The sequence below is a fragment of the Delphinapterus leucas genome, chromosome 15 (genome assembly GCF_059928025.1).
Source record: "Delphinapterus leucas isolate spDelLeu-1000000601 "Yukka" chromosome 15, BTC_Dleu_Yukka2, whole genome shotgun sequence".
Lineage (NCBI taxonomy): Eukaryota > Metazoa > Chordata > Mammalia > Artiodactyla > Monodontidae > Delphinapterus > Delphinapterus leucas.
Genome location: NC_143143.1, coordinates 81,560,696 through 81,632,784, shown reverse-complemented (window position 1 = coordinate 81,632,784; position 72,089 = coordinate 81,560,696).

Genomic DNA, 72,089 nt, shown 5'->3' with positions numbered 1-72,089 from the left:
AGAAGGATTTCTTTTCCTCTTTGACGACAGACAGCCCCATTGCCTAGTGGTTGCTGCTGCTAGAAAGAGCCTCGTGCAACTAAACGTTTTAAATGCACTTCCTCACTTTCTTTCTGGTTTTAGGAATTCTATTCTGTGTCTCCAAAGTTTCCTAACTTTTCTGACAACGCTCACAGTTCTATCTCGAGTCCTGAGTGCTTTTCTGAGTTCCAGACTTTTATCTTCAACCATCTTTTTTTTTTGCGGTACGCGGGCCTCTCACCGTTGTGGCCTCTCCCGTTGCGGAGCACAGGCTCCGGACGCGCAGGCTCAGCGGCCACGGCTCACGGGCCCAGCCGCTCCGCGGCATGTGGGATCCTCCCGGACCGGGGCACGAACCCGTGTCCCCTGCACCGGCAGGCGGACTCCCAACCACTACGCCACCAGGGAAGCCCTTCAACCATCTTTAAGGCATATCCACGAAGACACTTCTTAGGCAACTTTCTCAAGCTTATCATGTTCGAAATTGGACCAGACCTGTTTTCTTTTTAGTATTCTTATTTCTCAGTTAATATTGACTTAATTGGTCAAGTACAAAACCTTGAGATCATCCGTGATTCTGCTCTGTTGCTCAGTCCTCCTTCCTAAACTGTTAACGGTCTCATCTCTCCTTCCAATATATAGCCTGTATCCACCCACTTCTTTGCATTTTTACTGCCACCTCACTTGTTGAAGTAACCCGAGTGTCCCCAGTGAGGACTGCTGGCCTGTCTGCTTCCAGCCGTGCCTTCTGACAGTGCATTATATCTTCAGCACATGGCAGAATCATAAAAATATAAAAAGGAATCAAAGTCCGATCACATCATTTCCCTGCCTAAAAAGAAAAACCAAACTCATAGAAAAAGTGATCAGATTTGTAGTTATTAGAGGTGGTGGGGGGGATTGGAGGAAGGTGGCCAAAAGGTAAAAACCTAGCTATAAGATACATAAGTACTAGGGATGTAATGTACACCATAATAATGACTATAGTCTCCTGTACGGTATATTTGAAAGTTGTTAAGGGAGCTGATCCCAAGACGTTTCATCACAAGAAAAACCTTTTTTTTCCTTTCTTTCTTTTCCTCATATGTGTATGAGCTGATGGATGTTAATTAAATTATTGTGGTAATCATGTCACAATACATATAAGTCAAATCACGATGCTGTACACCTTAAACTTATCAGTGCTGTATGTCAATTATATCTCAATAAAACTAGAAAAAAAGCTAAAAAACTAGAAAAAATAATGTAGGGCCATTTTAATAAAATTCTGTTGGGTAGGGGCTGGGAATAGATACTTTCAATATATTTTACAATTGTCAGGCCTTTTTAAAGTTTAGGTTTTCTATTTTGTCCTCCAAATGATGACAAAGGGAGAAGAAAAATAAAAATGGTTAAAGGGACAGAAAATAGGTGATTTGGGAAAGTTTAAAAAAAAAAAGATTGTCTAGCATTATACCCGGTATAATGCAAAAGAATGACCTCCTTTTATTGTCCCATAAGAGGACGGCAGGACACGGGGAGGGGGAAGGGTAAGCTGAGACAAAGTGAGAGAGTGGCATGGACATATATACACTACCAAACGTAAAACAGATAGCTAGTGGGAAGCAGCCGCATAGCACAGGGAGATCAGCTCGGTGCTTTGTGTCCACCTAGAGGGGTGGGATAGGGAGGGTGGGAGGGAGGGAGACGCAAGAGGGAAGAGATATGGGAACATGTGTATATGTATAACTGATTCACTTTGTTATACAGCAGCAACTAACACACCAATGTAAAGCAATTATACTCCAATAAAGATGTTATTAAAAAATAAGCAAAATATAGTCTTCAGATTAGGTGACTAGCAAGAGAAAAAAATTCCATAGCATTTGATCTCTACTTGTTAATTTAGTATATTTAGGGGAGGTGGTTGGGGAGGATGGAGATCAAAAGGTACTCGTATTTATTCAGTGGCAGCTACGTGCCAGGCACTGGGCTACACATTTTACATATATAATCTCTTTAATTTTACAATATCTTTAAACTTTTGGCTGCAAGTAACAGAAAATCAACTAACTGAAGCTACACAGATGTTCACTTAACTGGAAGTCCACAGGGCTGGGCTAAGTTCAGGATCAAATCAAGCTCTCTGAAGGACAGGGACCTTCTCTCTCACAGCAGCAGTCCTCCCCTAAGGATGAACCCTGCTTGGGTAATTTGCACTCCCTTGGAATACTGTGTCCAGGGGAGTGGAACAATCCGATTGAGTGTTTTGGGTCAAGTGCCTCCCTCTGTGGTGGTGGAGATGGACTCCTGTAGATCGGTCACTGTCGGGAATCACAGAGTGGAGGAGGGACAGGTCCCAACAGGCAGAGACGTGAGAAATAAAAAACATAAGAGACGTCGCTACATCTTTGTCAAGTGAGCATTATCATCTTCATTTTACAAATTAAGACACTAAGGTGAAGTGACTCGCCCTGGATTATATACCTAAAAGGTTGGAAGTCTGAGTTGGAAGAGGCAGCATGAAACGTGGACAGAGGTCTGGACTGTGGATCAGACAAACTGGCTTTGGCCACTGACTATGTCATATATATATGATATACAGACTGGCTATATATACATATATTATTGTTTATTTTACTGTATTTTATATATATATATGTAATATATAAACAATTTGGAGGGAGTCAAATCCACTAAGTCACATGTTCCCCATGTGTGAAATGGGAATATAGTGTCCCTATTTCTGAGTTCATCATGAGGCTTAAGTGAACCATGTATGTGAAAGCACTTTGTAATAAAGTGCTATGTAATTAAAAAAAAAAAAAGAGGGCAGCAGGATGGCAGACCCTAAAGGTGGGCACAGCATCCTCAGAGAACAGTTGGAGTTCTCAAGATACGTCTTTTGAAGGATCCAAGCCACTCTGGAATTCAGTACGATGGAGGAAACAATGCTCAGTGGTAACCAGAGGACCTGGGTTCCCATTCTGGCAATTACCACCCAAAAGACTTCATGTGGAATTTATCTGCACCAGGGTTTCACAAGCTTTATGTGAGAGCTTTAAATTGTAAGGTCCATTAAGGCCTTGCAGACATGAAGTTGTAGGAACTTAGGGACTATATTTACCTATTCTCTGAATTCCTGAAACTTCTCATAATGCCTATGACATAGTAGATACTCTATAAATATTCACCAAAAGGATTAAAGCCAACAAGCAACTATGGAATCCACTAGACTTTGACATAGTTTATATTTTCCAGAAATCAGATGCCGTCTCCTCCAGAAAGCCCCTCCACTCAATAGGTTGTATCAGTCCCTTCTCTGTACTTCTGAGCTATTCTGGCCTCTTACTCCAGGGTACCCACCTGTCTATTCTTACACTAGACTGTGACATCGTTAAGGCAGGAACTCTTCTTGGTTGACTGATACGTATACTGTCTCACACAGAGTGCGCTTCAATAGATGTCTAATAAATAAATGAATGACTGGTCTGTACTCTGTACTACCATTCATTTCTATAAAATCCAGGATCTAGTACAGTGTTTAGTACATAACAGGTATTGAAAATTATTTGTTTTATGAAAGAATGGGTCGAAAGCCTTCAGTCTTTAGAAGCAATATGAACACTGAGGTAGCTGGAGCTAGAACTCTGGAGTCTGGATCTGGCATCCCTCACAACCCAAACTAGATTAAGACCTTTAGAAATCCTAAACACTGAAAAGATTGTGCAATTTAAAATGAAAATAAAACCTATATGAATAGTGAAATCAAAAAAACTTGTTTCTAGAATGTCAGACTGTAAAGTCTATCAGAGGTGGAAGTTTCCTTCCCCTGTTTTGGGTGCCTTTGGGGACCTGCAGCTTAAGAACATGCTGCCTGTTTTGTGATTCATCTTACATTGAAAGGGACTTGCCCAAGGTCACACAGCTAGTTAGTGGGAGAACCCAGCACAGGCCAATGATCTTGCCTTGTTGTGATGCCCTGCTCTTAATTCTCACCACCAGGAATTTCTGGACATGTGTCTGGGATTACGATTCATGCACCAGCTCCAGTGTCACCTTCTCAGAAAGTTGGAGTCCATCAAACTAAGGCAAGCTTGAACAGACTGGCTGGCTGGCTCTGGGCAGGGTCCCTGAACTCTCACAGACAGCAAAAGGTCCTTCCTGTTCACCTCCTGTGGAATCAGCCAGTTTCTCCTACTGCCCTGAGGTTAATTCAGTGGCTGGGGAGAGCAACCTTAGGGGAAACAATAAACCCAGAAAGGTAAGGTGCACTGCCTTCCAGGGCTGAAGAAAGCTAACTAGGCTTCATCTCCAAAGGATACATAGGCTTGGAGCTGGAGGGGCTTTCAAAGGAAGGTGGGAAGTTATATAACAGGAGGATAAAAGAGGAATTGAAACCATCTGTGAGGGCTAGCTGGGCATGGGTGGGAGGATGACAGAAGAGACGTTCTGTCTGTCTCGTAACAATGTATTTCCTCAAACAAATTCAGTGTCAAGTTGGGCCTCAGTACAGGGCTTCTCCTGGAGTAAAGATAGAAGCTGAAGTGTGTAATTTTGGTTTCTGCTTCTCTGAATCAGAATTTCTCAACGTCAGCGTTACTGACGTTTGGGAGAGGACGATTATTAAGTGGGGACTGTCCTCCCTGTTGTAGCATGCTGTGCAGCATCCTGGCTTCTACCTACGAAAGGCTCTCAGCGTCACCCCTGTGTCAGTCACAACAGCCCAAGCTGTCTCCAGATCCTGCCAGATGTTCTCAGGGCGGGGATGGGGGTACAAGATCACCCCCAGTTGAAAACAACTACTTTAAATTCACTGATACTATTCATGGGAAATAAAGTACTCAGAAAACTCCAACATTGCCCATCATCGCTCGATTTCTTCACGTTTGGGGCTGGAAGAAATTGTGTCTCTTTTCCTATATGTACAAGGCCATGCGAGAGAATGGAAAAGGACTTGTTTCAGTGGGAGTTTGAATCTCACAAAGGGAACAACTCAATTTAGCATGCAAAAAAAGAAAAAAAAGAAAGAACGGGAAAATATGTTTGAATACCACCAACCTCCGTAAAGTAGTGTTATAACTACCTTCTATTAACTTCCAAGGGAGATAATAACTAGGAGGTGAATCTAGTTTCTTGTGGAAAGATCTCAAAGACATGGTTAACCGCTGCTGTCAATCCAATTGACTGTGTCATTCCTTGAGTGGAAAGTGCAAAACAGAAATTTTCTTACTACTATGTAATGTCCAATTTTCTCCATTTGGAAAATGGCTCTAATATTTGTGGAAACAGCCTAACTGTCTCTTGAGGGGAAGGTGAAGAAATAGATTGTCGTCTATTCATAAAATACTTTTCTGTAGATAAAATGAATGGACCAGATCTACATGTATCAACCTGGGTAACTCTCAAAAGCATAAAGTTGTGCTACAGAAGGCAAACTACAAAAAGATGCTTTACAAGGATACTATTATGTGTATTTTGCAAACACACAAAACAAAATGAGTATTGTTTGTGGACATATACATATGCACTAAAAGTAAAAAAAAAATGCATGCAAGTATTAAGCACAAAAGATTGTCTTGTTTCTGAAGAAAGAGAGAGGAAGAGGAAGTTGTGAGGAAATGGATCTATTAGTGTACATACAATGCTTATTGAGAAAGAGAAAGGGGTGGGAGAGAGTGCCCTTAGGGCAACATGTTAACATATGTAAAATGTAGACGATATGTACATGGTTATGTGTTATTTATTTTCTTTCTTTTTTTTGGTTAAATTTCATGCTTTAACAAATAATAAGATTGGGAAAAGCTGGACAGCCACATGTAAAAAAAAAAAAAAATCTAGACAAAGACCTTACACCTATCACAAAAATTAACTTAAAATGAATCAGACCTAAATGTAAAACACAAAACTATAAAACTCCTAGAAGATAACATAGGAGAAAACCTAGATCACTTTTTAGATGTGACACCAAAGGCTTGATCCAAGAAAGATGGAATCGATAAGCTGGACTTCATTAAAATTAAGAACTCCTGCTCTGAGAAAGGCACTGTCAAGATAATGAAAAGCCAAGACACAGACTGGAAGAAAATATTTGCAAAAGATGTATCTGACAAAAGAACTAAATCTCAACAATAAAAAAACAACCTGGTAAACAAATGATCCAAAGACCTTAACAGACACCTCACCAAAGAAGAAACACAGATGGCAAATAAGCATAAGAAAAGATACTCCACATCATATGTCATCAGGGAAATGCAAATTAAAATAACACTACACACTCCTATTAGAATGGCCAAAATCCAGAACACTGACAACACCAAATGCTGGTGAGGATGTGAAGCAACAGGAGCTCTCGTTCAGTGCTGGTGGGAAATGCAGAATGGTGCAGCCACTTTGGAAGACAGTTTGCTATCAGAAAACGAGACTCCTGTGTCAGAGATAAAACCGGTTTATTACTCACAGCAATAGCAGTAGCCAGTGCATCAGGAAGTCTTACTTTTTTACCTTGTCATATTGCCTTGGCCAGAATTTCCAGAACAACACTATATAATAGTGGTCCCTTAGTTTGCTTCTAACTTTAGTGATAAGGCCCAAATGTTTCAATATTGAGTCTGATATAAATACTTTATCTCGTTAAGAAAGTCTCTATTCCTGTTTTTAAAATAGTAATGATAAATTTTACCAAATGTCTTTTATTCATGAGCAGATCTAATTATGTTTTCCTTCCATCCCTCCTTCCCCGCCCCACACAATTTCTTCTTAAGAATGTGCTATCATTGTGAAAAGAGTATCTCCAGCTTGCCCTACTTAGTGGGCACCTTTTCTTTAATTCTGTTGTTTTTTTTTTTCTATAATTTTTCTGGCAGAAACTCCTCACAATTTCTCACTTGTTGATGGCATCTTTGAAGTTTCCAGCTATAAAAGTGGTTTCTCCTTATCTTAATGTGTCTTTTTAGGCATATCAATCAATAAATCAATCAATTAGTTTAAGAGATATTATAACACTAAGACTTCTTAACATTTTTTTTTTTTGGTTTTTTTTTGTGGTACGCGGGCCTCTCACTGTTGTGGCCTCTCCCGTTGCAGAGCACAGGCTCTGGACGTGCAGGCTCAGCAGCCATGGCTCACGGGCCCAGCCGCTCTGAGGCATGTGGGATCTTCCTGGACCAGGGCACGAACCCGTGTCCCCTGCATTGGCAGGCGGACTCTCAACCACTGCGCCACCAGGGAAGCCCCAGACTTCTTAACATTTTTGAAATCAACCTTACTTCATGATATCAAATTTCTCTTACATACTAATGGACTGACTTGGCTAATATTTTATTTTTGTGTCAATATTAATATAGGAGATTGATATCTTGTAGCTTCTCACATAAAGCTTTGTTAAGTTTTGATTTCAAAGTTATGCTTCATAAAATTAACTAGAAATATTTTATTCTTTTGCTCTGCTCTAAAGCAGATTGTAGAGCACTGGAGATTTGAGCAAATCAGTCACAAAGCGCTCTAGAGACGTATTCATTTAACAACTGTTTTACCACTCGTTGCTTTCCTTTTTGTTTTTTACTATACTTTTTTCCTTGAATAAATTTCAGAAATTTATATTTTCTGAGAATATTATCCATTTAGAGTTTCCCACTCATTAATATAGAGGAAGGCCTGCAAATATTTTGTGTAACAATCCAGTTATTTTTTTGCTCCGCAGGCCACACGGTCTCTGTCATAATTATTCAACTCAGTAGTTATAATGTAAAAGCAGTGAAAGATGTGTTCCAATAGACCTTTACAAAAACAGGTGGTAGACAGGGTTTGTACCTTTATGCATTTCAAGGGAGAGATGGGAGAGGAGATCTCTGTACTTGTTTTCCCATCTCAGTCTTACTCAGAAATCCCCAAACTGCCACCTATTAACCTCTTTTCCAGATGTTGGTTATTCTAGCTCAAGCATGAATCGATCTCTTTACTTCTTGTTCTTCCTTCCCATCCCTTGTCCTCAGAGCCTGTGTCCTCCTCGTAGTTGAGTAGATCAGGCTTTGATCTATTTCACTTGCCCTGTTCCTTTCTTACGGACCCCAATTTGCCTTTGAACTTCTTTGATCATACTCACAGAATTGTCTAACTTGGCTTTGGCAGATATTCTGTTTCTCAATCCATCTGTGGGGTGCCTGTGGACTTTAAAGTAAGACTTCTAAAGGTATACGTCTGAAAGGAAAAATGTGCTTTTGCCAGAGAATAATAAATCACTAACTCTCCACCACCATCCAGCTCAATGTCAGGGCAAATTTTAGAACAGGAATGAAGAGAAGGGGGGGGGGAGAAATCATCAAGAGGACAAAATAAAGACCAATGGTCCCATCCTTTCTTGTTGCCTCTATTTTTCCCCTTGCCTCTTGCTTATAAGAGCCCAGGAAGGAAGGAGTTGAAGAAAATTGTGGACGCTGATCCCATGAAAAGAAAAAGAAGCAGGAGGCTTCCTGTGAGCAGTGACAGTCAATCCACTGCAAATTCCTCCTGCTACAGCCAGCTCCTTCCTCCTTGGGTGCAGCTGAGGAAGAGGTTCTCTGGTCAGGCTGCCTTAAATGCTGACCCACAGCTGACAGTTGCAAGAACAGTGGTTCAAGGGTAGCCTGGAGCTCGGGCTCTAGGTGCGTGGGCTTCAGTAGTTGTGGCCCACAGGCCTCAGTAGTTGTGGCGCACCGGCTTAGCTGCTTCGCGGCCTGTGGTATCTTCCCAGACCAGGGCTCGAACCCGCGTCCCCTACACTGGCAGGCAGATTCTTATCCACTGCACCACCAGGGCAGTCCTTGAAGTTCAGTTTTTTTGTTTTAATTTTAATTTAATTTTATTTATTTTTTGGCTGCCTTGGGTCTTCGTTGCTGTGCGTGGACTTTCTCTAGCTGTGGTGAGCGGGGGCTACTCTTTGTTGTGGAGCACTGGCTTCTCACTGCGGTGGCTTCTCTTGCTGTGGAGCACTTCTCTAGGAGCGTGGGCTTCAGTAGTTGTGGCACACGGCCTCAGTAGTTGTGGCGCACGGGCTTAGTTGCTCCGCGGCAATGTGAGATCTTCCCGGACCAGGGCTGGAGCCCATGTCCCCTGCACTGGGAGGCATATTCTTAACCACTGCGCCACCAGGGAAGTCCCCTGAGGTTCAGTTTTGAAAGGGATCTTCACCTCCTAAGAAGCAGAGCAGCTGCTGAGAAATACAATTGGACCTTTGGAGAGATGAAGGGAATAGAAAATGTTCAAGTCTGTGTTTGTCTAAATCCTGGAGAAGGCAGAGGCAGCAGTGACCACCACGGGGAAGTGACAAAGGTCAGGGAGCATCCACGGCATAGGGAAAATGCCTCTTTACCAGGTTTGGGGAGAACACAATTGCTCGATGCTCTGGAGATGGCTTTGGCAAGGTTCCACAATTAACAAAACATGAATTTTCACTTGCAGTCAGAGCATTTCCGTGTTCAGACTAGAGAACTGCTGAAATAGAGTTCTCCCCTCTACGTAACTTGACAGATAATTCTTCCTTTATTTTTTTAATTAAAATGGTTTCTAATTGTGCTTAGTTTTCTATCTGGATGTCTGACCAGCTTTCCAGTCTCCACGTATCCATACCCTCTGTTGAAACCTTTACATCTTGATTTTTATGAGCCCACTTAATCCTTGCACTTATCCTGAAGTGCCTGGCCATTCTAGCTCTGTCTCCTGTGGGGCCTCCCCATCTTTCTTCCCCAATGTCTGTATTCGGGGTGCTATCATCTCTCCATCCCCCCACTCCATGGCTCTCAACCACTCTGTGTTTGCAGCTATTGCAACAATGCAGATGACAAGGCACTTCACCCTCAGCTAGCTTGCAATTACATAGCTCTTTACATCACACTTGCATATATTTTTCATATAATTATTTTATATAATCCTCTCCACTCTCATTTTTCTTAAAGGAGGTCTTCCAAGCTCCCCTTCTGAATGGAACACTAATTCCTTGAAATTAAATTGCTCACAATGAAAGCTATCTTTGCCTATGAAACACTTTCTTCAATATAGTGTAATCACCACCCCTCGTGTCATCAAAACTTATAGCTGGACTTTCTTTGGCAAATCTGAGATATAGAGTTGGTTCCTCATTTGACTTTAACCTTTGGGACTTTCTTGTGGTCCCTGTGACTATTACCTTAACACATACCCTTGTCAGGTTCCGGCCTTCCACAGCTAAGTCTTATTAAACCTTACTATTCAGTGTCCCATTTTCTAAGGCTCTACTGGGGCATTTACTTCTAAATTCCCTTATATGGTGCGACAGTTCATAATGGACAAAGCTGAGGACCTGGGTTAACATCCAAGTTCTATCATATTCTGTGTGTCCCTGGGGAAATCTCTTTTTCTTTCTTAAATTTATTTATTTTTGGCTGCATTGGGTCTTCATTGCTGCGCGCGGGCTTTCTCTAGTTGCGGCGAGCAGGGGCTACTCTCATTGCGGTGCACGTGCTTCTCATTGTGGTGGCTTCTCTCGTTGTGGAGCATGGGCTCTAGGTGTGCGGGCTTCAGTAGTTGCGGCACGCAGGCTCAGCAGTTGTGGCTCGCGGGCTCTAGAGCGCAGGCTCAGTAGTTGTGATGTACAGGCTTAGTTGCTCCGTGGCATGTGGGATCTTCCCAGACCAGGGCTTGAACCCGTGTCCCCTGCATTGGCAGGCGGATTCTTAACCACTGCGCCACCAGGGAAGCCCTGGGAAATCTCTTTACCATTCGGCAAATGGAGATGATTAAAGACCCACATGAAGTTGTATAAATAAATGAGGACCACTCTTGGCATATAGACATTACCCCAGAGGATTGGTTTAAAAGGTGAACACGGCAACTAAAAAATTACCAGTGGAAATTTTTGTATTGTAAAGAGAGATTTAATAAAAAAAAAAAAAACGAGTCTCAACCCACTGGTGAAATTTCACCCAAGTTGACAGACCAATCATGCTGATGGGGGTATTTAGAATGGGAGGCTTCTAGCTGTAACCTTCAAACCATTATTTCAATAATACAAGCTCTTTTAGTACAACAGAGAGCTGTGGTGTTAGGAGATATTAAAACTCAAGCAAGAGGTATAAGGTGGCAGTACTTCACCTTGTTCCATTCAGATTATTGGCTCTGGTTTCTAGCACGATGCATTGCCATTTTCACCAGCCACATTTACCAGGATATCCTCTTCTCTTTGTTCCTGATCTGAATTCTCATCTTCACGGGATGGTTCTAAGTCTAAGTTTTCCCCATCTTGCCTTTGTTGACCTGCTACGAAGGGCCACGATGTATATAGCACCGCGATGAGAATTCAGACTTTAGACTCAGGCAGATCTGCATTTGGACCCTTGTTCTGCTGAGGGTTTACCTGCCGCGGGTTCACCTGTGATGCTGAGCAAGTGGCTTAACTGTTCCAAGTTCTCCTCCTGCTCAGAGTGAGGACACGTGACTCCCCGAGCCCCGCCCACCAGGCCCGTGGGAGGGGTAAATGGGCTAATTTTATCGAGCACTTAACACCCAAGATGTGCTCAATAAAAAGAAGCCAAAAATTTCATTAGTTGCTTTTAAAATTAAATTCAAATTTTTTTGGTGTTGACTTTCCTTAAGGCAATGTTTCATCTAAAAGTGAGCATTTCTGGAGTAAGAGGATATTTTAAATCAGCAATTCTTTTCCTTCCACTGTGACCATGGGTCCTCGTGCTCTGTGTTTAGTCAGTGCCTTGTCATCGTGTTTTAATAGCAGATTAGCCTGGTCTTTCTAATGCCCAAGAAATGAGAGGTAACTGAGACCGACAACACATATGCCGTATGACCAGAAATGAAGATCTGCAAAAAATTGATCACCTCCAGGGGCAGGAGGGGAACGCGAGGGCAGAGGACAGATGGAGGCGCTGGAGAGGAACAAGGCATCCTCTGGAGTTTCATTCTTTCAGAAGAACATTTCTTCCACAGATTTGATGTGGCTTCGACGCTCAGAAACCTGAGACCCCCGTGATCACGCTGACGCTCATTTGTACTGTCTCTATTAGTCATATTAATTGGATAATTCCTGAGTACTGCGTCTGCAGACCTAGAAGACACGGTCATTTGATCCATGAAATCAGCCGCACCCATAATTCAGCTAAAAAAATCACAGAAGTGAAGAGAAAACTGTTCCATTAATTTGTCTCTGTGAATTCCGAACTTCAGCTTCAATCTGCATCCCATCGAGCAGTGCTTTTCAAACGCAAGTACACATCCTCTGGGGGTTGTGTGCTGAGAAAATGGGAAGCCAAGGGATAAACATGGCATATTAATTACTTAATTCTTTCATTCACTCAACAAACATCTACCAAGTATTTACTCTGTGCCAGGTACCGCGCAGGCTCTGGGGATTCAGCAATGAAGAAGTGAGCCACAATTCCAGGTCTCTTTGGTGTTTATGGAATAGTGCTGTGACATTGATAGTGAAGCGATGGTCACACAAATCTGGCCGCAGTGTGGATTTGTACTTAAAGATTTGGTGGAAAAGTCAGTTAAGTGCGAATAAACTCAAATATTTTTTAGTATTTATTTTACATTAAGGAATGTACATTCTTTCTATCATATAATTTTATATATAAATTACTTTTTCTAGCTTTGTTGAGGCGCAGTTGACAAAAATATATATATTTAAGGTGTACATGTAAGTTACTTTTTGAGATAAAACATAAAGCTTAGAGGGCATGTCGTCACTTTAGGCTAGTCTGCACATTCTTGGGGATATGAGTTTGTTCTTCTCTGTCTTTAGAGGCTTGTTAGTGGAAATGTTTGAAAAGTCCTGAAATATTGAAAACTAGACGATGTTTGGGAAGAAGATTGCTTAAAACTGGATTGATTATGCCTTTAGAAGGCTTTTCTTTGTGAAAATGTCCTGGACCACCTCTACATGTGATTACAGCCGAAGGGCCATGACCTTGGATTGGCTAATTGCTTCCCGTTTGAATATCTCACCTGGCAGGTTTTGCTTCTTTCAGGAAGTGTACATTTTAGCCTTTTCCAAAATACCCTGTTTTTTGTTTTTTTTTTTCTTCTATCCTTGGTTCTTCCAAAACCTGCACAGGGATAGGATTTGGTGTTGTCCATACATATATCTTTCAACAGTCTTTATTTAACACCTACCTGAACTATTTTTGATGGAGAAACACAGCCATGTACTGTTACATTTTTTTCATTCACCCCATAGCTGAATGGCATTCTATAATTTCATTTTTGTCAGTGTATAAAAACAAATGCTATGCATGGTGAGATTTAATATCAAGTCAACTGCTGAAGAATTATATTTGTTTTTAGACCTCTTCTACCTCCTCAGATAATAAGTAAATAGTGTCAACAGATGGCTTCCTCAGGTCAGCATGTCAATCCCTTTACCTTTCTGGGGTTATTGTAAAAGCAAAACATATCAGAGTGGACACCTCTGGGGAAATACAGGAAGGCATAAAGGAGAAGGGAAGGAAACCAACAGATTAAATATTTATTCTTCTTTGGTATTATATATACAAATGATAACTCTACCATAATATCACCTCTTGAGTTGGGTATAAATAGAAATGAGAAGAGTAAAGTATTATTTGTCTCAAAGCATAAAAATAATTGTTTTCCTCCCGTCTTTATATACTTATGTGACAAAATTATCAATCCATTCCTAGCATTAAGGGGATACATATTTTTAAAAAGAAACTAGATCAAGTATAAAATTTCCTCAAATGGCACTTTTCAATTTCATTTCATGAAAAACACAGATGTTGAATTAAAAATTATATTATATATTTGAACCCAAATCAATAGACACTAAATTGTGTTCTTTAATTGTATGAATAATCAACTAAGTTTTAATAGTAAAATGTTAAACTTCAAAAATTAAATTTAAATGATAATTACAATACTAATAGACTAGCTAACATTTTAATGGAGAGTGTGCTCCTAACTTTTTTCTTTTTTTCTTAAAACAAGAAGATCTGGACTCTATGATTTACATATATTTTCTCATCTAGTCCTCTTAAAAATCCCTATATTATTATCCCCAATTTACCAAAGAGAAAATGGGAGCCCATGCAGTAATCTTCCCCAAGCTCTCTCAGCTGGTCTGTGGTGGAGCCTAAATTTGCAACCAGTTCCGTCTGACTTCAGAACCAATTCATTTCCCACTATTCTCTGACATTTCATGCATGCATTCATTTATTTGATAGTTTCTCTAGTTTAAGATGTGGACTTTAATAAGTAGATGCTGTAGGGAAGGGGTGAGGGGTTCAGTATGAGACAGGATAAGAGTTAGGCATAGTCCTGCTCTGTAAGGTACATGCTGACTTCACGTGCCCCCAGTTCATTCCTCTTTCTTCTAGAAAAACACACCTCTTCCTTTTTAGAGCCACTTTCATTCCACTCTCACTCTATGTGCTTCCAGCAGAGCCATTCAGAGCACCACCACCCCTCAGCCACAATTATTGGTTCACAGACGAGTCTATCACCCAAGCTGAGCTAATGTGAGTCCTACTTGAAACTTGAGACATTCATTGAAACTATTAAGAGAAAGGCATTATCTCTTTGGTTGATAAGCTGGTGGAATACAAGCCTGGGGTAATAAGTAGCCTTCTTACCATACACAGAGAAAGGCTACTTGGAAATTCAGTCAACCATGATGAAAGCTGATCTGAGAGGGAGAGAAACAGGTTAATATTGTTGGGATCTGAGCTTCTGGATCTTGCCCTACCTGAAGCAAGTTTACCCCTGGCATTCCAGTTATATGAGTCAATAATTCCCCATTTGATTAAGTCAGTGGAATTGGGTTTCTATCACTTGTAGCTATTGAGTCCCTTCAAATACATGTCCTTATGGAAATTAAATTTTGGTAGATAAGATGCAAAGTAAACAAAAATAATTCATGATAAAAGGGATAAGTACCCCCAAACGGTACAGATAGGTTAGGGGCGTGATGAAGATTCATATCAGCTGTGATGATTAGGAACACCTCTTAATATGTAGCTATTCTAGGAATTTAAAAGTTGACTTCAAAAGCTGTCTTAAAGGTATGTTGTTGAAACTAAATTAAAAGCAACACTTTAAATGAATACACTTTTAAAATAATGAAACATTATATATTATGGTGTTTCCAAGTGATGGATTCCATGATGGAGGATTATTTTTCTTCTAGTCTACTGCAATCAAATTTCTTTTCTCCAATGTCCAGTTACATTGTCCTTACAAAAAAGTAGATTATTAATACAAATGCAACTGTTTAAATGGAGCAGTTCTGCAAATAGTACTTTATTATTCATTTTGCTAACATTGGAATGTTCCTAATGTTCTCTGTTTTGTAGTTTCTAAAAACCATTCTGCGCTTCCTACCAGAAAACAATGGAGAATGTTGGCAACCTCCTGGTGAAATTGATTGGACTGCCACATTGGATAATTAACACATTTTAACACAGTTTACTCACATTAGCTGTCTATAACCATCAAATTAAAGAGGTACTTGCCAAAGTTTCCCTTTTAAATTTTCTGTGGTCATGAAAACCACAAGTCCAGGCAAAATTAATACACAAAGAAGAATTTGCATGCAAAAGAAAGATGCCAACAAACAAAAACATTAATAAAACATGTCTCCCAGGCATTTTGCCTATCAGAAATGCATCAGAAATGTTAAATCAGTTTTTTTAGGGCTCTATAAATTCATAGTGTTATTTGTAACCCTTGAGGTCAGCCAAACTTATCAGGCTAATAAAGATGAGTTACCAGCTGTGATTTACAAGATCTATCCTGCGATGGGCAGAGGTGACAAGGCAAGGAGGCTTGGGCCAGTTTTCACATACATTAAAGGCCCCAAGTTCAGGTTTCTAATATCAGGTACAAGTGAGATTGTGCGCTCAGTTACAAAGGAACACTGTTGGACTGAAAGAAGGCAGCACTAAACTTTAAACCTGGTTCCTCAAACTGGACAAACCAGCTAGTGCTCCATAAATTAGTGTGTGTGTGTGTGTGTGTGTGTGTGTGTGTTTAATTCAGAAATTTTATAACTGCCTCCTGTATAGCACACATATTTCATTGCAAAACTTTTGTTAAAAGCATTAATTTGTTAAAAATGAACATCAAACTATACCACAATTTTTATACTTCTGATTGGAAAGTCATTATGATGTATAAAATGCTGCAATATTCCAAAGATGGAAATAGCCCAGACCTTTATCACTCCCTGAGATGCTCTGGTATTTAAGGACATTTCTAGAAGATATGACCTTTGCTCATCTTTCTACTTTTCTTTCCCCTGAGTTCTCAATTCTTGGCTTTGTAATTTCTACCTTAATCCCTTTTTCTTGCTCCCAACTGATCTGGGGATGTTATGTGCTTTCCTTGGTACTGGGGCCTTGGTTTTCCTTATGCTTTCTTGTATTTTGTTCACCACTCTAGCTTTTGGTATTATCTAAGGTAGGAATTTCCTACTCTACAGCTAAAGTCCCAGTAAACTCTCATTTTGCCCCTAAAATTTGGGCAACCCTAGTTTTCCATGAAGGGGGTCCCACACCATACTCATCCTCATGGTACAGAGTTAACTGCCCACTTCCTCCTGGGTATCTATGATAATCAGTTCTAAATTTAAATATGCCTCACTGGTAGTATGTACAGTAGTTTTCCCTCATCCACGGTTTTGCCTTCCGTGGTTTCAATTACCTGCAGGCAACCCTGTTCTGAAAGGATCAAATGGAAAATTCTAGAAATAAACACTCCATAAGGCTCAAATCGCGCGCCATTCTGAGTAGTGTGATAAAATCTCGCGCCATCCTGCTCTGTCCTGCTCGTGATCACCAACCAGCGACGTGGTCGTCTGCTCCTGACACCCGACTGTCCACATCATCAAAGCTCAAGGATCCAAGATCCCCCAAAGCAGATGCTCTTCCTTCTGATGCATCCAGAAGGTTGACAGTAGCCTATGTCATGATGCTTATGTCATTCGCTTCACTTCATCTCATCACGCATTTTATCATCTTACATTCTCATAAGAAGAGTGAGTACGGTACAATCAAGTATTTTGAGAGACAGAGAGAGAGACAGCCATATTCACTAACTTCTATTACAATATGCTGTTATAATTTTTATTTTATCAGTTTTTGTTATGACTGTGGCTAATTTATAAATTAAACTTTATCATAGGTATGTAGGATAGGGAAAAACATAGTATATATAGGGTTCAGTACTATCTGTGGTTTCTGGCATCCTTTGGGGGTCTTGAATGGAGGGGAGGCCACTGTAAAATGATATCTATATGATATGTATTGTTTCTAGACACTAATAATTCTGGTCCTTGTGCAGGCCCGACTGAGGCATAATGTAGATCAGTTTTCCTATGAGAAAAGTCAAAATTAGAAAAACACAGTGTTTTTATTTTCTGAAGATTAAAATTGATCATAAAGATAGAAAAGGCTACTGGATTCTCTGGGAGCATGAGAGGAGGCTTGCCCAGCCCTGAGTCCCTTAGGATTACTTGAAAAAAGGCTTTCCAAGAACAGTTTTATAATTTCTTTTCAAAGAAGGTCTTTAAGAAAGGCTTCAGGCAAATTAAAACATAAAGAAAAATTTGCATGATAAAAGTTTTGCATGAAAAAAGTAACACACAAAACCACAAAAAAGACATGACTCCAGGAAAAACTGCCTATCAGAGATGCTCTGGAGATGTAAAACCAGTCTTTTCAGATAAATGTGATTGAAAGCCACTAAGTTCCTAGGGTTGTTCGCAATGTAATGTTATCACAGAAAAAAACTGACTGATACATAAAAGCAGAGGAAAGAGAGAAACAGAGAAAGAGGATTCCACATAACTGACTGAGGAGAGAGCTCGAGGGAAAAAGCCCGAGAGGGGAGATGGTAGAAACCACAGAAAAGAGCATTTAAAGAAGGAAACTGGTGGTCTTTTTAGAGGTTCTTCACTGTGACTAAAAAGAGTTCACCTTGATCCATGAAGAAGGGACACCTACCCAGCCAGCCAGGGCAGCTGTGTTAGTCCTGAGGATTATCTGACAGCCACAAGGTAAAATACCATGCAATTATGTAAAGCAAAGTAAGTTCCACCTGTATGTATTAGCCTAGAAGAATTTACACCTTCTACTGAGAATGGAGAAAAGCCAGTGGCAGAGAAACACACATAGTGTTATAATTTTTTTGGTTAAAAAAACCTAACACACTGAAATGACCCTACATGTGTGTACATTTTTGCATATGCCTGCGTGGGTCATGGAGAAAAGCCGGGAAGGACACAGGGCAGGGTGTGATCATTGGTGCCTTAGTTGGATGAGGTAGGAAAGGAAAGGGAAGGACGGGAGTTGGGGAAAGAAGCTGGTGAAAATGCAGTAAGGAGTAGAACGATCATGAACAGTCACTTGGTCTTGGACTGTGTTTCTCTCGTGGCTTGCTTTATCGTTACAATGATCTTTACAATGAGTGCAGAAACCAAGAAGGGGGAACAGAAGAGTGCGTGATGTGGAAGAAGGTTTTTTTTTTGTTTTTTTTGTTTTTTTTGCCGTACGCAGGCCTCTCACTGTTGTGGCCTCACCCTAGCTACTCTGCCCTCTCGCCTGGTAATGATCAAGCAAGGGTGGCTCCAGCACAGATTCAGAGAACAAAGGAGACAGAGGCTGGGGTATTTGTTCCCCACTGCTCCCTCTTTGCCTAGTCAGTTTGGGCAGGAGTGGAATTCTTCTGTGGCTGCAAATCTTATCCATCAGTGTCTCATCCATCGGGCCAACACTGGCCAGGTTACAAGAACCTTCTTCTCTCCCTGTCCCCCAGCTCCCTCCCTCCCCATTTATGCCTAGTCACCCACTGTCATTAATCCCTGAGGGCTTCACAATCCCCTGTTGGTTCTCTGAACTTTCTGAATGTCCATGTTTCCTGCTAGACCTCTGAGTACTGATACACACATATTATTATTATTTTTTACCTATGGGAAAGAGGACATATCAGGACTAGCTTCTTAGGATTGGATACAGAGCTGGGCGAGGATGAGTTCACGCTCTCTCTGTTGTATCAGCTCAAGTACGAAGTGTCACAGAGCTAGTCTGCGGGACACTGAGATACTCAGCACGCAAAATGCCACAGTAAATCAGGGGTAGAAGTGGATTTGGGCAGAAGACAGCTGTCCACCCTCATGGTGAACATGGGAATGGGCCACATGGCAGTTCACTGCCAGCCAGGCACGGTTGGGCTTCCTATCACAGGATCAAGGCCCCGGATGGCGTCCCGCCATCATCTCGGCTGTGGGTACACTGTAGGTATACTGGGCAAGCTTCCCTTCCATTGGCAGGAAAATAAATCACTGTCACCATAAGGGGGTTAGGCCAAATATCGAAATGCACAGTGAGTCCATGAGGATCTGAATCTGGGGAGCTCATGCTCAGATATGGCTTTTTCAGGAAAATGATAAGACCTTCCACGAGGACTATTAGAGTGAAGTAGAAGTTACGAGATAGTGGGAAGAATATTAACAACAGTAAAATGGAAAAGAAAAGTTGTGACAAAACTCATCGTAAGTCTGTGTATTTAACTATGCGGTGCCCGTGGGCATACGCCCAAGTCCGCTGAATGCAAAATTTCATGTTCTTTCATGTCCACTCTGTACTTCTAGATGCATAGGTATGTATGAATATACACATAACACTTGTGTATAAATACATATAGATTTCAAAGTCACACGTTGATTTATTGAATATTTATTGGCATCTCTTCTGTGTAAAGTACTCTGTTCCATCTACCGGTACAAACAAGGCCGGCACAGTACCTGAGACATGGTGGCTGTTTACTAAACACTCGTTTCCTGTATTCCTTCATTTGCATTTTACCAAGGCCACTTTGGGCCCAGGGAAGCTATGGGGGGAGCCAGTGTCCTGTGACATCAGCTTTCCTGCATGTCATCCCACCTTCCCCCAACTGTGAAGTCAGGAGCGGAAGATACATGCTAATTTTCTTAATCCTGCTGCTGCCATTGGTCAGGGCCTGATTTGTTTTTTGCTGGAGGACTAGCTGGTTATTGACCATGATGGTTAAGCTACTGAACACTCACTCCGAGCAAGACAAGCACTGAACTAAGACTCGTGCGTGTGTTCTGCCATTCGATGATTTCAGGCACAATTTGGGAGGTAGGATGATGAGGTGTAATTATGATTATATGCTTCATTAATTCCAAACATCTTTTACCCTGTGTTGTCTTATATATAAAATAACTTAAACTGACTCCTTCCCACCCTGCCAATCCCCACTGCCCCTCCTCCCGTGTTCACAGGCTCCTGGATGGAATGTTTCATATGGATTTTGTATTCAGTATAACTCCAAGTGACTGACAGTCCCCAAATGTCAGCTCTTTGCTGAGAGCGGCCTGCCTAGAGATCTCTGCACACTAATTAATGCCTCAGTCACACTGTGCTCTGAGAGCTGGTGCGGGATGACTTAATATGAGCTGAAGAGAGAACCAAAAAAACTACTGTAATGGAACAAAGAGAACTCGTTTCCAAGTTTCCTTCCTTAAAGTAAAATGAGATGCAGACTTAGAAAGGAGAACATTTTACAGCGTGGAAGAAGAGAGCAACGGACAATTCTCAGGCTCTTGACCATCAGTGATGTCACAAAGCAGGTGACACACACGGTGCTGTTCCTTAGAGCACTTTGTACTGGAGAACCCTTCCTCCCCACGTCTCACTTAATCCAAGCAGCTGTAATCGAGCTAAATCTTTACTTGAAAATGATTAACTATCCGAGGAAGGTCCGGAGTAAATCCACAAAGGCACCATGTGCAACTTCCTTTTTTTTCTTTATGGCTATTTTTTTTAATGTTTTATTTTATATTGGAGTATAGTTGATTAACACTGTTGCGTTAATTGCAGGTGTACAACAAAGTGATTCAGTTATACATATACATGTATCCTTTTTCAAATTCTTTTCCCAATTAGGTTGTTACAGAATTCTGAGCAGAGTTCCCTGTGCTGTACAGGGGGTCCTTGTTGGTTGTCCACTTTAAAGATAGCTGTGTGTGCATGTCAGTCCGTGTTCAACTTCTAAGAGGCTGTAGAGAGAATCAAGAGTAAGAGCAAGACGCCAAGCTAAGCGCAGAACGGTCTTTGTTTCGCTAGAGATGGTATTTGTAGTCATCTTGTGCTGCTAGGTAAAATGCCCCAACAGGAAACGTGTCATGACACATCTCATTCGCCTAGTATGTCCAGGTGGTCACAATCCAAGTGTCTACTGGTTACTCGGAAATCATTTATTTTAGTTAAAGGCAAGAAAAGATGTTTCTATTCTGTTACATCTGTTCTGTACCTGGGGATGCGGAGCCAGGGGCAAAGGCAGGGACCAAATAAGCCCACGTTTGATGAGCACAGAGAATGAACAAGCCGTCCCTTTAATGAATGTGGTCCGAGGCAAAAGATGCAGACAGATCTGGCTGAGCTTTTAACACCCTCTATCCGAAGAGCTTCAGGCTTTCTATAAGCCTGGATTGGGAGCGGGGGAGAGAAGGTGGTTCAGGGAAACTTGTACAAATTCTGGGCCCCTGGTCTGGAAGGGAGCAGTTCTTGGGTCATATTCTTAAGGAAAACAAAACAGAACAAAAATGTAAATAACCATTTTCTTGTGAGTTTTTTTCGTGGTATTTGTTGTTGATTTTGTGTCCACTTTTAAGTATTTTTCTTCTCCTTGTACCTAACAAAGCAGGGACACACTCTATAAAGCAGTTTTCACTGACCGGATGTGAAATAAATGATTTATTTTCAGGTTGTCATCAACAAAACCTTCCTCACTTCCTCTCCATGTCACGTTACTGTTTGTTCTTTTGTATTAGCCCTGTGTCTTGAACAAAAGAGACTGTCAACCTGCTGAAGTCAGGGACCATATCTGCTTATTCATCACTGTATCCCCAATACGTAAATTATGTCTGAAAGTAAGTACCTCAAGCACCATTTATTGAATGAATGAATGGATGGATGGATGCGTTAAGCATTTAGAATTGTAATATTTGTTTCAATATTTTCTTGCCCTCTCAACTATATTTCTGAGGTTGAGAGACCTGTCTCATTTTCCTTTGTCTTTCCAAAACAATGAAGGTTAATATTGATTCTTAAAGATTTATGTTTGTTCTTCTTTTATTGGGGATATTATCCATTGTCAATAAACGAAGTATCCTGTTTATCATTTACTGTTTTTTTTTCTGCTTGAAATCTACTTCACATCGATATTGAAACCTCTGCTTTCTTTACTGCTACAATAAACTGTCATCTCTTTGCCTATTATTTTATTTAGAATCTTTTGGGATCATTAAATTTATCTCATAAATATCTTGTAGAATACTTTTTTAGTAAAGTCTATCTTAATAACTCATTTTATTTATTATATGTTTGGTCTGACGTTTGTCATTTAGTTTTGTACTTTCTTATTATCACCTTTTCTCCAACTCAAATGGCTCTGAGTTGTTGAGGAAGATTATTCACAATAGACTTAAATTCTATTACTAGCATCATGAGTATATATGTGTGCGCATCCTTCAACCTTTATTTCTGTCATTGGTAGTAACAGTATTGTGACATTCTAAATTTAGACCTACTCTTTCAGCCAAGGGGTTAACTGCATGCTTTTTTTTTTCTTCTATTGCATACCTCTTTTAACTTAAATAATTATTACCTGTTTTTTGCTACTATATACCTTTCATTCAAGAGGAATTTCTGATATATGCCCCCAATCTTGTGTCTGAATTTATAAAGTTATATAGTCTCAGTACTATTTTTGACAGGTTCAAGTATTTGCCTCTAATACTTTTATACTAAGATATCCCTGTTCTCAAGCTCTTAATTTTGTTTCTTCCCTTATAAGTGAAGTATATATTCACCTATCATTATTTTTTCTCCAAGAATGCTCTATTTTCTGAGCCTTTGATGACCTAAAATTAATTGCCTTTATCCATGAGCAACTACACGGCAAGGCATTCATTCTTGGGCTGAGCACATATTCTTTGCAGCTGGCCTCTGTTTGTGTAACTCCAAGTGTTGTAGATAATCATTCTGAAGCCAGCCTGCGCCGTCCTGCTTTATTAGGGAACTTTTTTCTTCTCCTCACTAGGATTCTTGGTGCCATTTTCCTTCCCTCATATAATTTAAAAGTTTTGACCATATGTACCTAGTTGCAGTTCTCTTCTCTCTGATTTTGCTGAGAACACATTACACTTTCTCAGATTTCCTTTTTGTGTTTTGCTAAAATCAGGGAGATCACTGTTGTTGCCATCAAGAGCAGATAGAATAGTATTCCATACTGTTTGTTTGTTCTGTTTTGGTCTTTTCTTTTGGAACCCAGAGCACAGATCTATTAAGTCTTCATTCCGTATCTCTAAATCGTTTTCATGTTACAGAATCCTTTTTCTATATTTTTAGGAAACTTTTCACATGTATCCTTTATGCCAGGGATGTGTTTTGCTTCGGAGGGGACTCTGCTCCTCAGCGTCTCCAGTGTGGATTATAATTCCACTTCTCCGTTTTTAATTTCTTTGAACCATTCCTAATCTCATCCATCTCTTCTAAGATAAATGAACTACTCAGTGCCTTTTTTACCCGTGACTTGCTGCTTCTGTTTCAGAGAACATCTTTTTTTGCATTTTGTTGTGGACAGTAAACACATTCTTGCAAATTTCTCCTTGTTGCACAAGTAATTTCCGGAGGTACCGTCTTTATGATACTCGGGGGACATTTTCCCTTTCTAGAGTTTTTGTAGATTATTTTTTCTAGACAGCATTTTGTTTTCCTCTTTACTCATATTTGAATGAACTGAGACCTCTTCAAAGTGAGTGGGGATGGTCCTTGACCAAGCTCTACAACCACTTCAGGAGGGTCCCATCAAGCTCTTTTAGGGGTCAAGAGAGACCCAGACCACTTCCATTTTTCAGCCTTCTGGTACATTTAAAAGTGAAAAAAAAAATCCCTCTACAATATTAAAAATGTTGTGGTATATTTAAAATATTCAGATTTAACAAATTGCTACTTTTTAATATGTACACAGAAAAATAACTGCATCTATAACCTTATTTAGAAAAATATCTAGATATAGGCTTCTTTGTGAATTTTATGTAAATGTCCTTCCTCACATCCTTCAGTGAGAGTTTCTCGGTCAAGCCTGTTTCTCAGGTTTATAGCTTGAGATTAGTTAATGTACCGATCATAGTAACCACATATATTAACCTAATATATTCATTTTAACCTAATTGCTCTCTTTTGGTGTTCATTGCTTTCCTGTATCTTGTACTCTTTCAGGCATCACCCCTCATTCCTGTTCGAGTTCTAAACCAACTCTGAGATGAGACAAAATAGTCACCAGCAGGAGAACCAAATGTGACTTTTATTACTGGAAACATCTAGGTTGGAGGACATAGCTGTGCAGGACCCCAAATGGGCTTGAATCCACAGAGCACACCAACTTCTCTCCTTTCCACCTCTAGTTCTCGGGGTGGAGAGAAAAGCAGGATGTGATTGCATCTCTTGATTCAAGATCTTGTTAGATTAGCTCCAGCCAATCAAGAACCGGAGACCCCCAAATGCCATCCATCAATTGGCCTTACCCCTACAGGGAAGAGGAAGGAACAAAGAAGAGCCTGGGAATGTTTTGGGACTAGAGGAATGGGGAAAAGTGATTATCCTTGAGTGTAAAATCTTCCTCTACCCACAGTGCTGAAATCTCTGATTATCAGAAGGAACGAAACTCTTGAAAGTAAAGAGAGAAAAAAAAAAAATCGACCATCTCCAGCAAGCTGTGACCACAGAGTTTCCTGTTAGTAACACAGTCCTTTTGGGAGATGATTCCCTTCTCAGGGCACCTGCACCTCGGCTACCTACACCCCTACCCCAACTTTCCTGCTCTATTGTTTCCTGTGAGCTGCTATCTATAAACAAATATAGCAAAGGGGCAGAGTAAGAGAATTGCCTCATCTGCTTTTCTGCAACTAAGGAGGAGTCCTAGAACTTGAATGCAAGGAAAGCATTATCTAGTCCCCTCTCCTTCCCCAGTCCTGTTATATATACTGTACATATTCTATGGTACAGTGTGGTTGAGTTTTTCCTCAGAGCCGGGCACTAGGCTCTCTGAGTCCTAATTATCAGTTTTGGTTGTTTCAATTTTCTTCTTTTTCTATCTCTTCATAGATACTTTACTAGAATGATGCTGACTCAGGTAAATTTGATGCCAACTAAAATAGAGTAACTTCCATTTTTGTTTCTTTCAAAAAATGTAGACCATGAGAGTTTCAAAGTGTTTTCCACTTTTAGAGAGATACAACTTTTATTTTGCTTTGAGAGGCTTACCTTCAATAAGACACACCTAACTGAGTCAACGATGGTACCTTATTAAAGAAAGAAAACAAACCCAAAACGTTCTGTTTGGGGGCAGACGTATTTTTTCACATTTTATATCTTTTTGTTTGTTTGTTTTTGGCCCTGATTTTCAGAAATTGGATGCATTGGAATTAAGTAGTTTCCCTATACTAAGAAGGAGAGGAAAACAAATGATGTTAGGTGGATGGGGAAGTCATGTTTGCTCAATGGAAGAGAGACCTCACACCTAGTTTACAAGACTGGGCTTGGCTGGTGCAGGAAAGCTAAGCACTGGGGTCCGAGCGCATGTCTGTCGTGTACGGTCCAGGCCCCAGTGGCACGCACTCCATTTTTCGTCAGCTAATTGGCAACAGCTATGTCATGCTTTTTAAGATATGTTCCCACTGACAGCTTAAAAAGAATGACAGCATAATGAAAAAGAGTGACAAGTTACATTATGTCCCAATTAGCAAATCTTGCTCTGATATCGTCACAATGGAAGCCAAAGACAGATTTGAACACACACTGGTCCACTTTATCATGGGAAATGTGGGCTCTTCTTCACCTCTAAGGCTCTAATTTCATACTAACATAATTGTCACAAAACTTCTCAAAGTCTAACGTGAACACAAATCACGTGAGAATCTTGCTAAAATGCAGATTCTGCATTTTGGAGTGGGGCCTGAGACTCTGCATTCATAACAAGTTCCTAGGGGCGGCCAATCCTACTGGCCCACAGGCCACACTTTGAATGGCAAGAGCTAAGATACATCTCCCATGTGTGTATTAACACACATGTAAAAATGCTTTTTATAAGGCCATGGACAACCCAGGTCATTGATAACATCCTTTTTCAAAGCAGCAGTAACGAAAAGAAGCAGGATGTTTTTGTTTCGTTTGATGTGTTGCTTCCAATATTTTAAGTAACAACACTAAATGGATTTATAAAAGTCATCAACCCCTCATGTTAATTATTGGGCTTAAAAATGGCAACGACAGGAAATAGGTTACCAACATGTAAAACTTTGCAGGAGGCGAGGGTGATAAATGATTAGCTTGTGAAGAGGCAGTAATTTAGAAAACCAACCGGGGCACTGAAGGAGATACAATATTCAAACCCCCATCAATCACTCCCTAAACTCCAGTTTTAGCTCTCCCCTGAAAGAGGAGAGAAAAGTTGAGGAACACACGTAAGAAAAAAGAACTCTGCTGTAAGCCCAGGCATCCCCCTTTGTTATAAACGAATCAGGCATATTTATGGCATGCCTCAAAAATGAGTCACATCTGGACTTGCTTTATTTTTCACACCAATAAATCTCTGTGTAGCCCTCAACATTCTCTCTTCCTCGTAAATCGTCTCCATCTACAGCCTATGTCCTCGGGATCAAATTAAATGGAGATGCTCACCTCCGTGAAGAAAGTGAATCAGGGGACATCCTGGAGAAAGTGATATTGAATGGTATTGATAAGAAAAGACGCCAGGAAGAAGCAATCTTCCCTGACGTCTCTCCCTGGAAGGCAACATGATTAAGAGGAGGCACAGAAGGCAAGCTGGCATAGAGCGTGCTTCTCCAGACCCTTCCATGTCCACATAATTCCAACTTTGATTTGATGGGAGCCTTCTGGGGTTTGTATAAAATCACAGGGGAAAAAAAAAAATCACAGGGGAACTTATGCATGGAATTTAGCAAGGAAGAGAAGGTCTCTGAGATTAGATACAAAGTCCATTTAAAAAATTACATGAAGAATGGTATAAGTTTCCTAGGATGTATGTTTTTTGTTTCCCACCCTGAGTTTTATTAGAAATGGCCCAAAGAAAGTAGATGAGGGGCTGAATTGAGATCTCCATCTCCTTCTACCACTCCCACATTTCCTCTAGGTATGGGAATAATGGCAGCTTATACTCTCATCCAGAGTTTTACAAGCCTGGTCTGCACTACAGTGTATGAGTTTTGAGTCCACATTTCTGTGAGGTTAGGTACGTTTGATCCCAATAGTTTCTCAAATATGGAAGAGGAAGAAGTTACATCATCAGTTCATAGAAGAGTCAGGAACCAATTCCCGGGCTCCCTGATTGGAGTATAGCCTGCTTTCCACCTCTGAATATACCTCATTTCCATTACAGTGCCAATTTCACAGTGATCTCTGGCCAGACTACATAGAAGATTTATCATTTCAGAAATATATCATGCATAAGAAAACGGGCTCAGCTGAAGCAAACAAGGATATGTTCTCAGCCACAGATGCCTTTAAATGATTAAAGTTGAGGAACACAAAAATAAATAAGGAAAAAGAAGGTTTTTTCCTACAGAAAAATAATCAGATTACATCAGTGCTTGAAACTGATGGGGAAAATTGTTAAGTGCCATAGGTCAGAGTAAAAGAAGTAATTATTTACTGAAAAAATGTCGGTGTGAGTGCAGGATGGGGTGGCAGGTAGGCACTGGTCTTTCACCACAGTACTCTTCACCTTGCTTTATCCATCTGTCAATTACTCACTTGTCAAAGAAATTAGGGTAAATCCCACTGCGAACCTAACTGCCTAAGAAACTTCCTGTGGATTCCAGACCCAAAATTCATTCCTAACTCCCTATGACTAACCTGGTCTAACTCTTCCTGAGCTAATACATTGCCTAACTCACTAATTGATTTGTATTTCATTCTATGGCCTCAGTGTCTATGCATTTGGACGATTTTCAGCTTACTCCAAATCAATATAAAAGCATTGTGAATTAACTGTGTATGCTCAATAAGTAATTTTTAAAAATGAACCCCCCCAAAACCAAAAAACCAATAGAAATTGCTCTCAAATGAGCATCCCATAAAGACTATAAAAACTAAAGCTTTAAGATACTGTTAGCCTGAAATTAAAACTCAGTCAGTAATTAGGGTATCTGAACAAATCATAGATGAAGATCCTAAAGGTCTCAGTCACTTTCTGATATATTCAATTATGTAGATTTTCAGGACCACGGTATCAACTATGAAATAGGGAACTTATCATTGGGGCACCCACAAGCTTTAAACAGACGTTTTCCCACATGTGTTACAGAAAAGTTCTGTGATGAAGGGGGCCTTCTAAATCATCTCTTCTGTTGCACTTATAAACGCAAGAATACTTTTGACAGATCCATGACAGGCAGTGTGTGTCAGTTACTCATCTTTCATTTACAGGTCTTATCCAGACTGCCATAAACTAAAGGGAGATTAAGTAGGTAATATAACTAAACTGGAGCTATTAAGCTCCAGGCACAGCTTGATCAGGGGTTCAAATTATGTCACTAGTACACTCTCTCTCTCTCTCTCTCTCTCACACACACACACACACACACACACACACACACACACATGTTCTTTGTCTCCTTTTTCTCACTTACTCTCTCACATATTGGTTCCAAACTTAGATTCTTTCCTCAAGGTTGCATGGTGGCTGCAGTAGCGCCAACCCTTACATTCTCTCCTGTTCCCATCCAGAGGAAAGAGTGTCTGCTCTCTCTTGGAGGACTCACCAAATTCTCATGGTATCTCAATGACTCTGAGAGGTCACATACTCATCTCTAAACCAATCACTGTGGCCAGAGGAATTAGTCTCAGATTAGCCAAGACTGAAGAACGTGACACACTGGAGACTGGGAATAGAGTCAGCTTCACAGAAACAATGTGAACCCAGGGGAGGTGCTTAGACCTTCACAAAATTCAAGACTATTGCCTTGAGATAACTTGAATCTGAGAGAACTCAAGTTTGGAGTTTCTTTGCATTGTCTTGTTCCCCAGTGGAACCTGAATTTGAGGCCAACGTAGGAGGGATAGCAGAGCCAAGAGAGACGGATTCTTGAGACAGTATTTGGAGCTTTCGTCTGAAATTAAATCTACTCTTGTGTATCTGATGTTTTCTTTTGCTTCAGTTATCCTGAGCTGTATTTTCTGTCGCTCACCATGAAGGAGTTCTGTGACTCAAGGGAACACAGGATGCTGAGACATTGGACAGAGTTTCAAATCTTTTAAGTTGCAGTTTTCCGAAAGCTGCCACCATCGAACATTTGGTCTATTAGAGCTCTAGATTTTTCACTTATTGGTCTTAGAGATAAATACACATTCTAATACTGTTGGCAAAATATTTCAAGTGTATGTTTGTGTGTGTGTGTGTGCATGTGCGTGTGTGTGTTCTGTCATGTATATTTCTTGAGAGAGTGTCCACAGTTTTCAAGAGAATCCTAAAAGGGGTTAACAAAGACAAAACCCATTATGGACCCATTATGGTGTGAGCATTTTCCCCTAACCTTGCTGTTACCATTCAAGCTCTCTCTCGAATCATAAAGAGACAGCTCCTTTACTCTCTGGGAAAGTTTAGCCAGTGTGTCACTAATCCCAACCTTTGCTCTAATTCTTAATACTCCCCGTGCCCCAAACGTTCTTCTTTCTCTCCTTACACAGCAACTCCCCACCCTCCCAACACACACACTAAATTCCTAGACTTAACGCTTCCATCTTCTTCAAGATTCTGCTCACATGTTACCTCCTCTACAAAATTCCTCTCCTTTTGCCCAGTATTCAGATCACCTGGGAGCATAAACCAATTAATCCTTAATTCTTCAGAGAATTGTGGGAATTAACAAATCCATTATTTTTCAACTAATGCATACAGGTGGTGGGATACGAGATGATGTCCTGGAATATATGGAAGAATTGTGTTGATTATAGTAGTTACATATTTATTTTAATCTGTTAGCAAAACACTTCTCTATAGCTAGTACCACTCACCTATGATTTCTAGAAGATTATTGCTTGGGATAAGGCTAAATTTCAAAACTGATTTGATTTAAAGTCAGTTGGAAATGAAAGGTAATTTACCACCTAGGTATGACAAAAATTTTGAGGGTGACACTAATGACTTATCTTAATGGATAAAGGACAGTTGTCCAAAGGGTTTAAATGATGTTGTCATCAAGCTTTTAGAGTTTATTAGTGGTAAAGCCAGTTCTAGAACTGGTGTCTACTGGTATTTGTCTAATATGTACCTCTCCTGTAAATCCCTATCTTCTTACGTCTTTTATCTCTTCTATAAGACTCTGGTTCTTATAGGCATATCCCTAACAATAAACTACAATTTAATCAGTGCTTGCTAAGTTTGTTATCTGAACTGCTTTCCAAAGGTCTCAAAGCAACCTCAACGATCCCGTGAAGTGAGCAATAGAATAATGTTCATTCTGTACCCTTTTTGCTACTTGAAGACTGATCCCTAGAAGGATAGCATCAGCATTCTAACTCCGCTGGGAGTTGGTGAGACGTGCGGAATCTCTGGGCCCAGCCAGATCTCCTGAGCCAGGAGCTGCACTTTAACAAGATCCCTGGGATGTGCATATGCTCACCAAAGTTTAAGAAGCACTGATGCACTTTGCAGAAACTGAGGCTTAAAGAGTTACATAGTAAGTGGTGTATTCCCCACCCCAGCTTTATTGAGGTATAATTGACAAATAAATACTGTATATATTTAACGTGTACATGATGATTTCATATTTTTATACTGTTAAATTGTCACTAATATAAAGTTAATTAACATATGCCTCACCTCACAGAGCTCCCCTCCCCTCCCCTCCCTTCCTCTCCCTTCCCCTCTCCTCCCTTCCCTTCCCTCACTTTGCTTTCCTTTCCTTGGAACACTCAAGATCTACCCTCAGTAAGAGGTTTCTGAACGCTCCCCAAAGGGTCTAGCAGAGAACCTGGCACCAAGCACAAGATGCATTTGTCAAATGAAATAAGGGATACATTTTTTTTAAAGTTATCTTGAAAAAATTAAATTATCAGTACAGGCATACCTCAGAGATATTGAGGGTTTGGTTCCAGACCACTGAAATAAAACAAATCTCTCAACAAAGCGAGTCACACGAATTTTTTGGTTTCCCAGCACATATAAAAGTTATGTTTACACTACACTGTAGCCTACTAATTGTTCAGTAGCATTATGTCTAAAGAAACAATGTACATACCTTAATTAAAAAATACTTTATTGCCAAAAAATGCTAACCATCATCTGAGCCTTCAGCAAGTCATAGTAACATCAAAGGTCACTGATCACAAATCGTAACAAATATAATAATAACGAAAACATTTGAAATATCGCAAGGATTACCAAAATGTGACACAATGTGAGCAAATGCTGTTGAAAAAATCGTGCCGATAGACTTGCTGGACTCAGGGTTGCCACAAACCTTCGATTTGTAAAAAACGCAATAAAGCGAAGCACAGTAAAACTGTTTTTAAGCTTGGGTGACTCAAAACCACTCATCCTTTTGACTCTCACTTCCCTGAATTCCCTTAATGGGAAAAAAAAAAATAAGGAAAGAACTTAGGTTTAGAGTCCTGCTTCTGTTTCTATCAAGCTCAACGTGGATTCCACATTGGACAGGGGCCATCGTGGCCAAACTCTGAGTTAAAGTATTTGGTACTGATTCGCCAGGAAAATATTCTAACGGTTACATTGTAAACATGAGCTCTTTTGTGAGTTGCATTAATTGATTTATTCAGATAGTCTTGTGGGTTGGACTGAGTAATTAAAAATTTGATTACTAATTACCTACACTGGGGAATAAGCAGAGGCAGAAGCCTGAGGTGAGAAAGTGAGAGATTTTGTTGGAGTCAACCCTGAGCTGCGGGGAGAACTGGGTCTCCCTGCTGTGAAATTGTTTAACTCCTGTCCCTTTGGAAGTCATTCTTTCTTTGGCAAACTCCTGATGCTATTAGTAATTTGAATTAGGCACTCTTAATTTTGGATTTTTTTAAAAAAAATGCATTTCTTTGTCTTTATACATGTGTTTAAACATTTAAGTAGAAGTATTTAAATTGACCAGAATTATTATAATTTGATAATAATAATGGCAAAGATTGATCTTGCTTGTACTATGTACTAAGTGCTAAGCATTTCACATGTGTTAGTAACTCACTTAATCTTCTTAACAACCCAATGAGATAGATACATTTTCACATTACTAGTTAAAAAGGTAATATATTGAGATATGGAACTATCAAATAGTTTGTTAAGTGTTGTTAAGACAAGATTTTAAATCTTGTTGTCTGATGCTACAACTCACACTGTCAGAATATTAAACCTCTTGTTCTATTGTTTTCTGGCCTCCGCTGTTTCTGACAAGAAGCATGTGGGTTGATAAATCATTGTTGCTCTGTATGTAATCTTCTACTGGCTGCTTTCAATATTCTCTTTTTGTCTTTGGTTTTCATCAGTTTAACTCTGATATGACTGGATGTGGTTTTCTTTGTATTAATCCTGCCTTATGTTTGCTGAGCTTCTTGAATTTATGAATTAATGTCTCTCACCAAATTTGGGAAACATCTGACCCTTCTTTTGTTATTGTTGTTCCACCGTCTTTCTTCTTCTGAGTCTTCAATTACATATATATGTTAGACCTCTGGATATTGTCCTACAGCACTCGGAGACCTAAATTTTTTCCTTTTTCTCTCTCTCTGTTATTCAGATTGGATAATTTTCTATCTTCAAGTTCACTGACTCTTTTCTTTGTTACCCTCTTTATGTCCATAGCCCATGAATTGAATTTTTTTATTTGCAATGTTATATTCTTAAATTTTAGAATTTTTTTGTTTATTTTTGAAATAATTTCCCTTTATCCACTGAGAGTTCCAATCTTTTATCTCAAGCATAGTTTTTCTTCATGTTTTCGGTCTAGTTATAAGAGCTATTTAAAATCTTTGTCTGCTACTTCCAATATCTGGGTCAGCTCAAGACTGGTCTTCATTTCTGATCTTCATTTTTTTTTTTGGAATAATGAGTAATTTTGATTACATCCTCAACATTGTGACCAGTATGCTATAGAAACTTTAGATTCTGTTATACTCCTATGAAGAGTACTGTGTTTGTCTTTTGTTTATTTTTAAAGCAGGTAGTTAACTTGGTTGAACTCAAATCACAAAATTTTGTCTGTCCTGCTTTAGGTGGCAGTTCATATTTCAGTTCAATCCTTCTAGGCTTAGATGAGCCATCTGGTCTTTGACCCATGCATGCGTGCATGCTTGTGGAGTCATCCAGTGATTTGGGCACAGCTGGTAGACAGAATTTGGTGCTTCCCCTCTCTGACTTTTTCTTTTCTGGTATTTCCCCCACTTCACTTTTTGACAGCTGTGATTGCCTCACACCCTATACCCTAGTTATTTTAGCTAGCAAGGCTGCAGGTTTTACATCGTAGTTTTAACTGTCCTGCATAGTGTAGACTGGGCATGTCTTTAGGATAAAAGCCATTAAAGTGAGAAACTCACCCAGTGCTACTCCTTTCTCCTGTGTGTTGACTTCCCTCCAGTTTCAGCCTGCTTTGGTTAACTCTCCAGTGTCTTTGGTTGGTTGTCTTTCTACTTTCCCCACAATGTATAGTTGTTGTCTGAGGAATAGTTGGACTGAAAGGAGTTTCTTGGGAATACTAGAAGGCCCTATAGCCCACACTCTTAACGCAGTTGATATTTATAAGGATTAATCCAACCCACTGTATTGAAAATGATGTTTTTAAAAACACTGCAATTGATCTCCCTATGACCTCTTATTAGGAGGTGGAATGGATTTGTTTTATTAATTCTATAAGTCCATCATTTTTCATTGTCTTCTCAGGGTATATAACAACAAAAAAATCAAAACCTAACATTTATATAAAACTTTACAATGATGCTGCATATTATCTCACTTTGTTTCTTATAGCTGTTATCAGTTAGGCTTTGTGTTATGCCCATTTTATCCATGAATATCAAATGATCCCAAAGTGGTTGAGTCTCTGGCTTTTTCAGACATAAGAAAGCCAAATCTTTCAACAACTGAAATATACAAACCCTAAGATGACCTCCATTAAGCCTTTTCCCCTAAATTCCATGCCTTTGTGTAGTTCCTTCCCCTTGAATATAAGGGAAACTGGTGACTTGTTTCAATACATATGGCAAAAGTGATAAAATATCACTTTCTTGATTAGATTTCATTATATGGTAAAGGTAATGGACATTATTCCCTTGATTAGAATACATTATATAAGACTCCATCTCATAAAACTGGAGCGAAAGGTTTTCTTTGCTGGCTTGGTCAAGTGAGCAATCAAACTGAGGAAGCCCATGTGGCAAGAAACTGTGGATGGCCCCTAAGACCGGCAGATCTGAGGGTGGCTCTTGGCTGATAGTCTGCAGGAAAATGGGGACCTTTTGCCTACAGCGACAATGCAATGAATTCTGCCAACAACCTGAGGGAGCTTGGGAGTGGACTATTCCTCAATCAAACCTCTGACGAGGTTGCAGCCCTGGCTGACACCTGGATTGCAGTGTGGTGAGATCCTGGAGCAGAGGACCCAGCTAAGCTGCACCAGAACTAGGAACTACAGAGGCAAAGAAACTGAGAGATGATAAATGAGCGTTATTTTAAGCCACTACTTTTGTGGTAATTTGTTACACAGCATAGAAAACGTACACATCTACAAAGCCAATTTTCCTTGCACAATACCGTTGCAGACTTTGCCGTGGAAGCATGGATAGCCTTGTTAAGGACTCAAGCCCTCTACATAGGAAACAAGGAAGAAACACCTCATTTTGTAGAGTTGGCAAAAATGTCTGCTGATTGTGGATGTTCAGCAAAAACAGGGAAGCTAGAGCAATATTATAAGATACGGAAAACAACCATTTTATCCAATACAACTTCATTAATCATTGCTGACTGCTTACAAATCAGTGCAAAACACTTTGTCTACATAAGTAAAATTATTTTGCCTGTCTTTGCTCACTGAAAAACAAAGAAATGAACTAAAATAGCCCAGTGTGGATTTTCATCATATTTGGTAGGTATATTTGCAGTATTCTGACTTAAGTATAGGGTTATTGCATCTCCAAATATATTTTGTGGGACATGGTAGTGGCAGGGCATGTCAAGGTCATAGCAGTCATCCTCCAGAACAAGTCAAAGGGTAGTCCACCAAGACCACCAAGCTGGTCTGTAAACCAGCTGCATCGGCAACATTTTGAAGCTTGTTTGAAATGCAAAACTGTGAGCTCTGCTCAAAATAACTGAATCAGGTCCTGCATGTAAGCATGATCCCTAGCTGATCTGTGTTCACATTAAAGTTTGAGAAATCCTGCACTAAGAGCCTGTGTGATTCTCATCAGGGGAGATTTGCTAAATTCATGAAGATGTTCTGGGCACCTTAATGGTGGTTTAAAAAATCATCCCCAAGTTGGTTATCTGGTTAGAGTTGACCATTTGCTATTGACCTGCTTCTCTATGCAGTGTGTTCCAGGGAGAGAAGCAGGACCAAATGTGAATGAGACTCTTGTGCAATTAAGAGGAAGCCAATTTGTATGAAATAGAGCACACTGCACAGATAAGACTTCGGTGGGTGCTGAGTGAGTTTTTGAACCTCTCCTTTGATCCTCAGACAGCAACCAGCCTCGAGGTTCCCAGTCCTGAGCAGCCTGTAATAGACAGATGCTCTGGCCTCACCTTAGACAAGTGAGACCAGAATCTCCCGGTGTGGGTCTTGGGCATGGGTATTTTTCACAGCTCCTTACATGGCTACTCAGGTTTGGGTACCAAGAACGGGCATCTGGTATGTCAGATGGGAGTCTCTCAATCCAAGGTAGTGATCCAGCAACTACAATCAACAGGCTAAATCTGGCCCCATGCCTGTGTTTGTAAATAAAGTTTTATTGGGACACAGCCATGTTCATTTGTTTATATATTGCTTATGTCTGCTTTCATGCTACAGCAGCATGGATGGCAGGCCTGAAATAATAACTATCTGGCCCTTAAAGAGAAATTTTTACAACTCTGCTCTAAGATAAGCTCATACAGTAACTGTTAAGAAGGATTATCTGAAAAACCCCCATCCAAGGGAAACTGAATTTTTGCTTCCTCGGTCTTAATAGGTAGAGCATTGAGATTTTTAGCAAGTTTTTGTGTGAGTTCACGTACTGAGAATGAGGTATAGTTTAATTATTATTTTTTTTTTTGGCCAGGAATTCTAGTGAATACAGCCTATGCTGTGAAGAAAAAAAAAAGTGATATTCTTTCCTGCAACTAATCACAAGTCTTACCTACTTGTTTCAAACAAAGCATTTAAAAATAAGAATTTTCTTTTTAATAGACATGGTTGGTTTCTGTCTAGTTTTTAAGGCAAGAAGAAAAAGAAGAACACATGTTATATGAAATGGTCAGAAACAATTCACCTCTTGAAACCACATGACTTCAGGAGAACCTAGGCAAAAGCACCATCTGTATTTTCATAGAAAAAGTGTTACTTATTTTGGGGGGCTATGAAAATCAAGTTCTCTTTTTTCTTTCCTATTGGCTCTCCTCTCCCATAACGTTGCCTGGGGTATATCTTTTAATATTCATCTGTTTTATCAAAGTAGTTTTCTTTGCAAAGAGAGTGCCTTCCTTAAGAGGAATTTGGGGGCCAGCTGGATGAGTACAACCATGCCGATTTTCTGTCCCCTCTTTCCTTCTAAAGAGACAAGTGACATTGGATGATTTACTTAACCTCTTCAAGCTTCCCTTTCTCCTTAAGCAGATACCAATAATGACCTTTTGTGGATGTTTTGAGAATTAATCATAAAGGTTACAAATAATCAATTACAACGCTGGGTACAATGACAGCTTTTGCTATTTTTTGGGAGAGAATTTCTCTATTGTTCCCCCTGTGGCTTGTCTCTCAACTTCTGTCCTATTGACACTGAGGGCTAGATAACTGTGGCGGGGACCGTCGCCAGCATCATAGGGTGCTTAGCAGCATGCCTACCCTCTACCCACGTGATGCCAGTGCCACCTTCCCCCACTCAGTTGTGACAACCCAAACTGTCTTCAGACAATGCCAAATGTCCCTGGGGAAAAGTCCTTTCTGATTGATGACTGCTGCTCTAAAGAGAAACCTAACACTTCTTTATGGGTATATATGTATGCTTATGTGCATGTAAGTGGGTGTTTGTACAGGTTGTCAAGAAGGGAGTGATCTAAGCTGTGTTTTTTAAGTTCACATCAATGAATGTAACGGGATACATGCTTTGCAGTTCCTATTTTTATTACACATTTTCTTTTATGAAAGCCTAGATGGGCCTCAGTGTGGTGGCCCATCTAGGGCCTCCCTGGTGGCACAGTGGTTAAGAATCCGCTTGCCAATGCAGGGGATACGGGTTTGAGCCCTGGTCCGGGAAGATCCCACATGCCGCGGAGCAACTAAGCCCGTGCGCCACAACTACTGAGCCTGCGATCTAGAGCCCGCGAGCCACAACTACTGAGCCTGTGTGCTGCAACTACTGAACCTGCACTCTAGGGCCCGCATGCCATGATTACTGAAGCCCGCGTGCCTAGAGCGCGTGCTCCGCAACAAGAGAGTGTTGTCTCTAACCTCAGTGTCTTAACCTCATTGTGTCACTGAGCATCTACCTGTCCTTCGCCAAAAAGCATCGTCTTGCAGGTTGGACTCTCTTCCCATTTCTGACTCAATTCATCTGCTCTTGATTTGCAACATTAGGAAGCAGCTGATGTGGTCAGAATGTCTTCAGGGTGGTTTTCAATAAAACTTTATAGATTCAAGATTGTTTCCCACCCATCAATACATCCATCATGTAAAAGTCACTTCAATCCAGAAGAAAACTGGACATGTCTCAAATTCCACAACCCAAGACCATATGGTAGGAACTCTAAAGTGCTTTCCAGTCCTAAAATCCTGGGACTTTATTTTTTATTGTATTTATTTATTTATTTTTACGGTTTGTGGGATCTTAGTTCCCTGACCAGGGATGGAGCCTGGGCCTACGGCAGTGAAAGTGCAAAGACCTAACTATTGGACCACCAGGGAATTCCCTTGGGACTTTATGATTCCAGTATTTATATTTATGACCACAACATCCCTACCCCTTCTCTCTCATAGTACTTTCCTATATGCCACCCATTGGGTCTCCAAGAAGTTCAAAATATTCCCAAATAGCCTCTGGATCAAAGAGATAAAAATTATCCGGAAGGCAGGGGTTCTCTTCAGCTGAGTGGCCGGGTCGTTTTATTTTGACAATATTTTAACATGTTTTAATTTGCAAATACTTTTCTTTACACATTAAATTTCCCTTGAGCTTTTTTCTGGACAGGAAGACAGTTTTCCCAGCCCCATATTATTCCTTAAGTAGAATTTGTTCTCCTGCCTTCTAGGATGGACGCAAGTGTCTTTCCCTCTCTCTCTCCCCTCCTCCCCTTCTCCCTCCTCTGCTCTCTCCCCTTCCCTTTTCCTCTCCCCCATGCACTTCCACCATCCAAGCAAGGATTCATATGCTTCCTCCCATTTTTTGCCCTTGTTACCTACAGCAGGCACCGTGGACTCCGCCAAATTAAATGCAATGCTGCAGATGTTATAGCTTATGAGGTTTAGGGCAACAGTCTATCTTTTCTTCCCCCCTGGTGTTATCACCACTGCCCTCCAATTCTCCACCCTTCAGAATTAGGGACAGAGAATATGAGCAGCTGCTTTTTCCTGCTGCTCTGAATAATTCATGCCAGTTTAGCCTCAGCCCGGTAATATCATTGGCCTTGTTTAATACCAAGGGGAAGGAAGGGCCTCTTGAGACTTTCCAAAGCATGAATTTAAAAAGAATAACATCTTTTAAGCCTCCAGATTCTTCCAACATTTTCTTCAACATAAATAAAATACAACAAAAGTTAAACTGACAATGGAACTTTCTTTCATTCTTTTCAAGACTCTTCCTGAAGATGAAATTAATCAAGCACATTTATTTACATTTAGTTTGGGAACTATGCCATCCAGTTAACAATATGTATTGAGTATTCGCTATGATACAGGCACTCTGCTGGGCAGTTGTTGGCAGGGAGTGGAGATACATGTATCCCACCGCCAGGGAGCATACGTGCTAGAGGAGGACATATATATATCAAAAGAACTACGGAATAACCATCTATAAGACTCTACGTACATCCCCGGCTACAACCGTGGGACCCACTAAATTAATTTATTCTACAAATGCTTATGTTTAAGGGCTGTGTACCAGACGGCTGGATGGTGAGAAAATAGCAGGGAGTGAGTAAAAGCGACACAGTGGCTGCCTTTATGGAGCTACGGTCAAGTTCAGGATTCAGCCGTTAATCAAATGTTCACATGCACATCAAATCACAATCTGAGATGAGTGCAATGGAAGAGTTTCCCAGCAGGAGTATTTTCTAGGAGTTCTCACATATCCATTTATCCATTCATTTGATCCTTTTGGTGCTTTATATGCATTTCTTCCTCCGTGCCAGGCACTTAAGATTTCAGGGTCGGCTGCGTTAGATGGGCTCCCTGTTCTCATGGGACTGCAGTCACCACGTGAAGGAGTGAATAATTAAAGAAGCAAAGGCATAGATGCTTACATATTTAAAACCGTGATAAGTTCTGGGTCAAGGTTATAAATAGGAAATATGCTAGGCTTTTTACATGAATTATCTTATTTAGTGCCCATAACTGCCCTTTCTTTATGATTAACCTTTTCACAGTCTCGCAGTCAGAGGGGTGTTTTAAAGACACAAGACTAAGTCACATCTAGGCACCACCATCCATGGCTTCCCATTGCTTTAGGATAAAACTCAGTCCCTAACCATGTACAAAGCCCCAAATAAGCCGCCCTTGTGTTGAAGATGGACTGTCAGGGTAAGGGTGAGACTACTGGCTACTACATGAGGCCAAGACTGAAAGCAAAATCTATGTTAAATTGAGTCCTTGACCTACATAGCTCTGTGCCTGTATAAAGAACACTCTCAGCTCTAACAGCTTCCAGAGCTTGAATCTAGTGTAATGTGACTTACTGGAGTTTTTCATGCTTGCGTCCTGTGCTTGTATTTTCTCACTTTTATCTCTGCTTGAGCAACATGGCTCTTTAACAGCTGCCAGATGTTGTTCTACACCTTTGGCCAGATTTCACTCTAAGCAGTGTCAACGCCGCATATAAAGAGTTCAGAAATGAGGATTTCCTTTCCTGCCAAGAATCCCTAGAAATCCTGTTTTTCCTTAATTTTACCAAGGTTAGCTTCTAAGGCATTTGCTTGGTTAATGAGCGGTGGGGTTTCATGCTACACAAATCAAAGCAGAACGCCATGCTTTTGGAATAAAAACTGACAAATTTTATCTAGATGAAAAGAAAAATAAAGTTGGGAATATTTTGGCTACGTACCAATACTGAGAGTGACCTATTAAGCTAAACTAGAGAGCAGCATATGTCTGGAACTAGACAAAAAATGTCTCCCATGAGATCTATTTCAATTCTTTTTTTCCTAACATCCAGTTACAATGTCGGGTAGTAATTTTTCATGAGTCTGTTTCACGTCATTGGTGTTAGAGTAGTTGACGTGAAACATGAGACTCAGGTTCAGGACCTAGGATTTTGAGTTTTTATCATGCCTACAGTGTCCTTAAAATTAATCTGTTGAATGTGTGATTACTTAAATACCCTTTTTAGTTAGAAATAGTTTTTAAAAGATAATTTTATATTAAAAATATGACGATCCTTTAATTCTTGAATTATAATCTTATTTAATATAGGGAAGGTTGAAGAAACTCTCCAGGTAATATATAGATGTTAATTATAATTCTATATCTACCTTCAGTAGAGATACCATATCAAAATGTTTCTTTTGAAGCAAGCCAAATTAAAACTGTAACCTTAAATTTATTCACCAAGTATCTGTTGAGGAACTATTATATGTTTTTGTTCATTCTTTTGTGTTTTGAGTAGAAAAAGGAATAAAAAGGAAAAACAAAAATTTTGCTCAAAAGGTATCACGAGGGCTTCCCTGGTGGCGCAGTGGTTGAGAGTCTGCCTGCCGATGCAGGGGACACGGGTTTGTGCCCCGGTCCGGGAAGATCCCACATGCCGCGGAGCGGATAGGCCCGTGAGCCATGGCCGCTAGGCCTGCGTGTCCGGAGCCTGTGCTTCGCAATGGGAGAGGCCACAACAGTGAGAGGCCCGCGTACCACACACACACAAAAAGGTATCATGATATATTGGTATATTGGGCTCATGATATATTGGGAGAAAAATTTAAGCAGATAATTAAAATCTAATATGATTATTTTTGTTTTGGATTTTTTTTCTATAAAGAAAACCTCACTATTAAAATCACTGTAAGGAAAAAACAATTTAAAAAAACAACAACAAACTCTGTTAAGATGGAATTCTAATAACCTTTAACACCCAACTTGATTTTTTTCCCTGAAAACAACTGTTTTCTAATACTCTTTGTGGACAATTCAGCTCTCATATTGAGAGGTGCATCGTGCTGTAATTAAGAACATGGACTCAAGAGACTCCTATCTGGCCTCAGTTCCATTTCTGCCACCCTCTAGCTGTGACTTTGGACAAGTTACTGAGACATTTTGTGCCTCAGTTTTGCCATCTGTAAAATGAGATGATCATAGTAGCTATTGTGATGAAGTTACTATGAGGGTTAAATTAACTCCTAATTGTGAAGTGCTTAGATCAATGTTTTGCAGAGCAATATTCAAAAAGGGGTATTTATCCTTATTATTGTTAATATTATCATTTCACAGCACAACAGACTGTTCTCCTACATTTATATTGCTTTTAGTTTTACACGGTACTTTTGCATTCCTTATCCAAACTGATCCTAAAATCATCTGCTAGGATGGGGAAGAGAACACTGCCCGTTACGTGCAAGGAGCCTGCATGAGGGAAGTTGAGACCGCAAGTTTATTTCATGGCACAGGAATCTTTGTTCTCCCTCCGTGCCAGGCTGGAAGTCCAAATGGGCTTGATCTTTATGGGTCACTTGGTCTTCATTTTATACCTCTCATCAGTTCTTTCACGGTAACTAGACTGAACAAGGATTCTGGGGGAAGTTACAAAACCACCTCGTAGGAAATAAATTGGAGAAAACACTTCTATCCACATATCCAGAGGAGATAGCTCAACCGGTCTCTGAAGCAATTAGATAATACTTGCAATAATACCAAATTAGAATGAAGTCTGATGTGTCTAATCTGAGCCACTCTCAGGTAATTCTCACTGATAAGATTAATTATGTTTTTTGGTAAATTAGCCAGCCCCCAGTCCTGGAGGAATAGAGCTTACAAGAAGGCTGCAAGTCTTACATGATGGCCAGCAGGCTGCACCTATGAGATGGGGATGACATCATAACACTCTCTGCCCCATCGCAGTCATCAGCCAGTGCCCCATCTGCATTGAAGGCTAATAAATATGTATTTGAATGAATTAATCATAGCATTGTTTTAGGACTTGAATTCACTGATTTAACTAAGCACTATACATTAAAATGCCTGGTATATAGGCACTAAAAATGTCAATTTCTCCCTTTCTTTGCAAATAAAGATAATAGTACTGTACCGTTTCAATCAGATATGCATTGTTTTCATTTAATAATAAAGGATAATTGTTCATTGAATGACTAAAACTCTTTGCCCATCCAATGTATGACCTAGAGATATGGCTATATTTGAGTGCAAACGAAGCTGAGTAACCTTGTAATTAATATTGTTTTCTGGGCTTCCCTAGTGGCGCAGTGGTTAGGAATCTGCCTGCCAGTGCAGGGGACACGGGTTCAAGCCCTGGTCCAGGAAGATCCCACATGCCACGGAGCAACTAAGCCCATGCACCACAGCTACTGAACCTGCACTCTGGGGCCCACGAGCCACAACTACTGAGCCTGTGCGCCACAACTAATGAAGCCCGCACACCTGGAGCCCGTGCTCTGCAACAAGAGAAGCCACCGAAATGAGAAGCCCAAGCACCGCAACGAAGAGTAGCCCCCGCTCGCGGCAACTAGAGAAAGCCCGCAGGCAGAAACGAAGACCCAATGTAGCAAAAATAAATAAATAAAATAAAAGATATTTTATTTAATATCTTTAATAATAGCTTTAATTTTATCTTTAATATCTTTAATTTAATATCTTTAAGAAACTTAATAAAAAGATATTGTTTTTTATCAACTGAATCAGAAAGTTGAATTGGGTAAGTGGTTAGTGGTTAGTAACCAAGCTGAAGGCTACTCTGCTCCAGCCTGTTAGTTTATGCAGGAATATGACCACTGTGTAACCAGATAATTTTCAAGGGAATCCAAATCTGTAGATCATTATGTGGAGTTTCCAGTTTTGTTAAATATTGGCCATAAAATAAATTTAAGGTAACACACCAGGCCTCTGCTTCTTGCCAAAATAGAATAATAGGGATTGGATTTACTATCCCCCTTGAAACGACCAAAAAACCAGACACAATACTTAAGATGATATTTTTCAAAACAATCGACACAGTAATTAAAGACAATGATGCCGAGAGACGGGAAACATAGGAGAAAATCCATAAAAGAAGAAATTGATAAATTTGACTTCTTCACAATTTAAAACTTCTGCTCTTCAGGGGACAATGTTAAGAGAATGAAAAGACTGGAAGAAAATATTTGCAAAGCACATATCTGGTAAAGTACTTGTGTTCAGAATATGTAAAAAACTCTTAAAACTCAATAATAACAAATACTATATGATATCACTTATATGTGGAATCTAAAAAAATGATACAAATGAACTTATTTGCAAAACAGAAATAGACCCACAGACATAGAAAACAAATTTATGGTAGGGATAAATTAGGAGTTTGGGATTAACATATGCACACTACTATATATAAAATAGATAATCAACCATGACCTACTGTATAACACAGGGAACTATACTCAATATTTTGTAATAATCTATGAGGAGAAAGAATCTGAAAAAGTGATATATATGTATGTATATATATATATATATATCACTTTGCTGTACACCTGAAACTAACACAACATTGTAAATCAACTATACTTCAGTTTAAAAAAAAACTCAATAATAAGAAAACACTCAGTAAAAATACAGAAAAGATTTGAACGGACTTCACCAAAGAAAATATACAGATGGCAAATTAACACAACAAAAGAAGCTCAACATTATTCGTCATTAGGGAAATGCAAATTAAAACCCCAGTGAGATACCATTGCAACCCATTAAAATGGCTTAAATTAAAAAGACTGGCCATACCAAATGATGGTAGGTATGTGAAGGAATTAGAATGCTGATAAAATGATGGTTGGAAATTTAAAAATTACAACCACTTTAAAAACATAGTTTGGTAATTTCTTAAAAAACTAAATATACACCTACTTTATGAGCTAGCCATTCCACTCCTAAGTATTTACCCAAGAGAGAAAAACACATTGTCCATACAAAAATTTATACCCAAATATTCATAGAAACTTTATTTGCAGTAGCCCCAAGATGAAAATAATCCAAATATACATCAATAGGCATATGGATAAACATTGTGGTATATCCATACAATGGAATACTAGTCCACAATAAAAAAGGAATGGATTATTAATACCTGCTACATGATGGATCTCAAAATAACTATGCTCAGTGAAGGAAAACAAACAGAAAGTTATATTCTGTATGAATCTTCTATAAATCTCTAGAAAATGTAAACCAATCTATTTTAGTTCATCTAGGCTGCTATAACAGAAATACCATAGACTGGGTAGCTTAGAAACAATAGAAATTTGTTTCTCACCATTCTGGAGGTTGGGAAGACAAAGATCAAGATTTGGTGTCTGGTGAGAACCTGCTTCCTGGTTCATAGATGCTGTGTCCTCACCTGGTGGAAGGGGTGAGGGAGCTCTCTGGGGCCTCTTTTATATGGGCACTAATCCTGTTCATGAGGGCTCTACCCTCCTGACCTAATCACCTCCCAAAGGCCCCACCTCCTAATAAATACCATCACATTGCGGGTTAGGTTTCAACTGATGAATTTTGGGGAAACATAAACAGTCTACTGCACAATCCACAGTGACAGAAAGAAGATTGGGGGTTGCATGGGGATGGGGGTAGGGCAGAGAGGTCAGAAGAGACAGAATACAGAGGGATACGAGTATATATTTAGGGATAATGGATACGTTCACTATCTTCACTGTGGTGATCATTTGGCGGGTTTATGTGTACACAAAGTTCAAATTATACTTTTTAAGTATGTCTGAATCAAATGTCAATTACACCTCAGTAAAGCTCTTAGAAAACAAAACAATAACATGGGTTTTAAAACGTAAACACCAGGCTGGCAACACACACATGGACGTCTGGGCTGTGGGTTTGCAAACTCCAACCTATGTTTATGACTTACTTTCAGGGAAATACGCCTGACCCCGAACACCTATACTAAACTACAAAAGGAAATGCTTGCTAAATGGGGGCATTTTGTTGGCTACTTTCAAACAAAGCAAGTACCATTTCCAACTCTTTTTTGAATGGCACAAACCAACTCTTTCTGAATGGTTTGAGGGGCGCTGTGCAAAAGTTCTGATTAAAGTCCAGAATCTCTTAATAGCAAAAGATGGCAGGCGAGGCAGAACTCATTTTCCTTTTGATGTTCACACATAATTCTTATTCACAGTGGCAGGAATTATGGGCTTGATAGCACCATGAATCTCTGCTGACAAAGTCCCTTCCCTAACGTGACTTTGCTCATAGAAGGGACTCTTTCAATGACACGGAGCCATTGTTCACCAAAGGACTGGGGAGACATCTTTCTGAAAGATTCCACAATACGTGAAAGGAATGGAGATTTTCCTCAGAGTCGTTTTCATAAATGTATGAAGTAGAATAAAAAGTTCTAAATCAGCGTTTAGGAACTTACTGAAAGCGGCCATGTATAACTACGGATTGAACAAGCTGGCTTGGCAGAGTGCACAGAGCTTTTTATTCTTTCTCCCTCTGCCCCATTAAACCCCTTCTCTATGCAGCTCCCTTTTCTATGCTGGATGAAGTCTTCAGCAAGACACGTGCTTTTTCATGGTCTTTCATTCAGAAGAACGGTCACTTTGGTAATTAAGAAGATTCAGCCCAGCTATACGGAACCCCCATTCTTTCAGCCACTGTAAGGCTGGTCTGTCTCCCCTGACCTGCAGACCGGCTTCTCGCCTCTTCCTTTCTGCTGTCTCTTCTTCCTCACCAGCACCCATACACAACTGCTGTAGAGTTTGATACACGGGGGAGAGAGGCGCAGTAAGAAGAGAAAAGGTCTTACCTGGGGGGACCGGTTGTTATCTGGCTTTGGACCGTCTCAGCGGAGTAGAGGAGAAATTTCTGGCTCTTTCTCTCACATGGGGTGCATTCTTGGGTTCCTAAGAGAGCTCTCACTGGGAGTCCCCAACTGTGTGCCCTTCCAAGGAGCAATGCCTTCTCTCTCAGCAGCTGGACTTCCAGGTGCCCATCTCTCTGTAGGTGTTCTCGGCTGGGTCTCTTTTACAACAACCCTAGGACAGCTCCCTTCGAACACGCCAATGCTGGTCCACGAGAAGCACACATTCTTATTCTGCAAACAGTAAAGGTACAGTCAGCTCGCAGTGCAGCCCCTCTCTCTTTGCTCTCCTAAGCTCTCCCTCCTCTGAACTTTCCTTCATTCAGCATCAGACACCGATTCCTACGTCCCCGAAGTCAAGGAGAACCTATGTCTAGTTCTCAATATGGTTCTTATAAAAATCTCTCACTTGGCTACAGGTAAGAAAGAAACAGCTTATTTATTTCTCCACTGTGAGGTGCAATTATGGAATACACAGCACAGCTACTGCTCTGCCCCAAATAGCACCAAGCACTGGCCCTTTAGTCCCTTTTGTGTAGCTGGCAGGTGGGTGACAGCCTACTGCTAGCAGGACGTCCAGGGTTGTAACCTCTTGACAAAACCTGCAGAGCTGGTGGAACCCTGACGTAAGATAGGAGAGAGTCTGCCTCCACTTGTCCATTTCTGAGCTTTGGAAAACAGGAAGGTAACCGAAGGCAATAGAAAAAGTCATATTTAACGTCACAAGTTTACACAGAAAAAAGGACACAAAATGAATGCTATAATCGTAACTAGCCGATATCTTTTCTCTTTCTTTTCTCTATGCTCCAATGATGAGATCATACTCCAGTTTTCAACTTAAAATTAATTCCATGAAAATCTACTTTATGAGAAGTTTTGAAAGTTTTCTTGAATTACCATTAATAAATGAAAATGTCTGGAAACATGACTCTGAATAACTTAAACTTAGTATCTCACTGATTATAACCTCAGTTTAAATTGTCTACAACATGCAAGCTAATCATTTAAATCATCTATAATTTTTGTGCTAAAATATCCAAATGTACAGGAAGGTAGGTTGGGAGTGGTATTCTTTTGTTTTGTTTTATTTAAATTAAATAATTGCCCAGATTACCTTCTTTAAGATTTGGGGAGCTTGGGCTAATTCAATTTTCACTGCCTGTTTGAAATGGGTTACGTCGAGGCTTCCGGGAAGATGGCAGAAGAGTAAGACGCGGAGATCACCTTCCTCCCCACACATACACCAGAAATACACCTACACGTGGAATAACTTCTACAGAACACCTACTGAACGCCGGCAGGAGACCTCAGACCTCCCAAAAGGCAAGAAACCCCCCACATACCTGGGTAGGGCAAAAGAAAAAAGAATAAACAGAGACAAAAGGATAGGGATGGAACCTGCACCAGTGGGAGGGAGCCATGAAGGAGGAAAGGTTTCCAAACACTAGGAAGCCCCTTCGCGGGCAGAGACTGCGGGTGGCGGAGGGGGGAAGCTTCGGAGCCGAGGAGGAGAGCGCAGCAAAGGGATGTGGAGGGAAAAGCGGAGAGATTCCCGCACAGAGGATTAGGGCCGACCGGCACTCACCAGCGCGAGGGGCTTGTCTGCTCCCCCGCCGGGGCGGGCGGGGCTGGGAGCTGAGGCTCGGGCTTCGGTCGGAGCGCCGGGAGAGGACCGGGTTGCTGGTGTGAACACAGCCTGAAGGGGTTAGCGCGCCACAGCTAGCCGGGAGGGAGTCCAGGGAAAAGTCTGGAGCTGCCGAAGAGGCAAGAGACTTTTTCTTCCCTCTTTGTTTCCTGGTGCGCGAGGAGAGGGGATTAAGAGCGCTGCTTAAAGGAGCTCCAGAGACGCGCGCGAGCCGCGGCTAAAAGGGCGGACCCCAGAGACCGGCATGAGACGCTAAGGCTGCTGCTGCCGCCACCAAGAAGCCTGTGTGCGAGCACAGGTCACTATTCACACCCCCCCTTCTGGGGAGCCTGTGCAGCCCGCCACTGCCAGGGTCCCGGGATCCAGGGACAACTTCCCCGGAAGAACGCACGGCGAGCCTCACGCTGGTGCAACGTCACGCCGGCCTCTGCCGCCGCAGGCCTGCCCCGCCTCCGTGCCCCTCCCTCCCCCGGCCTGAGTGAGGCAGAGCCCCCGAATCAGCGGCTCCATTAACCCCGTCCTGTCTGAGCGAAGAACAGACGCCCTCGCAGAGGCGGGGCCAAATCCAAAGCTGAGCCCCTGGGAGCTGTGAGAACAAAGAAGAGAAAGGGAAATCCCTCCCAGCAGCCTCAGGAGCAGCGGATTAAAGCTCCACAATCAACTTGATGTAACTGCATCTGTGGAATACCTGAATAGACAACCAATCATCCCAAATTAAGGAGGTGGACTTTGGAGCAAGATTTATGATTTTTCCCCTTTTCCTCCTTTTGTGAGTGTGTATGTGTATGCTTCTGTGTGAGATTTTGTCTGTATAGCTTTGCTTCCACCATTTGTCCTAGGTTTCTATCCGTCCGTTTTTTTTTCTCTTAATAATTATTTTTTTATTTTAATAAATTTATTATATTTTATCTTACTTTATTTTATTTTACTTTATCTTCTTTCTATTTTTCCTTCCTTCCCTCCTTTCTTCCTTCCTCCCTCCCTCACTCCTTCCCTCCTTTCTTTCTTTCTTTCCTTCTACTTCTACTAATTCTTTCTTTCTACTTTTTCTCCCTTTTATTCTGAGCCGTGTGGATGAAAGGCTCTTGGTGCTCCAGCCAGGCATCAAGGCTGTGCCTCTGAGGTGGGAGAGCCAACTTCAGGACACTGGTCCACAAGAGGCCTCCCAGCTCCACATAATAACAAACGGCAAAAATCTCCCAGAGATCTCCATCTCAACAAGAGCACCCAGCTTCACTCAACGACCAGCAAGCTACAGTGCTGGACATCCTACGACAAACAACTAGCAAGACAGGAACACAACCCCACCCATTAGCAGAGAGGCTGCCTAAAATCATAATAAGTCCACAGACACCCCAAAACACACCACCAGACGTGGACCTGCCCACCAGAAAGACAAGATCCAGCCTCATCCACCACAACACAGGCACTAGTCCCCTCCACCAGGAAGCCTACACAACCCACTGAACCAACCTTAGCCACTGGGGACAGACACCAAAAACAACGGGAACTACGAACCTGCAGTCTGCAAAAAGGAGACCCCAAACACAGTAAGATAAGCAAAATGAGAAGACAGAAAAACACACAGCAGATGAAGGAGCAAGATAAAAACCCACCAGACCTAACAAATGAAGATGAAATAGGCAGTCTACCTGAAAAAGAATTCAGAATAATGATAGTAAAGATGATCCAAAAACTTGGAAATAGAATAGACAAAATGCAAGAAACATTTAACAAGGACCTAGAAGAACTAAAGATAAAACAAACAACGATGAACAACACAATAAATGAAATTAAAAATACCCTAGAAGGGATCAATAGCAGAATAACTGAGGCAGAAGAACGGATAAGTGACCTGGAAGATAAAATAGTGGAAATAACTACTGCAGAGCAGAATAAAGAAAAAAGAATGAAAAGAACTGAGGACAGTCTCAGAGACCTCTGGGACAACAATAAACGCACCAACATTCGAATTATAGGGGTTCCATAAGAAGAAGAGAAAAAGAAAGGGACTGAGAAAATCTTTGAAGAGATTATAGTTGAAAACTTCCCTAATATGGGAAAGGAAATAGTTAATGAAGTCCAGGAAGCACAGAGAGTCCTATACAGGATAAATCCAAGGAGAAATACGACAAGACACATATTAATCAAACTGTGAAAAATTAAATGCAAAGAAAACATATTAAAAGCAGCAAGGGAAAAATAACACACAAGAGAATCCCCATAAGGTTAACTGCTGATCTTTCAGCAGAAACTCTGCAAGCCAGAAGGGACTGGCAGGACGTATTGAAAGTGATGAAGGAGAAAAACCTGCAACCAAGATTACTCTACCCAGCAAGGATCTCATTCAGATTTGATGGAGAAATTAAAACCTTTACAGACAAGCAAAAACCGAGAGTTCAGCACCACGAAATCAGCTTTACAACTGCTAAAGGAACTTCTCTAGGCAAGAAACACAAGAGGAGGAAAAGACCTACAATAACGAACCCAAAACAATTAAGAAAATGGGAATAGGAACATACATATCGATAATTACCTTAAATGTAAATGGACTAAATGCTCCCACCAAAAGACACAGATTGGCTGAATGGATACAAAAACAAGACCCATATCTTTGCTGTCTACAAGAGACCCACTTCAGACCTAGAGACACATACAAAATGAAAGTAAGGGGATGGAAAAAGATATTTCATGCAAATGGAAACCAAAAGAAAGCTGTCTCATATCAGACAAAATAGACTTTAAAATAAAAACTATTAAAAGAGACAAAGAAGGACACTACATAATGATCAAGGGATCGATCCAAGAAGAAGATATAAAAATTGTAAATATTTATGCACCCAACATAGGAGCACCTCAATACATAAGGCAAATGCTAACAGCCATAAAAGGCGAAATCGACAGTAAATATTCATAGTAGGGGACTTTAACACCCCACTTTCACCAATGGACAGATCATCCAAAATGAAAACAAATAAGGAAACACAAGCTTTAAATGATACATTAAACAAGATGGAATTAATTGGTATTTATAGGACATTCCATCCAAAAACAACAGAATACACATTCTTCTCAAGTGCTCATGGAACATTCTCCAGGATAGAGAATATCTTGGGTCACAAATCAAGCCTTGGTAAATTGAAGAAAATTGAAATTGTATCAAGTATCTTTTCCGACCACAATGCTATGAGACTAGATATCAATTACAGGAAAAGATCTGTAAAAACTACAAACACATGGAGGCTAAACAATATACTACTTAATAACGAAGTGATCACTGAAGAAATCAGAGAGGAAATAAAAAAATACCTAGAAACAAATGACAATGGAGACACAACGACCCAAAATCTATGGGATGCAGCAAAAGCAGTTCTAAGAGGGAAGTTTATAGCAATACAATCCTACCTTAAGAAACAGGAAACATCTCGAATAAACAACCTAACCTTGCACCTAAAGCAATTAGAGAAAGAAGAACAAAAAATCCCCAAAGTTAGCAGAAAGAAAGAAATCATAAAAATCAGGTCAGAAATAAATGAAAAACAAATGAAGGAAACGATAGCAAAGATCAATGAAACTAAAAGCTGGTTCTTTGAGAAGATAAACAAAATTGATAAACCATTAGCCAGACTCATCAAGAAAAAAAGGGAGAAGACTCAAATCCATAGAATTAGAAATGAAAAAGAAGAAGTAACAACTGACACTGCAGAAGTACAAAAGATCATGAGAGATTACTATAAGCAACTCTATGCCAATAAAATGGACAATCTGGAAGAAATGGACAATTTCTTAGAAATGCACAACCTGCCAAGACTGAATCAGAAAGAAATTGAAAATATGAACAGACCAATCACAAGCACTGAAATTGAAACTGTGATTAAAAATCTTCCAACAAACAAAAGCCCAGGACCAGATGGCTTCACAGGTGAATTCTATCAAACATTTAGAGAAGAGCTATCACCTATCCTTCTCAAACTCTTCCAAAATATAGCAGAGGGAGGAACACTCCCAAACTCATTGTACGAGGCCACCATCACCCTGATATCAAAACCAGACAAGGATGTCACAAAGAAAGAAAACTACAGGCCAATAGCACTGATGAACATAGATGCAAAAATCCTCAACAAAATATTAGCAAACAGAATCCAACAGCACATTAAATGGATCATACATCATGATCAAGTGGGGTTTATTCCAGGAATGGAAGGATTCTTCAATATACGCAAATCAATCAATGTGATACACCATATTAACAAATTGAAGAAGAAAAACCATATGATCATCTCAATAGATGCAGAGAAAGCTTTCGACAAAATTCAAAACCCATTTATGATAAAAACCCTGCAGAAAGTAGGCATAGAGGGAACTTTCCTCAACATAATAAAGGCCATATATGACAAACCCACAGCCAACATCGTCCTCAATGGGGAAAAACTGAAAGCAATTCCACTAAGATCAGGAACAAGACTAGGTTGCCCACTCTCACCACTATTATTCAACACAGTTTTGGAAGTTTTAGCCACAGCAATCAGAGAAGAAAAGGAAATAAAAGGAATCCAAATCGGAAAAGAAGAAGTAAAGTTGTCACTGTTTGCAGATGACATGATACCATACATAGAGAATCCTAAAGATGCTACCAGAAAACTACTAGAGCAAATCAATGAATTTGGTAAAGTAGCAGGATACAAAATTAATGCACAGAAATCTCTGGCATTCCTATACACTAATAGTGAAAAATCTGAAAGTGAAATCAAGAAAACACTCCCATTTACCATTGCAACAGAAACAATAAAATATGTAGGAATAAACCTACCTAAGGAGACAAAAGACCTGTATGCAGAAAATTATACGACACTGATGAAAGAAATTAAAGATGATACAAGTAGATGGAGAGATATACCATGTTCTTGGATTGGAAGAATCAACATTGTGAAAATGACTCTACTACCCAAAGCAATCTACAGATTCAATGCAATCCCTATCAAACTACCACTGGCATTTTTCACAGAACTAGAACAAAACATTTCACAATTTGTATGGAAACACAAAAGACCCCGAATAGCCAAAGCAATCTTGAGAACGAAAAACGGAGCTGGAGGAATCAGGCCCCCTGACTTCAGACTATACTACAAAGCTACAGTAATCAAGACAGTATGGTACTGGCACAAAAACAGAAAGATAGATCAATGGAACAGGATAGAAAGCCCAGATACAAACCCACGCACATATGGTCACCTTATCTTTGATAAAGGAGGCAGGAATGTACAGTGGAGAAAGGACAGCCTCTTCAATAAGTGGTGCTGGGAAAACTGGACAGGTACATATAAAAGTATGAAATTAGATCACTCCCTAACACCATACACAAAAATAAACTCAAAATGGATTAAAGACCTAAATGTAAGGCCAAACACTATAAAACTCTTAGAGGAAAACATAGGCAAAACACTCTATGACATAAATCACAGCAAGATCCTTTTTGACCCACCTCCTAGAGAAATGGAAATAAAATAAAAAATAAACAAATGGGACCTAATGAAAGTTCAAAGCACAGCAAAGGAAACCATAAACAAGACCAAAAGACAACCCTCAGAATGGGAGAAAATATTTGCAAATGAAGCAACTAACAAAGGATTAATCTCCAAAATTTATAAGCAGCTCATGCAACTCAATAACAAAAGAACAAACAACCCAATCCAAAAATGGGCAGAAGACCTAAATAGACATTTCTCCAAAGAAGATATACAGAGTGCCAACAAACACATGAAAGAATGCTCAACATCACTAATCATTAGAGGAATGCAAGTCAAAACTACTATGAGCTATCATCTCACACCAGTCAGAATGGCCATCATGAAAAAATCTAGAAACAGTAAATGCTGAAGAGGGTGTGGAGAAAAGGGAACCCTCTTGCACTGTTGGTGGGAATGTAAATTGATACAGCCACTGTGGAGAACAGCATGAAGGTTCCTTAAAAAACTACAAATAGAACTACCATATGACCCAGCAATCCCACTACTGGGCATATACCCTGAGAAAGCCATAATTCAAAAAGAGTCATGCACCAAAATGTTCATTGGAGCTCTACTTACAATAGCCTGGAGATGGAAATAACCTAAGTGTCCATCGTCGGATGAATGGATAGAGAAGATGTGGCACATATATACAATGGAATATTACTCAGCCATAAAAAGAAACGAAATTGAGCTATTTGTAATGAGGTGGATAGACCTAGAGTCTATCATACAGAGTGAAGTAAGTCAGAAAGAGAAAGACAAATACCGTATCCTAACACACACACACACATATATATATATATATGGAATTTAAGAAAAAAAAAAAGTCATGAAGAACCTAGGGGTAAAACAGGAATAAAGACACAGACCTACTAGAGAATGGACTTGAGGATATGAGGAGGGGGAAGGGTAAGCTCTGACAAAGCGAGAGAGAGGCATGGACATATATACACTACCAAACGTAAGGTAGATAGCTAGTGGGAAGCAGCCGCATAGCACAGGGAGATCAGCTCGGTGCTTTGTGACCGCCTGGAGGGGTGGGATAGAGAGGGTGGGAGGGAGGGAGACGCAAGAGGGAAGAGATATGGGAACATATGTATATGTATAACCGATTCACTTTGTTATAAAGCAGAAACAAACACACCATTGTAAAGCAATTATACTCCAATAAAGATGTTAAAAAAAAAAAGGGATATGTCCAAAGAATATGGAACTAGGCTGGACATTTGCTAAGCTGCCACTTCTCTCTATTACCTTATGATTGTGTCCTTGCTATTTTTTAAATGACAATATATGGGCTTAACACAACATAAAAATGAGTATAAATCTAAAAAGGCACTCTTCTCCCCATCACTGTCAGGTCTCGATAGCACGTCTCAAAGGGAACTACTGTGAACAGCTCAGTTCTTTAATCTACGGTTCTCTTTACACACACACACACACACACACCCATCCAGTGGCACACAATCATACACAGTGCTTGCCTTCTTGCTTTTACAGAAAAAAAGGGACTCCTCTGAGTATAATTCGGCAATTGACTTTCTGGGTTTGTGTTGTCATGTCATGTCCTTTCCCTTCCATGATGGCTCTCCTTTAGCAGAGGCATACATGATCCACATTCCTTTTTAATGCGGTTAATATGGCTAATATTTATTAGGTGAATTTGTTTAATCATCTATTCTTGCTGGTCTTTCAGGCATTTTTAGTTATTTTTTTTTAAGCCTGCCGTAAATGTCAATAATAAGACAAAAAAATGTGTATGTGACATTTCCTTGTTCAGAGTTCCCATCACTCTTGCTTATAGCTTGGTACTTTAAAAAATATATAAAATGTAGACATTAAGAGGAGCGATTAATTCAAGGGTGAAGAAAGGGGGTTGTATACGAGGGTTTTTTTATGATATCTTGGGCAGGGATCAGGCAAGTGAAGTGGAATGAAATTTAACTGCAACTCTCTCCCAGTGGGGGTAATAGTTTTCCCTTTGCTCGGATTTATCCGTAGATATTGCGTTGTAAGTAACAGATGGCCTATGATGCTTTGGATTTATTTTATGGTTTTCAAAGGTTAGAAAGAATCAGACATCCCAGCCTGCTTCTCTGCTGGACATGAAAGATGTTACAATCTTTCCGTGGTCCCAAGTGAGGGCCACCTGACCTTGGGTCCCTCTGAAAGTCCTAGAGGTATCTCTCTGTCCTTAGGGGAGGGCCAGTTTGCCTTTCTGTCTATGTTCATTTGGGAAAATATGCTCTTTTTATTAATCCAGACACGGTACTCAAGCAAATGGAATGAGCAAAAAGGGACCACCAGGTCCATTACGGTCAGAATCTTCTGTGTATGTAGATAAGATAAATGGATTACACTATCCCCATGTGTACATTCAATGTTCATTTTTCATATAAATAGTCCTATTTAATAAGTAATGGCACCTTAGTCCATTAAGTTTCATGGCTAATACATCCCTCCTCCCTCTGAATCTTGTTTAAAGAAAAATATTTTGTTGGGTAATGTGCAAGTTGTACCTTGGGGTAGCAATTTATAGGCCTCTCTTATCAGAAATTGCTTCCAAATACCTCATATCCATGTTTCAAATTCTGCAGGCAACAATTTCCCTAAATCTTACTGGTGGCGCTCCTTGGCAGATTACTGCAATTGACGATGGGGGGAGGACCAGGTAAAAAGTGCATATGGGTAAAATAGAGGAAAACCAAAAAGAAACAAAATGACTATCCATTTGGACAAGGTTTCTTATTACATAGAATTTTACATAAAATTTAACAAATTAACTAGCATATGTAGAGCCAGATTTTGGTTATTAATATAATAATTCCTAGAATATTGGCTAGAACTGTCATTTTTAAATAAATATTTTACACAGATGTTATATAACTTTCTTTGGATTTTCTATTCCTTCTGTCTTTATTCCTGGAAACCCCTTTTATGTGGCTGTGTCTAGCTCATCAATTAGTTATTAGTCAGAGTCACTTCCTTATGTTAGAAAAGACAGTTCTGAGCCAACTGGCAAATTTAAAATATGCACTGTATTTTACATTTTAGTTTTGCATCAGTGTTAAATGTCCTAAATATGATACCGTTCCATGGTGATTGCTAGAATGGCATTGTTCTTAGGAGATACACACTGAAGTATTTAGGAATGAATAACATGAGTGAAGGCTCAAGATACCCAAAGCTCTTAATTGGGTAAGAACAATACAGAGATAAGTATGCGGCAAACATGGCAAAGTGTTAGCAATTGGCTAAGCAAAGTGAAGGAAATACACAGTTAATTGTACTATTTTTGCAACACTTTGTAGATTTGATGTGTTTTCAAAATTCACAGTTAAAAAAACCAAAATTACCTCCTAGAGAGGCTGTCCCACTGTGACTGAAGTTGCCCTTGGCCCAGGCCACCTATGCCATTATTAACTTCACAGAACCTTAATGTAACATCGTTAGTATGTTTATTTATAACTTATCTGCCATCCTTCTGGATAGAATACACGCAGGGTCTTTATTTTAATCACCTCTGTATCCTGAACACCTAGAATGCTAAAAGATGCTCAGTGAATATTTTTCTGATAATACTTTTTGAACATCTTAATCCATGGCAAATTCATATCAATCACCCAAGATGTTTTTCCTGAGATTATTGTTCTTATAATAGTTGCCAGATTCTCGGGAAATGCAAATCTTCTGATGTGAACAAAAAGTCTAATGACCATACATTCACACATAGCTGAACCAACAAACATGGCAGAACATGGGGCCTTGTAGAACCCAACTTATTTTTCATTTCATCCACTGTTTTGGATTATTTAGTCTGTTCATCCCATTCACGGGCATCCACTGGCAAAAATCAATCGTGATTGACTAAATTTCCTCTAACATGGGCACATAAATAGCCAACATTTAGTATTGCTGGCAGAACCATTAGGAGACTAAGGCAGTGTCAGTAAATATCTACATGCTTTACTAAAAGTTTCAGGAAAATGACATGTAGTCACAAACGTCTGTGCCCAGAACAGGCGTTTGTACAAAACACATCCTCTTTGTTCTGTCCATATTTAGAAAAGCCAACCAGCATGTGGTTTGTCTATTCCTTTTACAGGAATTTCTGGCCAATGTCCAACTTGTTTCTTCCTGATCTTAACTGATTTTCCAGCATGAATTATACAATTGAATCCAATTTGTGTTGGATTTTAATATTTTGGGTATTTCTGGCATTCTAAACTTGCACCTTTCCTTTAGACGAGTAATATGTATTTTTCACCAAGATAAAAGCTGCAAATGACATGGCTGATGTTAGTTATCAAGTCAAGTTTATATAACACATGGGGTGCATGTTTTTATACTTTGAGGTGTTTTGACTTTTGTTGGGCAAAACAGGCATCTGGCATATCAAAAAAAAAAACAATTCTAATAAACTAAAAGGATCCCTCAACTTAAAAATAATGAGCTTCATGTGTGTAGCTCATTTTTTAGTTAATTGCCCTTAATTTATTCAGCTGAAATACCTTACAGTTTTCCATGGTTAAAGGGCAGCATGTTTGACTTATTGAATTAGTTTGATATTGACACAAATGAGCTATAAAGTATCTCCATGATTGCTTCCTGAATAATATAAATGTATTTTCTTTTGTTACTGGTTCAATAAAGAATGAAATATACCTGATCTTTGGGTTTTGAAGCAAATCTTCTGCAGTTTGAAAATGAAGGGAAGATGGAATTAATCAGCAAGGAATGTATTTCCACAAAGAAATTAAAACTTCCATTGGTGATGAAGCTTACTTACTGTGATGCAAAATGAATAATGGTACAGGTTTCCATTTCCATCTTAAACCTGAAAGAAATAAATCTCCATCAAAAAAAAAAGAAAGAAAGAAAGAAAGAAAACCAGCTAGACAGATACCCCTCCCTAACCCCTCTCTTGAACAGCAGTCTAATTTGTAGTAGCACATTGACTGAACCTACTGTTTGCTACAAACATGTGTATTACAAACATATATAAAAAGTCAATTTATTGTAGGATAATTTAAGAAGAGAAAAAAGAAAAATACAGGTTTGCTAGGCATTTCTCAGATAAAAATAACTTATCCTTACTATAACTTTCTCTAGGAGTCATGTTGATGTCTGTCAATGACTGTAAGAAGCATACAGTTAAGGGTTATATAGTAACTTCCCTACATATGAACCTTCAAGTTGCGAACTTTCAAAGATGCGAACTTATTATAAACCTATTACAGTACAGTACTATATGGCTGATTGTTAGTTCGGTACCTAAGCTAACTTTGTTGGACTTAAGAACAAATTGGACGGATGCACTCTCGGAACGGAACTCGTTCGTACGTAGGGGACTTACTGTAATCTGTATGTAATACATTTTCCCCCCTGCAGCGGAAGCAAGACACATTGAAAGGAGAACAGCTGGTAGCCTCTAAATGTTGATGTGTTTTGCCCCTAAATCACTGAATGAAACGCTCCCATTTTCTTTCTTTGAATGACTTCTCCATGTTTCTAGAAGATGAGCCATTTGAAAAACACATCTAGAATTTTAAACCTGACTACACAGATCTTTATTCTATGAAGTTTTCTCCCTTTATTTCTTACCATGTCCTTGCAACTTTTAAATGACTGTGAATCTTTTAAATTGTGTTTCCTGGTTCTTTTAACTTGCCTTGGTGCAAGGAATCTGAGACAGAGCTGTCCAACAGAAATAAAATGTGAGTTACATATGTAATTTTATATTTTCTGGTAGCTACATTTCAAAAAGTAAAAAGAAGAAATTAATTTAATTATATGTTTTATCTGTAACCCAAATGTATCCCCAATGTTATCATTTCAACCTGTAATCAGCATAACAATATTGTGTTCTATTTTTTCATACTAAATCTTTAAAATTGAGGTATATGTTACTTACAGCATGTACAGTGGACTGAATGTTTCTGTCCCCCTAAAATTCATATGTTGAAATCTGAACCCCCATTGTGGTTCAGATTGGGATGGGGCCTTTGAAAGGTGATTAGGTCATGAGGATAGAGACCTCACAAATGGGATTAGTGTCCTTATAAAAGGGACACCAAAGAGTGTCCTTTCATTCTCTTTCTGCCATGTGAGGAATATAATAAGACAGCAGTTTGCAACCCAGAAGAGGGCTTTCAGTAGCCCCTGACATGCTGGCACCCTGATCTCAGCCTCCAGAACTGTGAGAAATAAATCACTGTTGTTTATAAGCCACCTAGTCTATGGCACTTTGTATAGCAGCCCAAATGTACTAAGACAGCACATCTCAACTCAAACTAGCCACATTTCAAGACTTAAAAGCCACACGTGGCTTGGGGCTGCTGGATCGGAAAGCACAGTTCTAAGAGAAATATAAAGGGTACTAGAATTGACATCAACAAGCCTGGGGGCTTGTAATTGCCCTCCATCAACTGTCTAGAGTGAGTTAACCAAGGCACTGAACCCACAGGCTATGGATTTTAAATCTTTAAAATAAACAGGTCAGGGTAGATGGTCTTAAGTGTTTATTTTAACTCTAAGACTATGATACTATTATCACAATGAAGGAACTTTTGCTTGCTGGCTTCCCTGGGGTTGCTCTGAAAAACCATTATCCACGGTTAAGTAAATAACATTCCCGCTGAGACCCGCCATGGAGCAGCTACACAGGCTTGTCCTGCAAGGAGCAGCTAGCTTGCAAATCAGAGCCTGCAACTGCGTAGGCCTGCTCTAGGGATTCTTTTAGTAGAGGTTCATATTTGAAATTGCTGTCTTTAAATTTTGTTTTTTACTTTTCAATAGCATCTTAATATGACGTGCGTCCTCCAAATGCATTCACAAAGGTTTCTTACTGCATCTAGTTTCAAGTGCGCTGGTTACTGACTCTTGGAGTGTCTCTGTGGGGCTCATAAAGCACATTTTTGCATCTCCCATTGTCTGTATTTTCAGTGAGACCATCCCCAAAGTATCCTCCAAATCGCAAAATGTCAGTCATTTTCGTGTGATTATGTTGGATGCAGAAACTTGATTGTGCTGATACAGATCTTAAATACGTTGCATGTGCATCATATTTGGTTGGTAAGTGCATGGCCTCTATTACTTCATTTAATCTACAATGAGGAAACGGAGGGTTGGAAAGATTCGATAGTTTTCTCAAGATCACTCAATTACTTCCTAATGAAGACAGAACTTGAATGGAGACTTTCTTTCTGATAGGATGCAGGAAGTTGTTAGCCCCTAGATTCTTCTCCCTGACTGCCCTTTCTGCACAGGTAAGTCAGGTATGCAAACGGCCCAAGTACAGTTTATTCCTCCAGGTCAGTGAGTCTCAACACCGGCTGTATATGAAAATCATGGGGGGATTTTTCAACCTCCCAACGTCGTGGCCCTGCTCACGGCACCCAAACCTACTAAATCAGAGTCTCTAAGCTTCATTTGGGCTGGGGTGAGGCTCACTGTATCCTCTAATATTACAAACAAAAGTTGAAAACTATTATTTTAGTCAAAAGTAGACATGAAAACTTAACCTAAGGAATAGATATTTCCATTTTACTCATTAAATATATAGGCCTGCACACATAAAGAGAAGTAGACAGCTAAATATATTGTGTGAATATGGGTGTGTACCAAATATCCTATCTTTTTTCTTTAAAAAAAAGTGTAGGGATGGTGTATTTTTGTCTTTTAAAATTTCAGTTTGTTTTTCTTAAGCATTTGTATAGACATAACCGACCAACTTCAGAGAATTATTGGTGCTCCTATATTTAATTCTATTCTATTTAATTCCTACCTCTTTCCTAAGCAAGTTCTCAGCACTCACATCCCAGCCTGGATTAGCCTGAAAACCTAACTAATACACATTTTAAAGTAAATGTCTGTACATATTTTGCCATGTAACACTAAGCCCGGGAATGGGAACCCAGATTCCATTTATCTTTGCACTCATGCTTCTCGCCCTACAGTCCCCACATGACCACTCTCCACTCCAGAATTTCGTCCGTGTTCCTGACCAAGAGAAGAGTGCATGCCTCCTCTCACCTGATTGGCCAGGTCTCAGTGACAGGCTCACTCTAGTTAAAAAGGATTCTGGGAAAAGTAGTTCTTTTAGGTAGGGCATACTGTCACCGCATCCACTCTGAAAAACCAACAAGCAGACAAAAATCCCCATACCACCACCACCAACAGCAAAAACTATAGTTTTGTTGCTAAGGAAAAAAAGGGGAACTTGGATACGAGGGAGGCAACAAAGTGTATGCCATCCCCTCATTCCTGCATCCTAGAGCTCAGTACAGTTTGTAACTGTATATTCATTCATTTATTTATGTTTCTTTGTTTACTGTATATACATTGCCCTTTGTTTCTATAGGGTCGATGTCTGCTTTTCTCACCAATGCCTACACTCCACCTACCATATTGTTTGGTATCTAGAAGAAACGTAAAACATCTTTGGTCACTGAAAGTTGAATGATGGGATTACAAGGTGAGAAGAAGTAAGAACAGGAGGAAGCACAATCTTTCCCTAATCTAATCTAGATCTACTCTATTTAGTTAACTTATTTTTTAAAGTCAGAATATCTTTAGTGTTTTAATGCCACCACGTTTTAAAGAGTGTTTTTATTGTGCTTGCTTTTTTAAAAAAATTAATTTATTTATTTTTGGCTGCGTTGGGTCTTCGTTGCTGCGCGCAGGCTTTCTCTTGTTGCGGCGAGCGGGGGGTTGCGGTGCGCGGGCTTCTCATTGTGGTGGCTTCTCTTGTTGCGGAGCACGGGCTCTAGGTGCACGGGCTTCAGTAGTTGTGGCTCATGGGCTCAGTAGTTGTGGCATGAGGGCTCAGTAGTTGTGGCTTACGGACTCTAGGCGCACAGGCTTCAGTAGTTGTTGCTCACGGGCTTAGTTGCTCCACGGCATGTGGGATCTTCCCGGACCAGGGCTCGAACCCGTTCCCCCTGCATTGGCAGGCAGATGCTTAACCACTGTGCCACCAGGGAAGTCCCTATGCTTTCGATAAAAGTTTTGGCATAAATTACCAAACCTTGAATTATAAGGAAGACTAACAATGCTTTATAAAATAAATTAAAAGTAAAGGTCTGTTTTCAGAGTTCATATATGATTCAGAGCATTATATTAGGAATTCCATAAAACAGCACAAAATTTAATGCAATATGTTAAACACAAGCACTATAATGTTATCACAGAAATGAAATTTTACATAAACCAAAAATATTAGTCATATTGAAGGTAACTTCAAATTTGCTGATTTGGACTGTTCTAGAAACTAGGAAATGTTGTATCAAGGTACATAACTTCATTTCACAAAAATCTAAACATCACAAAATCCTTTTTATACACCTCTGGTGATACTGAGTCAGGCTGGCTGAAACCCGTTTCATGGATCACCCCTTCCCTCTAAGCCCTAGGTTCCCCCCTCAGCTCTAATCTCTCACTTGACCCTTTTCCCCAGATTGCAGGTCATCAGCTAATGCCTTAGCAATTGGCATGGATGGTGCATATGCAGACTCAGCAAAGACATGGGTAAAAGACAGACTTAGAAGAAAAGTAAGGAAAAGCATTTTACTCATGCTTCTTTCAAAGATGAGCTTTAGCTTACTTTGCAAAGAGTATTGAAAAAAATCACAGTACCACACTGTGTCTTTCAGCAGCGATTTTAGAAAGGTCCCTTTTCCCTTCCATCAGTTATTAAATGCAAAGCACTCTAGTTGAGAGGCAGCCAATTCTCACTTGCCATGATGTAAAGTCCTTAATTTTTCCTTCTGCTCAAACGACCTTGGAAAAAGCAAATATCCACTTTGAGTATCAGTTGCCTTCTTAAAAGATGCAGTGCTAAAAGCTTAGAGTCCAGGTTTGTGGTGATAGACAAATGAGATATAGATGAGATGGACATTCTTATAATGAGATCATGTCATTCCCCTGTTTAAAATCTTCCAAAGTCTCCCCATTGCCCTCAGAATAAAATTCAGCTCTTAATTATACCTCTCCTCATCTCTGAACTCACCTATTCCCTGTACCCCATTCAATCCAGCACACTCACCTTCTTTACATCTCACTAACCTCATCTTTATCACAATGCTCCTCTGTCTAGATGTCTAATTTGTCTTTACCACCAAATTATCCTATGGCTAATTCTCATCATTCATGCTTCAACCCCCAAATCCTCTGTTAAGTGGTTTCCCTATTGAATTCCCTGTCAAGATCCCCCCTAACGAAACACCCTCTTTAATACTCTTCATAGCCCTATGTGAAATTATTATGCTTGTTAGAACATGTATATATTCTGTTTTCTCTGCCTAACATGAAAGATCCATGAGGGCATCATTGTCTACTTGGAACACTACATGGTAAATGTTAAGTATTAAAGAAAAAAAATACACTGAATAAATAATGTCTGGGTAAAACGAATGTATTTCAAGTAGTCTCGTTCAACACACACATTCTCTCTCAGCTACGGAGACCAGCTAGAGAATTATGAACGAGGCCTGAATACTTTGCAGTAAATACTACTTATATACACAATGCCTGAGACATATGTAACCCAGATGCGAGCTGTGATCTCATTAATTTTTCATATGCAAGGTCCTGGACTGGGCCCAGGGACATGATGGTAAGATCTTATTAAGATGGTCATGAGTCTTCCATCCCATAACTTGTGGGCATTTGAAACAGTCAATATTTTCTCTACAATTTTGCATTGGGTAAGTGAGGCAGAGTGACTCCCTGCCTCTGAATTCCTTTTTCTATGCGTGTGTCATCTATTGCCTACAGCTCATCACCGAGGCAGGATATCCACTTTCTTAATGTGCATACATTAAAGCCCCTATGGGTCCAACATGTTCATAAGTGAATAAATTTTCACACGATAGGGGTGGGGTTGTTGGAGAGAAGAGGAGCTTTCAGCCAAGCAAACACATGACGTGTGAACATGCTTATTCTTAGAACACGTTCATCCACCCTACACTGGTTCCCACCCTGCAGTTCCACGCACCATTTGATAGCCAGTTCTTCCTTCTTCCCTCCCCTCTTGGCCCTTCTGATCTCTTTCCTCTCCCCTTTTGGGGATGTTCTACATAATCTTTTAAACAAGGCTTATTGCTTGAGCTCTGTTAGCCAAGGTCTCAATATTTCACCCAACAACCCACGTGCCTTAAAAACAACAACAACAACAAAAAACCTTTACAGCTAAAGCAACAACTTCTCTAAGATACATCAAATGACCCGTTACCATATTAGTATTGTTTTCATCTTATTACACTCAGGTATATTTTCTGAAAAAAAAAATGGTTAGGGAAAAGACCAATGGAAAGGCTACCAGAATACCAGGGTATTGATTATATGCCTCATGATATATTTTTTTACACTGATAATAACTGTTTAAACATAATAATGACAAAGTGAATGTTTTCTATGTGCCAGTCATTGTTTTAGACACTTTACATGCATAATATTATTTGATCCTCATATTTGCCTTATATGGGAGGTACCATATTATCCCTATTTTACAGATGAAAAGACTGAGGCAGAGAGATGGGTTAAATAATTTGCCAAGATGACAAAGCCCTACAGATGTTTCTCCATATCACTGCTCTGACCAGAATTATGGCATCCAAAAGCAGATGGGTCAGAGGAAATGTTCTCCTTCTCAATGAGCTGAGACTGTTTCTGTGAGCACTGGTATCTTCCCTGCAGAGAAGGGAGTGGCCGGAGAAGCCAGGGCATAGAATCCAGATCATGTTCTTCCCAACTTATTAAAATTAGAAGCCAGTGTTTACCACTGCTTAGTACGTGCCAGGCTCTGCCAGGCACTTTCAAAGCTTAATCATATTTTAACCCCTCCAGTCTCTAAGGCAAGTATTATACATATATTTTAAAAATGCTTCTCTAATAGCTTAAAACCCTTAGGTGACAAATCTGGTGAGCGGAGGAACTAGACTTCTGCTTCAATGAGAAGAACCTTTAACTGCTGTACTGTCCTGCTTCCCTCCATGCTTAGCTCTGAGTTTACCTGGGAGAGGGTTAAGACATTGGTCACCTCATTGGCTCATGGCTCCTTCCCAAGCTTATGTTCATACACCTTTTCACCTCTTCCCTTGGGTTACTGGCACAAATTGTACATGATTATATTTCTCCCCTATTCAAAAGAAACAGAAAGAAAGGATATTGATAGATTCATTCTAACTAAGCAGTACATTTCAATTTCCACTGCATTTCATAGTAACCTAATAATAACAAACTCATGGATGTAGATAGGATAATTTGTTGAGACATTAACTTTTACTCAAGATTTTGAAACTTACCGAGTTGGCATATTTATAACAAATCTTTTCTATAAAAGAAATTTTAGAAATGCCATCTTGCTTCAAAAATCTAATATTAATAACCTATTAAACATACATTAATCTAAAGTATTCATATTTGGTGAAGATAATGTTGAAGGTCTTTCAATTTATACCAGTTCAGGTGTGTTGACTTTATATGTTTATTTCCTCTGAGGGTCCTCATATACTCTAACCAGCCATACTTCTGAAATAATTGCGAAGAAGCAGTAGGTAGTCTTTTAAGTAGTAAGTAATCTTTTGGAAGACATAAATCTTTTGACTTGGTGGCTCCTTTGAGATATGTCACAATGGCTACTTGAAAAATGCTTTCTTTCTGCCCAGCGGTATCACTAAGGCTTCGAGTTGCAGTCGCTGGACCATGCCTTGCAAATGTGAGGCATACAGTAAGTGTTTGCTTTTGTGTAGTTGTTTTTTCCTACACGAAATGCTCCTAGAAAATTGAATTTGAAACTGCAACGTTCAACAGTGCTCAATTTTACTTATCTATATTGCTACAAAATAAGCCATCCCAAATCTCTGTGCTTTAAAACACCCTTTATTGTTATCCCTCATGGTCTGCAGACTGACTGGGCTCAGTTGGCAGTTCCCACTGAGATTCTATCCTGCAGTTGCCATTAGATGGTGATCAGGATAGGAGTCACCTCTCACCTGGGATGGACGTCCCATATGGCTCACATGCTTGTCTGCAGTTGCTTGGCTGTTGGTAAGGAGCTCAACTGAGGTACCAACAGAGCACTTACACCTGGTCTTTCATGGGGCTTGGGCTTCTCACTACAAGGCATTTAGTTCCCCAAGGAGATGTCCCAAGATGGTCTGTTCCAAGGGATTCTAGCAGGTTTGAAGCTTCTTAGGTCCTGTCCTCAAAAGTCCCAGGATGCTATTTCTGCCACATTCTGTTGATCAGCCAAATCACTAAGGAGAGTACAGATTCAAGAGGAAGGGAGACTCTACCTCTTCACGGGAGGAATAGCAAAGGGAGCATCTTCAAGCTCTCCCCTGAGACTCTGCACACTTACAGTGGCACATCATCACCCCTTCACCTGAGCCCATGAAAGATATGGCACTCTTGTCCTTAAGATGAGACCTAGCCTTGTAATTCTTCTAAGCAAATACTTTGGGGACTTTTAGATTGGTGAAGGAAAATGAGATGAAGCTGCTTTAGAATCTCATGTTTAAGACTGAGGCAGAAAAGCTTGTGATTTTTTCCACTTAAAAAAAAAAAAAGTTTTGCTTCTATAAATTAAGACTTATAGAAAAGTTGCAAAGATAGTACAGAGAGTTCCCACATACCCCACACCCAATTCTTATGTTTTGTATTAGTATAGTACATTTGTCACAATGAATCCATATTTTAAAAGTATTATGAACTGAATTCCATGATTATTCAGACTTCCTTTTTTTTTTCCTCTTTTTTTTAACATCTTTATTGGAGTATAATTGCTTTACAATGGTGTGTTAGTTTCTGCTTTATAACAAAGTGAATCAGTTATACATATACATATGTTCCCATATCTCTTCCCTCTTGCGTCTCCCTCCCTCCCAGCCTCCCTATCCCACCCCTCTAGGTGGTCACAAAGCACCGAGCTGATCTCCCTGTGCTATGTGGCTGCTTCCCACTAGCTATCTATTTTACGTTTGGTAGTGTATATACGTCCATGCCACTCTCTCACTTTGTCACAGCTTACCCTTCCCCCTCCCCGTATCCTCAAGTCCATGCTCTAGTAGGTCTGTCAGACTTCCTTTTTTTTTTAACCTGATTTCACCTGTTGTCTTTTCGTTGTTACTGTTCCAGGATCCCACATTATCTTTAGTCATCATGTCTCCTTTGGCTGTGATAATTTCTTACTTTCTTTGTTTTTGATAACCTTGGCAGTTTGAGGCATACTGGTCAGGATTTTTTTTTCAGAATATCACTCAATTGGGATTTATCTAGTGTTTTTCTCACAATTAGACCTGGAGTTATGGTTTCTCAGAAGGAAGACACAAAGTTAAAATGGCATTGTTTTCACATTGTATCGAGGGCACACCCTATCAACAAGACCTGAGTTTTGGTTGATCTTGATCACCGGGCTGATGTGTTTCTCAGGTTTCTCCACTGCAAAGTTACTTTTGTCCTTCTTTCCATAGTGTCCTCTTTGGAAAGAAATCACAATGGACAGCCCAAATTTAAGGCGTGGGAAATTAAGCTTCACCTCTTTAAGGGCAAATAAATTAGTGAAATTCTTCTGCACAGAAGATTTACCCATTTTCCCCAATTTATTTACTTATTCAATCATTTATTTACACCAGTATATAGTATGAATATTGATTTTAAACTTTCGGAATGCTACTGTGTTTTGTTGCTTAAATCTCCCAGCTTGGTCATTGGATGTGCTTTCAGTTGGCTTCTATGTTCCTTTGACGTACTCCCACCAATGATTTTTTTTTTTGAGGCTTTCTGTAGTTTTTGGCACTACAAGACTCTTCAGGCTCATTTTGTATATCCTGACCCAGTCCTTAAATCAGCCATTTTCCCAAGAAGCCGTTGTTCTTTTTATTGGAGAATCGAATTAGAAACCAGAATCTGGGCCCTTGGTGTGCTCACTGCTGCAAGTGCACTGTTGATTCTAATATATATGTACATATATATACTAATTTTTTATATACACATATCTATACATATTTATCTGTATCTATATTAAGCTAAACAAGAGTTCATGCTAATGACTCCAACTTTAATCCATTACCTCATGGATCATTGGAGCCTTCTCCCTTGATTGTCTGTAACTTCACACTCCAACAAGGAAAAACATGGTTTCCCCCATCTGCCATCCATTTACTTAACTGTTCAATTCACGTATACATGTGTAATGGTTTCAGGATTATTAACTGCCATCCCTGTGGGAAACACCTTTGTCAATTACAGTGCTTACGTGACATTTATTTTGCCTTTAGTCTTACAGACCGTACTCATTTCCAGAGTTACTTAGATCAGCACCTTGTTCTTCCATCCCTTCTGTGAGTTTCTTTCGGGTACAGGGTTTGTAATACAGTTAGATTCTTTTGTTATGGTCTGTATTCCATCCTGGGATCTCTCCAACTCTTAAATGCCTTATTTTCAATTTGGATACATTAAGGTTCACTCTTTGTGCTGTAAAGTTCTGTGGCTTCTTGACAAACACATAATGTCATGTATCTACCATTATAGCATCATACAGAATAGTTTCACATCCCTAAAACCAAACCAAAACAAAACAAAATCCTGTGTTTCACCCATTTCATCATCTTTCTGACAATCCAACCAAATAAGGGTAATAGGTGTGGTACTGGAGAAAGGATGGACAGATAGATCAATAGAACAGATTAGAAAGTCCGGAAATAGACCCACACATTATGGTTGATTGATTTTTGAAAAGGTGCAAAGGTAGTTAAATAGAGACAGGATAGTCTTTTTGACGAATTATGCTGGAATATAAAAAACAAGATATATGAGCCCTGGTCCATAGCTTGCTCCCTATACAAGAATTAACTCAAAATGGAGCATAAACATAAAAACCTAAAATCACAGCAATCTAGAAACACACACACACACACACAGAAGAAATCTATGTGACCCTGAGTTAGACAAAAATTTCCTAAATATGATGCCAAAATCATGATCCATAAAATTTTTAAAAATTTCATTAACTGGACTTACCAAAATTGAGAAATTTTGCTCTTCAGAAAGCAAGGTTAAGAGAACGAAAAGGCAAGTCACTGACTATGAGAAAATATTTGCAAAACTTGTATCTGATAAAGAAATTTTATGCAGAATATATAATGAACTTTCAAAACCCAACAGTAAGAAAACAATTCAATTAGAAGATAGGCAAAATATTTAACAGACATTTCACTAAATAAGATATAAGGATGACAAATACACACATGAAAACTGCTCTGCATCATTAGTGATTAGAAAAATGCAAATTAAATCTTTGGGCTTCCCTGGTGGTGCAGTGGTTGAGAATCCGCCTGCCAATGCAGGGGACACGGGTTCGAGCCCTGGTCCTGGAAGATCCCACATGCCACGGAGTGACTAAGTAACTAAGCCCGTGAGCCACACTACTGAGCCCACGTGTCACAACTACTGAAGCCCACGCGCCTAGAGTCCGTGCTCTGCAACAAGAGAAGGCACCGCAATGAGAAGCCCGAGCACCGCAACGAAGAGTAGCCCCGCTCGCTGCGACTAGAGAAAGCCTGAGCGCAGCAAGGAAGACTCAACACAGCCAAAAATAAATAAATAAATTTATATTAAAAAAATTTTAAATCTTCAACATGATACTATTCCACACCTAATACAATGGGGGGAAAACTATAGGGTGGAAAACAGATTATTGGTTGCCATGGGTTGATGGTGGAGGGAAGGCTTGACTGCAAAGGAGACAGAGAAAGGAATTTTGGGGATAATGGAAGTGTTCTGTGCCATGGCCATGGGGCTGGATATATGATTCCACGCATTTGTCAAAACCCACAGAACTGTACCGCACAGAATGAATTTTACTTTATATACATAAAAAAAAATAACCCACCACCACCACCAAGGTTGTCACAGAGGCTAAATAGTACACCCTTAGGATGATACATGACTTCGGTTCCTTGCCTCTCAGTTCCAAGAACTTTGTTAAATATCTTTTAAGACCTCACCTAAATGGGGCCAGTGGAAATTGAGGTAAGTTTGGGGGGGAATAGCCAATATTTAGGCTGATAATCTTAAAAAAGTTCTAGGCCAACTATTTTGCAAATCAGTCCAAATCCACTCTAGCTATGGATTCTTCCTTTTTTTTTTTTCCTGTAATGTATAAATCTTCACTTTTCTCCCCTCTATATTTGTGATAAATTCTGTGTTTATCCCTTGAGTCAAGACTTGCCCTTAGAGGATACTGCCTATGCCTGGATACCAAAAGGTGACTCTCAAAATATTTTCAGAAAATGCACTTTTGGACCCTCTCCTTTATCTTATCATGGGGATCCTGATGGAATTTTGTCAGGTAGAGGCACATAAACATCTGAACTTTCTGAGACTTAGTATATCTGAAATAAAAACTCATGGACATATAGTCCTGAAAGTAAGTGCTACCCTTCCTGCCAGATACAATTTCAGCATCATTTGACATATGGATGGGTGACAATCATAACAATTAGCATACACTATAGTCCATACCCTTTCCTTGTATTCCTGGTAAACCCTGGAAATCCGAGTTAGGGAAGAGAGGAAATGTTCCCTCCCTACTCACCAAAGGGCTGTGTGAGTAGGTATTATGATACGGGCTTTTTTTGCATCAATATTTCACACAGCAAATTCAAATCATGTATAAAAATAGTTTCAAGCATCTCAACTCTAGCTTCATTCCCCTGATTTTCAGGAAATTCTGAAAACAGCTTCTGGTGTCCTTTCATTCCATGCAGTACTCACCAGCATAGCTGGTTTCCCCATGCGCAGAAGAAAGAGCCTCCAGTTCCCCTATCTTAAGCAAGGTCAATATGTCACAGACACTGTCCACACATACAATATAAAAGTGCGTTCAGGGTTGGCCATGGCTGTGAACCGCAGAAGTGGAATGAAAGCCAGGACAGAAACAAAGCGAAATTGCCCTTTTAAGTGAGTGCAGAAGTGCCAGGGAACACAGCAGCATCCAGCATCTCCTAATTGCATCCAGTCTGCCCTGGTGATGCCACCTCCCAAGGCTTCGTTCAGCCAACTCCATCCCTGAATGAACAATGAGGGCTTTTACTTTAGATATTTTTTCTCCCGTCAGTGTTGCAGATTCACTTCGACAGAAACATGGCAGGGTGATATTGTCCAAAAGGAGATTAGACAGTGATACACAGACTTTCTCTGTAGCTTCTTGTCCACTAAAATGATTTAGAGGAAAAAGGAAAAATAAGGTGGTTTGTAGTTGAGAGAAACCAAATAATAAATTAGTACCTTTTCAGGGGGATGTAGTAGGAAAGCTACTTGAAAAGAAGAGAACAGTGTTGCTTCTAAGTCCTGCCTCTTTTACTTACTAGCACCATGAACTTGGATAAGATACGTAACTGCCATCACCATATAGATCATAACAATTGTCTT